The sequence below is a fragment of the Chinchilla lanigera genome, unplaced genomic scaffold (genome assembly GCF_000276665.1).
Source record: "Chinchilla lanigera isolate Chin_1 unplaced genomic scaffold, ChiLan1.0 scaffold00001, whole genome shotgun sequence".
NCBI classification, from domain to species: domain Eukaryota; kingdom Metazoa; phylum Chordata; class Mammalia; order Rodentia; family Chinchillidae; genus Chinchilla; species Chinchilla lanigera.
Genome location: NW_004955402.1, coordinates 49,581,186 through 49,653,274, shown reverse-complemented (window position 1 = coordinate 49,653,274; position 72,089 = coordinate 49,581,186).

The window sequence follows — 72,089 nt, the reverse complement described above, 5'->3', positions numbered from 1 at the left end:
TAACTTCACTATTTCCCTCTTATGAAAAATAAAGTCATGCAGTTTTATACACATCATAGGCATAATTCAAATATATTGAACTTGGCAAAGAAAGACTGTATAACTGAAAACAGCAGTTTTCAAAATTATTAGGCACAAATATTAGAATGCATGTGTTTCATCTCTGTCAGAAATCAGACAATATGGTAAGGAAATCACATCAGAGAATTTTCTGTTATGAAAATATCAAAAAGATATTCTAAAAGTAGGTAATATAATTAAAATCTCAGACCTTAAAAGATGGATCCAAAAGCTTTTTAAAATAGAAGAACAAATTTATGAACAGTAAGATCAGTGCCAAGCTGGGCTCATTTCTGCAGCACAGCTTTGCTTCACCATCAAAAACCAATTACTTTCAATTGTTGCACTGATAAAATGAAGGAAAAAATGTACATTTCAATGGGTTAAAAAAATATTCAAATGTCCATTCTTGGATTAGCACTTCAGAGAATTAACAATAGAAAAGAGCACCGTAATTCTGATTTTGAAAATATCTGAGAAATAAACTTACAATCGGATGAGGAAGTTTTGCTCTGCGGCCACCCTTGTTCTTCATCCGTGCCTGTTCTCTTTTTCTGCACACTTTAAGGGGAGTTTGAAAAGTACCTTGTCTCGCTCTCCTTCCGGTGGCTATTTGAAGACAGAAAACTGAAACACACATGCAGCCACACAAGCTTTATGTGGATTGTCATTTTGATCCTTGGTTTTCCAAAATTCATATATTTTTAAATTTGTTCTGAACAGACATGTGGAAAATATGTGAACTAAATTCAAAGAAAGAATATTTTATAAACTTGAGAAAAATTAAGTTTCTTGTGGATAGTGAGAATAGAAAAATGTAAGAACAATGATTTAGTTTGGGATAGAAGAGAAATGGTTGTTCTTTCCTTTTTTTTTTTTTTTTGGCTTTGTGGTACCAGGGACTGAATCCATGGCCTCACACTAAGCCCCATTCTCGGTCTCTTTTATATTTATTTCTCATTTTACTTTGAGACAGGATCTTACTAAGTCAACGAGTTTCTAAGGCTGAGCTCAAATTCTAGACCCTCTTGCCTCAGCCTCTCAAAGTGCTGGAATTACAGACGTGAGCTTCCATACCTGACTCTCACCTTTCCCTTTTCCCTCTGACTGCAGAAGGTGACAGGATCTCATTGATAACAGTCACTTTGGCCCCCTTGGCTCTAGTGGCCTCCTCCAGGGTGGCCCAGGATGACCAGTCCAGTGTCTCCCTGCTGCGGACCTTTAGGCCTTGGGAACAGAAGCTCTGCTGACCTTGTGACAACCCTGGCCCACTCCTGCTGGAGTTATGGTGGCATCTGTGAGGGGTGGCTGGGAAATTACAAGGAACAAGGCGAAGAATAGGAAGGGACTGGGACCCACTGATAATATACGCCAAATCCCTACGCCTTAAGGGTTCAGAATCAGCACCTTCACGCATTCCTAAAGATTCCTCAAAAGCAGCAGCAATCACCTTTTCAGCCCCACCATGTTCACACTTAGGAGCGGTCAATTAAGCAGCTGTTTCTCTCAGATTACTACAGAACCATTGTTGTGCTCCCTGCAGCAGTCCTTCACACTGTAGCCTCTCCGGGGCGTCATCTCCTCACCATTTTCATCTTCAGCAGTGTGAGCAGAGCAGGCTGCATTAAAAGAATTGGTAAAACACTGGGTCATTAACCCTGAAGAGTTCTAGGGACCACCAGCAGAGAACAGCCAAAGGTGGCAGAGATCAGCAACCAGCAGCAGTTACTGGAGACAGGGACCCAGAGAGACTGGAGGTGCCTGTTGGAGACCCATAGAGAATCCCAGAGGAGCCACAGAGCAGCTGGAAGAGCTCTGGAAAGCTCACCCTAGGGGCTTGGATACTGAGGAGCTCATGTATGATTACTTAAAGAATGCTTGCAAATTCATGAGCAAAATGCTAACAAATAAGAAATGTGACAAATAAAAGTATAAACAATCCACAGAAGGAAAGCAAATGTGAAGGCTAAATAAATTCCCTTTAATCCAAATAAGTAAAATGGAAACAGTGTAATATCATTTCTCACTAAATATACCCGGAGAAATTAAAAGGTCTGACATTACCAGTTATTGAGGAGGACGAGGGAATACACACAAAACATGGCTGTGGATTAATCTATTAATGGGTTCATACCTGAATGTATTTTTAGGAGTTAGGGCCCAACTCAGGAAGGGTAGTCACTGGGGCGAGACTTTGGGGGTGTATTGCTCACTTTGGGTCTTCCCCTGAACTCTGTTTATGAGCTGCACATACTGAGCAGGTTTCATCTGCCTCACTCTTTCATCAAGATGTCTTTCTCTTGAAGCCAGCTAAGTATGGTCAGAAGCCTTTGAAATCATGAGTCAAAATGAACCTCTCCACTTGAGGGGCAGGTGTCTGGTCTTTTATCCTAGCCATTGGAAAGCTGACCATACAAATATGATGCTATGACTTTGTTACTGTCATAAATATAAAATAGGGCAAAGATACCTATGCACATGGAGAAAATTACAAGCATACGATATTGTCTGCAAACTATGAATATGCTCTACTTAATCATTCAAAAAATACCAAGTACTATAAATAAGTTGTGATCATATTCTTTAAGTATTTGTGGATACACCTTGACAAAAGTTTAAAAGTTGATCAATATGTACCTCAAAAATGCACTGAGGCTTAAAAGGTATAAATTAATTCATGGTATAATTTGTTTCACTGGTAAAAGCCAGATAAATCCACATTCAGTGTCATACAAAACTAAACAAGTAGGAAAATTGATTTTATTCTGGCTATTGTAATAGGGAAGCACCTCCAATTCTAAGATCGATTTCTCAGCTGGGTTCTTACATCTTAGATGTTAATAGGAAAGAGTAGACAAGTCATAGACTGGATGATTGCCAGGGGGATTATTTGGCAAGTAGGGAAAGTCTCAGTCAGGTACATAGAGAATATTTTTGATATTTAATTGGATTCAAGAGTACAAATAATTCTATATTTACTTAATAATCTTTGCACACAGAATGATAATCTGACTAGGAGCTAAGCAGATCCAGGTAAAGAGGAAGGTTCTATACCTGCCTGTTATTGTCGATACAATGTGTCAGCTTCAGGAGTCTAGATGCTTAACTAAGTAACTTAGCAGTTCTCCCTCCTGGGGTGAAAAGGACATGCCCTTCCTGCTCTAGGATGTTGTTCATTGTGTCAACTTGAGAAGTTTAAAAGTTCAACTAAGTGATTCAGCAGGGGGCCAGGGTCCTCTCTTTGTAAACATACTCAGTTTGTGGAAGAGAAGAGCTCAGAGATCCTGTGGGTGTGGACAGATAGCCGATATACAATATGAGGGAGGAAAAGAGCCTTGCTTGACCCCACTTGTGCTCTTGCTGCTTTTACTGTCTTCTGCAGCCTTGGACTATTGCCCCTGTGCCATACCACCCTGCCTTGGAGCCAGGTGAGTATGGACTGAAAGCACCACAAACTGTGAGCTAAGTGAACATTTCCTTCCTCAATTTTGAGTGTCAGGTATTTTATCCCAGCAATGAGAGAAAAGTAACTTTTTTTTTTGTTTGTTTGTTTTTCTCCGGTACCTGGAACCGAACTCACGACCTTGCACTTACCAGGCAGGCTCTTTGCTGCTGAGCTAAATCCCCAGCCCAGAACTACTTAGATTTGTTTGTTTGTTTGTTTGTTTTGTTTTGTTTTCCAGTACCGGGAATTGAACTCACGACCTTGTGCTTGCCAGGCAGACACTGTGCCGCTGAGCTAAATCCCCAGCCTGGCTTAAAATTTTAAAATAGACAAATTATATCATTATAAATTATATACATACATGCAGATCTATTGGTTAAAGTTACAAATATAAAGCTATGGGGACTCGGGGATGTAGCTCAGCGGCACAGCACCTGCCTGGCAAGTGCAAGGTCGTGAGTTCGATTCCCAGTACAAAAACAAAAGTTGAAATGTAAAGCTATACATTTCACACACTATATTTTTGGCAGTGTTGCTGGGGTAATGGACAAAGAAAATTTTCTTGTATTAAATAGCAATGTAGAATTTAGCTTTGATTCTACTATTTATTAAAGTATTAAAATAAAAAATATCTGATAGTATCTTAACATTTTTCTTCTAATCAGTGAAAATATGAATGTCACTAAAGCATTATTTTCATTGTATTGTATAATTTTATGAAATTGAAAAAGAGGTAAAGCAAAATTAAGTGGACATAAAACAAAGGGAAATGAAAGAAAAGAAAAAGGAAAAAAGATGATATAAGGAAAAGGAGGAGCTCAGAACTATGAAAAGTGCTAAAGTGTTAGCATAAAAGACAATAATATTGCTGTTAGTGTCTAAAATAAACATCGAAAGTATTAGTGAGAGTAAAGTTGACGAGCGTCAGATTCTAGTGCATCAAAGGTTGAGGAGAAAGTAAGAAAGGGAGACATAGTAATGGTGAGGTAGGGAAAAGAATCTTTAAAAAAGTGAAAGAAAAAATTTTTAAATGTGCAGGAAATGCTCTCATTACTTGACTGCTTTGTTGCTTGTGTGAGTCCTAAGAAATCAACTGTAATTCTCATTGTTAGCTTTGTATAGATGAGGTCTCACGCCCACTCCGATTTCCTACAAGATTTTCTTGAGCTTGAATCTAATGTGCCAAAGTACAGATAGTTTGGTATTTATCCAGGCTCACTTTCTCTGAGCTTCCTGAAAATATGGTTTGATGTCTGACCTTAATTTTGGAATATTTTTAGCCGTTATTACCTCAAATACTGTATTCTGATGTATCCTCTTTCTTCTCCTTATGGTATTATAATTATGTGGGGTTTTTTTCTAATTGTTCCATAGTTCTTGGGTATTCTGTTCTTTTGTCTCTGTTCATTAATTTTTTTTTTCTCTTTGCCTTTCAGTGTTGAAAGTTTCCATTGACATTTCTTCAAGCTCATCGATTATTTCCTGGGCTATGTAGCATCTCTCCATCAGGCTGTCAGAGGAATTCTTCATTTCTGGTACAGAGTGATCATTTTCTAGAATTTCATTTTATTCATTCTCTGTGTTTCCATCTTTGTACTTATATTACTTATGCATTTACTCATGTTTTCTATTTTTCTAGTGGAGCCCTTATTTAGTGATTATTCATTTTAAATTGCATGTCTGTTTACAATTGCATGTTCTGAGTCTAGTTTATTTGGACAGTTTTCTTAATGCTTGCAGATGTCACAACCCTCCATTTTTTTTCCATGTTCCTTGTTTTTCTGTTGCATATTCTGTGACTCCTCAATGTAAACACTAAGGATGTGTGGGATTCCTCTTCAGATTTCCTACTATGGATCCCATGAGTGTCTTTGACTCATGCTAATCTACTCTGCCTCCAGTAATTCATCGAAACTACTAATGTTTTTCCAGCCACGTCTTGTGCTCCAGGTAAGATGACTTTGGTTGTAATTCTCTGGGTTTGCCTATCTCTCAAGGCTGAGTGGGTTACTGTAGTTTTCAAAAATATCTTAGAAGATTGATTGCTTTTCAATATTTTCTGTTTTTCTTAGTAAAAACAGAAGAGAAATCTTAGCTCTTACACATCAGGTCTTTTTATGGACCATAGTACAATGGCACAAAACCTGTGACCTAGTTCCATTACAAGTGAAAAGTCCCTCTTAGTGTGAGATTTGAGGAAAATGATCAAAGTGATATTTAACAAATCAGCATGGCAAATGAAACTTTAACTATCAAATATAGTGCTTTAGATAAAAAATTGACTCAAAGAAGTTAGTATTAAATGACAGCATCTGAATGATTAAGACATTGGTATATGAAATTATTATAAAATCCAGAAAGACATATGTTCAGATCCTGGATCTGGATACTTTTCTGAATCATAGTTTCTAAAGATGTGTAATAGTTATTTTTTAATGCCTGTTTTATGGGCTATAATCATTTACCTTTAGTGGACTTGATTATTGGTTGTATTTTGTGAACTTGGCACTGTTTCACCATTTGAAATGATGTGGTATAAAGGACAAGCAGAAATCCTTACCTCCGTGGACTTTGCAGTTACATAAAAAGTTAAGGGGAATTAGGAAAAATAAGGAAAATGCATAGTATGCTGGGAGTACCTTGCCACTTCTAACAGGAAAGGGAAGTAAAGAGTGTACAACAGCAAAAACAATTCTAGAGAGTATGACCAAGGAAATACTCTCTTTTTTTAAATGAAGGTAGCACTGGAGCCTGATGAAGCTGAGGATCCAAACCAGCAGATAACTGCAGAAAATTTTCCAAGCAAAAAAAGACAGTGTACAAAAGTGCTGAGGCAGGAGAGTTTCAATAATCTCTGGAGCAATCACCAGGAAGCCAGTGTTGCTGGCATTGATGTAAAAGGATAGAACATCAGAGACTGAGAGCAGGGAAGATGCAGGAAAGTGCGCCTACAGTGGGTGATACCAGGACTTGAAGATCCTGTTATTATTGCAAGCACAGTAATCTAAAGAAGAAGGAAATCTGCTGGAGGCATTTGAGAAAAGAAGCTACCTAATTTATCTTACATTTTGATAAAATCACTTAGCCAGTTGTGCCTGAATAATAGGAAGCAAAGAATTGAGAGTGTTAGAGAAACAGTTTATGCACTTCCAAAAAGCATGACATTATATACTAATTACAATATAAAAATAAAGCTTTTTACTTTTGCTAGTGTTTAAACCCAGGATCTCACAAATGGAGGGAAGTATCTATCACTGAGCTCTTCATCCAGCCAAAGAGCTTCCTTTTATACCAAAAGCTATCATTGCCATGGCACATGGTAAAAGAAATGAGCTGTAGAACAAACTATATTTCCTGCAAGAAGATGAAGGAAAGGGCTGGGATAGGCAAGAGACAGGAGCTGGCATTTGTAGCGGGGACTAGGAGATCCCAAAGCACCATAATAACCTAGGGCAAGGGATAGAGGTTGGCAGAGAAGAGGATGGACCACCAAGAAGAGAGGGAAAGTATCACAAGGGGAAGACATAAGACACATGGAGTTTTGCTAAAATTGACTCCAACAACTATTTTGTTTTGATTCTAGTGTAATCATTTAGGATATTCCTGGCGCTTTTATACAACATTAAATTTTTCTTACCTGCTCCTGAGACATAGTTGGCTTGGTCTTTATTCTAAAAGTTCTTTAACTTGTTTATTTGACTAATATATAATTTTTATTATTCCCTAGCCCATTTCCCCAACATCTTTATATAAATACTTCTTTTAGATACATTAAATGCGACCATTTCTGGATGGCTGTTTCTCATGTGTATCACTAGCACACACTGTTTAGTAAGAATGAGATATTTTATTCTTGTTGATGATAGCTTTAATTTTCTAGGGTGATCAATAAAAACAATATAAATTGCTTTAGGAAATGTGTCCTGGGAGAGGTTGGATACATAAGTGAAACAGGAACCTGACAAGAAATGAGAATCCAATAAACAGACACACATTAGCTTGAGAGCACTTTGCAGCTTGTTGCTGCATTTCTCCAAATTAGGATATGATATAGTGAGGCTTTTTGAGAGATTTTTCTTCTGCAAGAGCATCATTCAAGTTATTTGCAGTGCATCTGAAGTCTGAGATTATTGAGAATCATCATCTCTCTGTCAAAGTGAGTATTAACTAATTGGTTACGTGGGAATAGAAGGTGTGAAAAATACACAAGGTATTAGAGGTAATTTATTTTTTGAAAGCAGTTGTTGACAGTTTGACATTACATTCAGTTAACACTTTTAGGGACTTTTAAAATTACTCTCTCTGTTAGACAGGACACAGCACTTAGGCTTTTACAAGACTTATGAGCAGGAATTTCTCCTTCTGTGCATCTGAATAGAAAATGCAAACCACTGCTTGTTCTCTTTGCCAGATGCCAGATCAACTTCTTTAACAACTGTAATGTTCTCCAGGTACAAATTTAACATTTTCACTTTTCAAAATGACAATTATTTTTAATATTTCAAATTTCACTTTGGTTAGTAAAGAAGATCCCAGAGTAGAGCTGAAAACCTGTTCTAAATAAGTTCTGGAGGGGCTGGGGATTTAGCTCAGCGGCAAAAGCGCCTGCCTGGCAAGCGCAAGGTCGTGAGTTCGGTTCCTGATACCGGAGAAAAACCAAAAAAAAAAAAAAAAAAAGTTCTGGAAAGACAAGAAACTTCATCAGCTGACAGTGAGTACTGTCAATAGAGATTGAATTTTCTCCTATCGGTAGTAGTTGCTTTCACTAAACACCATGTTTTGTTATAATTTCAATATATTTCAACCGCAGGGGTGATGAATTTTTCTACAATAACTTTTTATAGCTGAATTTTTATTTTTTAGTATTAATTTAGCTTGAACTGTCTTCAAGAGATATTTTAGAAATCTTTAAAATGTGTTACTTTTACCTGTCTGTTTCGATAACCACTTGATCTTTAGTAAATGAAATAAATGATAGTGGCATTGTTTGTAATTAAACATGAAAGTGGACTAGTAAATTATTTGCAGGTCTAGTTTTATATTGAAATGCCTCTGATTATTTTGTTCATAATATAAAGAAAAACCCGGAGAGCTCAAAAAATAGCATTGTGGAAATGTAAACATAGAAACAGAAAGAAAAAGGAAAGTATAGTAAGAAAGACTGACATAAGATAGATTCTCAAAAAAGAATTTTGCTGTATTTTTCACAGTGTTGTAAAGTATTCACCTTACTGCATTGTGCCATATTTCATGGTATGTGTTGATTTAGATCAATCTGGCCCTTGGGCAGTTGTACATGTAAAAAAAGTATTTGTGTATAACTCATCCTTGAATTGAACAAAGGCGTACTTTAAAATGAAAAATCTACTTTAAAATCATAGTTATTCATATATAAAAACATAAAATATTGATTAAAATAATTTATGATATAGATATGATGTTACAGTTTGAATCAATAAATAATTGGAGGATATAAAGAAAGTAATAAAGTGTGCTTATCTCTTCAAATCTTAGACCTATCCTTTGATGGTTTTGAGATACTGATTTTTTTCCAAGAAACCACTCCATAAAGCTTTCGCATCAGGATTTAAAAATCAGGTAACCATCAAATACAATAATATTTAAAATAGAGAACTAATTATGTAACCTAGCCTCCTTGGAGATAAGCTTCTAAAAGACTATGCTGTGTTATTAGGGAGAAGCCAGAAGAAAAACTGCTGTCTCCAGAGTTGAGTTTGCCCTCTTGACATTTTATGGCTCTGAAAAAGTCCTCTAATCCTGAAGTTTAGCGAGTCCAGGTAATCAGATAAGAAGCTATAGGTGGATACATGACAAAAATGATCAAGAACTAGAAAAAAAATTTTCTTCCAGATTTAAAAAGAAACTTAAAAACTTCACTAGTAACCTGGAAACCCTGAAATTAACACAGCAGACTTAAATACAAATAAAATATAAAATCTTGAAATAAGAAATGAAGTTACATATTAATAAATCTGTAAATGAGTTCAGTACCAGGTTAAAAACAGCTTCAAAGAGAGTTAATACATTTGCAAATAAGTCAGAAGAAACTGTACCGTTTTAGGCAGAAACACAAGGTAGGGAGAGAAAAACTGGATAGAATTACTGACGTTTAATTGTGTGCACATGAAAGACAAAATAATGATGAGGGAGACTATGTGAGTCTTAACATTTTTCAGAAAAAGACATCAATCCTAGGATACAAAAAGACTGATATTTTTAAGGAACCATAATAAAAAACAAATTTACTATATATAACACTATGGAAAGCCAAATACAAGAGATAATCTTTAGAGCAATCCTCCCTAAACAGATTATTTTCAGAAAACTGAGAGTATGAAATTATAATCTCAAGATCAATAATAGGAGTCAAAACATAGCTACACTTGGTGACAAATTCACACTCTGACAGTACATAGCAGAATTTTATCTTGGCTGGCATCTCTTTTCAGTGAAGGTTGGGTCACTTGCATCTGCATGCATGGTACCAGTAACTTGTGCTCAGAGAGGAAAGCACAAAAGGATTTTGCATGAGGACTTTACTATGTCACAGAATATTTCACTTCACTTCCTCTGATGTACCAAGGACCAGAACCCAGATTTACCAGCTGTACCTCATTACAGGGAAATCTGAGAAATGTGGAAGAGGACATTATCTGTTGAAGCCCAGCAATCTCTTTCCTCAAAAAAAAAAAAAAAAAAAATCCTTTTGCTAACATTCAACAGAGCCAGTAGGATTAACACATGTCTCCTGTTAGAAGAGAAGAAGAAAATGTCACTCCCAGTCACTGCATTCCGCGCAAAGTCCAGAATGTATAAATACAGTATTGAGCTGTTCTCACCTAAGAAAATGAGAGAAATGAGTAAAACAGCAGCCACTTTTCAGCAAGCGTTGTTGCAATCTGAAAATAATGCACTGAAAATAATCTTGCCCTGGTCTCCTCAGTATTTGTTTATTTTTGTTTTGTTTTATTTTGTTTATGATAAAGCTTCTACTATTGCCCTTTGCAAATTTCTTCTCATCCTCATGATTTTGTGCCATGATGAAAGTGGACATTTGGAAATTTGTCCTTTTAAAAAATATTTTAAAATTTAACTGATGTATAATGTACATACGTACAGATGGGATATGTTGTTATATTTCAGTACATGTATACAATGTGTAAGGCTCAAGTCAGATCAACATGTATCCTTTGTGTTGGGATGTTTTGAAATTCTATGAAGCTCCTCTGACATATACAATTAAATATCATCAATGTACAGTAGCTATTGTATTGTAATATAGGTCATCAGACCATTAGGAACTATGTCCTTTTGTGGAAGCCATCAGACTTTCCTGGCTCATTTCTTACAAGTAAATGTGTGGGTATTATGGTTTGTGTTTGGGTGTCTCCCCAAAGCCTCATGCGGCCATGGGGCAGGCTTTTAGAGTTTGATTATGGGTTTGAGAGCTCCACCCGCCCTGGGGTGGATAGTTTGCATATGTAAGGGAGAGGAAAAGAGTGCTTGAGGCCATTCCTCCCCCATTCTGCCCTGGTGTGTGCTTGTTGCTTTTCTGTGTTCTGCACCAGGAGCTGTAGCCCTCTGCCATGTGCCAGTCTGCCTTGTAATCTGCCAAGTATGGACTGAAACCTCCACAAACTGTAAGCGAAATAAACCTTTCCTTCCTTTATTTTGAGCTTCAGGTATTTTTTCCCAGCAATGAGAAAAAAGTAACCAAGACAGTGGGTTTCTTAAAGAATGTGTAAGATTAAACTTCCAGAGGGTTTTTTAAATATAAGTTTGTGGTTTCTTGAGAAACAATGCTTTCAAAGTCTGCATTTGGTTTGATTTTACAAGCTGACCCATTTCCACGTGCTGATGATAATATCCAAGCATTCATTTCTTTACTTAATTTCTCCCTTTCTCTCTCTCTCCCTCCCTCCTTTCTTCCCTTCTCCCTCCCTCCTTCCCTCTCTTTCTCTCTCCCCTCATATACCTCTCCTCCTCCCTCCCTGACTTCTTCCCTCACTCTGTTTCTTTGTTTCTTTCTCTCGGTAACACAGGCTATCCAAAGTTGTGATTTTTGTAATAGTTGTGATTGTGCTAACTTAAGGAAGAAACGCACAACAAAATCCACTCAGCATAGTTCTGGGTGTGGAAGACCCACCTTAGGGAGGATTCTCACCAGAGCAGTATAAAAAGGAAGTGAAGAAGAAAGACTGCTTCTGTTTCTGTGGAGGAGCTCCAGCCTTCACCTTCACCTTGAATGTTGTCTTCAGCCTTTCAGTGTAGTCTGAAGGAAGCTCTTCAGCCTCTTCAGCTTCCTGTCCCTCAGGGATGCTACACGGAGCTCTAAGCCTTGAACTGGATCTTTCCTATCTCCAATATGCAGACAGCCCTTTTGTACTCTTCCACACCTGTCTCTGTGGGTGGCCACTGAAAGCCAATTTTGTAAATTTTCATATGTCTGTGCATCTTGTAGTAAGTCTGTTTCTCTAGTAACCACTGACTGAAACAATTCTGATTTTTAAGGTTTAATTTTTTTATTAACTGGGAAATTTGATAGGTTACATTTTAGTTATGTTGTATTTTTTCCTCAATTCAGTTTTTAACTGAATGTTTTGCTTAGCCTCTGTCTTCTAAAGCTTTTTAAAATAGTATCTCTTTAGTTTTGGGATTTCCAGCACTTTCATTTTAGAATTAGGTGGACTCTGTCTCCACTAATTTTTTGGTTTACAGTCCAGTGAAAATTTCCTAAACTCCAGTCTTGCTCTTAATAACTTCACAAAGGCTGCCTAGGGAAATCAACATGGGCTGGTGACATTCAGTTGCTTAGTGTCTTCCTGGGCTTTCAGGCAGAGTAGGCACATTTGTCTGCAATCCATGTTGCTGTGAGGGATGACTTTTTTAATGTTATTCTATTGCAAGTCCTGGATCTCAGAGAGCCTGACTGCCACATGGAATCTTCTCTTGCATAGACAGAAGAATGTAATACATCTCCTCCCTTTCAAACCAATGGTTACTGTCTTATGTCTTGTTTTACATCACAGAATAAAACTGAATCTCTAGCACAGTATAACTTACATAGCTCAAAAACTTCATGTGTAGGAGAAAGTACACCCAGATTTGCAGTGAGGTTCTCTGTGTACTTTAAATCTCAACAGTAAAACTTTCAATGTAAAGGACCAAAGACAGGGTAAATGTCACTTCATTCAAATATCAGTAGCTACATTACCAATTTGAGAACTTATCTATTCACTAAATTGGTCATATATTCTGATTCTTGATGAGAAAAGTGAAAGCCTTTTAAGTCATTCCACACCTTAAGCAAAGTTTCTTGATCAGGAATAATAATTAAGTTATATGGTATGAGAAGAACCTTCCCCATATTTTATACAAGCAAAAAAAGTTACTTCTATATTTATCATCAGAAAAATTGGGTCTCTGCCCTAGGCACACAGTGAGCAATCAATAAATTCTAACAGACTTTTTTAAAGAAAAGAAAGACTCATTGCTTATTTAAAGCCCATGTATAAAGTAAGCCATCTGTACAGCTTTATTGTTGCCTGCAGTTAGAGAACTATCAGCGATTACTAAAGAGATGGTTGTTTATATATAAACACTGAAGGGCACTGCATCTAAATATTTGAGTGTGTTTCAAGTAAACTGATTAATGCATGTTTAATTTATGCTCAGTAGTAAATTAGAACTATCACCAAGATACACCTCACTGATCAGAAAATCAAGAGAAAAACTCTAATATGCATTTCACAGAAGAACAGAATTAAAATTTTTAAAATATATGGCTACACAGTTAAAAGGTAAACATTTTTGTGCACACAAAATTTAGAATAAACTTCACTGAGAATCAGTTACATACTCAATTCACAACCTTTTCCAGTTACTATACCTTTTTAAACTAAAGATGTCAGAGACCAAAACACTGTTATCAATAAATAATAGTAAACAAACATCATATCACAGTAATATATGTGCACCCATGTTTATAGCAGCACAATTTGTAATAGCTAGATCATGGAAGCAACCCAAATACCCATCGACTGAGCAATGGATAAAAAAGTTGTGGTATTTTTACATAATGGAATATTCCTCAGCTGTAAAGATAATCTTGAGGCTTTTATAGGAAAATAGACACAACTAGAGACCGTACTCATAAGTGAAATAAATCAGAACCTGCATGTATAAACACCATATTGTCTCACTAGTGTAAGAACCTGAAAGAGTGAATAAAATCTAAGAGGTACAGTAGATATTGTGAAAAGAAGGGAAAGTGCTCAAAAGGAAAGAACAACTGGGATGAGGGAAAAAAGAAAAGAAAGAAAGGGACAAATATGTATATATGTACACTCAGGATAGCTAACATAGTTGTACTACGGACTTTTATTGCTCTGTTGAAAGGAACAGTTAATGTTTAAGTGTATGATCAATCTTACATGTCCATATTTTTTTTGTGTATCCAGTTTGAAGATATCAATATGTAATACAACAGCCATTGTTAATTTCCTATCACCTAGTCTGAAATTTTGTATTGCTTGTATTGCTTTTGTGTTATTTTCTAAATGTATGTGTGTTTGTTAAGAAGCTTTTATCTTTAAAATAAAAAGACATAAACAGATTTTCCTTTAATACCAAAAGATATATGTCTTTATAAATATAAAATGCTTTGAATTTATTTATGACTCCTCTAATGAGTATTAAGAATTTCACTTTCATGAATATCTCTGAAAGTTTTAAGTTTGATATTTTGTTATAGATGGGCAGGTGATTTGAAAACATAGATTTTATTGAATATATTTTCATACTATATTAGGGAATAATGAATGAAATTAATCAAATTGGAATAATGGGTGAAATTAAACACGCTGCCGTCATTATATTCACAAAAGAGTGTGAAGATTCTCATAGCCTTTGTGTTAAGACAGCAATGTGGATATTTGAATATATTATAGTATAAATTTTCTAAAATAGGACTAAATTTTTCCTATAGTTGTTTTAATGAACAAAGAAATTACAAACTTATATAGATAAATTACCACTGAATTAGCCTATGACATTGAACTTTGGTTATACCTACCATGGCACAGTCTTTTTTTAAATTTAATGAGTAGATCTGTAAACATCAAAGACAGAGTCAGAAAAATAAAATGAAAATAACTTAATCCAAATTCTCCCTTTTTAAAGAGAAAAGTAGAGTCTGTTATATGAATGACATTTTCAAAGTATCATAATTATTGGCAGAACAGAAACAAGCACACTTGAGTTACAAGCACTCCCACATCTATACGGTCAGAGGCTTATATCATTCATCTTTAAGTGTGCATCCAAATCTATCTGACCATGATGTACAAGCAGGTGTTATGAGAATATATAATAATTTCACAAGAAGACAAGCTAATAGTGATCACCATTAGTTGACCAATGAAAGGCAAAGACACGGGACTATTAGAGGTACTGGATTCCTAAAAGCAGGAATCAGTTGCCCATTCTGTCCACGTGAAAAAGTCCCATGTTGAGATTACTGAAGCATCAGTTTTCAAGCACCGGTTTTCCAACACAGTAAATGAGTCACTAGAAAGCCCATTTACATGATCCAATGATGAAACCTTTGAAACAAAAGTGTTAGCTCATAAAGCATGGCACATTTTAATGAGTCATTTAGACCTCCAGTCCTGCCAGAGATCGACTCCAGTAAGCTGCAAACTAAAGATAATTGGCGACAACTCTAGCATAAAATGTAAGGGTGAGCATTCAATCAGGATTCTGCCTTATGAGAACAAATTTATGAGTGGTTTTTTAAAGCATGTTACTTTGGCCATTGGTATTTATAAAAATTAGGGTAATCTAAAAGGAATTAGAAATAGAGTAATTTGAATTTTTCACAAACTGCAAACCAAAGCTTCATTTTAACAAACTGAGAGACCAATTCAGTTCAGTACATGAATATTTAGGATGAGAGACTAGTTATAAATGATGACATTTTCTCTGTTTAATTTAAACACTAGCATGTAAAAGATACAAAAAAAACCCCCAGAAACTTAATGTATAGAAATCAGGTCAATGGATGTATTTTTATGTGCAATCACAGCATACATTTTTCATCATAAAATAAGGTAGGCTTGCACTTAAAATTGACAGATCCAAAAAGCTTAACAGGAATGGATTAATGATTTTACTTAATTTCAGTTCTTCTAAAGGATCAATAAAATAATAAATAGTAACATTTATTCAGTACCCATGGTGTACCAAGTTTTATGCTGTTCCTTTAAGCATGTTGGCACATTTAATTACCATCTCAACCACTGGACCTTGATGAGAACTAAAATTGCCTACTTAGACTGTCACAAGAAGGTGCTCCCACAGAATGGATTAGCAGAATGTGATGAAGAAAATGTTTTGGTCACAGCATATCCCATTTGTGATCAAAGGCAGGATTCTGAATTGGAGGATGAGGCTAAACATTCAGTTGCTTCAATTCTTAAATCTATTGTCCTTTGCAAGTTGTTTAACTTCCATAACCCTTATTTTATCTCAATAACAAAATTAAAATACAAAATAGCTCCCACTTTATGAGCTTGCCTTAAAAGTTAGTATAGAGCAGTTTGGTTTTCACTGTTATTGTGACAGCCACAGCAATGGAAGAGACCCCCCAGGTATAGCACCTTACCATGGCATCAGCCCTTTATGAACCAATCCATTTTTATCACTGAAATGTGAATAGCTTTTGTAAATTCAAATGCATTTATCCTAGTTCAGTGAAGTATGACTGCTGTTATCCTAAAGGCTGAGACCCTTATCATGGCCTGCTTCGCCCTAGTGCTTTGCCCCCCAACCTGCTCCCCAGTTACAAGATCATGTCTTCCATCATGCTTACTACACTGCAAGTGAACTGACATCCTTTCAGTGCCTACTCTTTCCAGGAGCCGTGAGGTTGCTCTACACTCTGATCACTGAATCTTAAAAGCTATTGTTTTGTTCATATTGCCATTTTTCATCTCAAAAATTACTAATCATGGAGTATTTTCTTAACCCAAAAAGCTGGTTAAATTTGCAGTTAGGGTTGGGTATAGTTCAGCTGCACAGCGTGTGTCTGACAAGCACAAGATCCTGAGTTTGATTCCCTGTTCCAAAAATAAATAAACAAACAAACAAACAAATAAATTTGGCAGTTGTGCTGTGTTTTACTCTTTCCAATGCTGTAATAAAATATCTTACACCAGATCCTTTAAAACCCATAGAGGTTCATTTTATTTATGGATCATAAACACAAGGCACCGGCATCTAACTTAGGTGGGCTTTCTTTTTCCACCAGAACATGGCAGAAAATATCGTGCAGTAAGACAGAGGAAGCACTTTAGCTTGTATCTTTCTTCATTTTCTTATAAAGCCACTAATTCTGTCATAAATACCCAATCTATGTACCTTATTCAATCCTAATTAAGATCCCACCCACAAATACCAGTAACATGAATTTGGGGACTAAATTTCCAATATGTGAACTTTTCAAGGGTGCATCAAGCTATAACATACCCACACTGCACCATGCCTTTTCTTAACTCTTATCAGAGTTGGAACTTAACATTAATTTGAGTCATTAATATTTTTCTAAGTAATATTTTCCTCCACCTTTAGCTTACAGAAAATGACAGAAACTGAGTCTGTTTTGTTTGTGAGTATACCACCAAAATCATACTGTACTCCATTCTGAAAAGCTCCTGAAAGAGTCAGAGGAATCAGCAACATGCAGATGCTTCTCAGCGAGTACTGAAAACATCCCTATGACTTGCGCTCAAATAATGATTCAAGATGACTTATCTTTATCTTCTACATTTCTTTCTCTCTCTTTTGTTAATAATATAGGTTAATATATGCATTCTTTATTTTTTTCTCTCTCAGTTATGGCACAGTAAAAATAAGTTTTAGAGTTCCAATGGTAAATATTTTACTAACAGAAAAAAGCTAAAATTTAATTGAATAAGAAAATATGAGAAGAGTTTTAATATCAACATGTTATCATTTCCTCATACTGTGAGTGATGGACCTTAGAGTAACACTGGCTGTAAGTTAGTGAGCTTGATCCTGGGAAATGACCAATTTTACCATTTAAATTTTAAATGCTTAGAAAATCACCCACAATTATGCAAACAGACAATGAAAATCAGATGAAAATCAAAATAAAATCTGACGCTGTATCTTATACTATTACCCAAAGATTTATCTTGTTTATAGATAGTAAATTGTCAGAGTTAGAATGCTTATCTCTGTGATTGATGTCATGAATAATACTAAAGAAATTAAAATCTATAATGTAGAAAGGCTTCCCAATATTTGTAATTTTAGCACATAGTTAAATGTTAGGAATACCAGAGATAACTACATATTTATAAAATAAGCATTAACAGAGAAATTTTGAAAAGATAAGGTTAGAGAATCAGGGTATAATATTACACATATTATACAATAACTACGTGAATATGATGCCATGTTATCTTTTAAAACAAAAGTCAATCATCAGCCAGGACAGCAAAGCATGAGGCAATGCCTCCCAGATTTCCAGTTATATTACAAAGCTACAGTAATTAAAACATCATGGTACTGGTCCAAATCCAGATCTGAAGACTCATGGTTGCAGAAACAACCCCAAACTCATTCAGCCGTCTTACCATTGACAAAGAGGACAAAAACAAATGCTGGAGGAAGATAGCCTCTTTAACAAAAGGCCCTAGGAAGACTGGTCATATACATACAGAACATTGAATCTCAATTCTTATTACCACATTCTAAAATTTTTTTAAAAATAAACGAAATATTTAATAATTGAAAGAGAAACACAATATGATGGAAGATAAAACAGGGGAAACTCTTGAAGACATAGGTAGGGCAAGGACTTTCTGAACAGAACCCTAGTTACATGAAATAACATCAATAATCAACAAAAGGAGTGAACAGACAAGATAACCTAGAGAATGGGGCAAGGGTAAGTTTTCTTCAGCTATTCTTCAGAAAGAAGACTAGCATCTAGAATACATAAACAACTCAAAAAATTGGGCTCTGACAATATACAAACCCAATCAAAAACAGACAACTGAAATGAGTAGATACTTCTTAAAAGAAGTATAAATGGCTAATAAATTCATGAAAATACTCAGCATCTCTGGCTATTAGAGCAATGCAAGTTAAAACAACACTGAGATTCCATCTCACCCCAAAAAGAATGGCTGTCATTAAGAAATCAACCAATAACAAACACTGGTAAGATCATGGAGAGAAAGGAACCCTTCTTCACTGGTTGGTAGGACTGAAAACTGATACAACCACTATGGAAGTCAGTATGGAGAGTATAAAAAAAAAACTAGAAATTACATTTGGCCCAGCTATTCCCTTTCTAGGTATCTTTTCAGAAGAGTTTAAGACATCATATACAATGATACATGCATACCCATGTTTATAACAGTGCAATTCGTAATAGTTAAATCTGGGAAACAGCCTATATGTCCATCAACAGATGAATGAATAAAGAGTATGTTGTATTTATACACAATGGCAGGCTGGGGTTATATCTCAGTGGCATAGCACTTACGTGGCAAGCATGAGGTCATGAGTTCAATTCCGGGTACCCCCCCACAAAAAAGAATACCTTATACACAATGGAGTACGATTCTCTGATGAAGAAGCGTATGCTTAATTTATTTGTAGGAAAATAAGTGCAACCAAAACTATAATGTTAACTGAAACAAGGTAGACACAAAAGCTTAAATATTCCTTATTCAAATATTTCTTCGAAACTCAAAGTACAAATAATTTAATAAGCAAAGTAAGAGATAGCTAATATTCTGTAAAATAGATCTTTTGCAAATGGGAAGAGAACCAAGAGACAGAGAGTGAGGAAAGGTTTAGAAATGAAAAGGGATGTAAAAAGAATTAAACTGTGTTGCATGCATGTGTAACTCCCAACAATGTAATCATTATGGACTGCAAATATGTCCTAATAAAAATAATTTTTTTAAAAAAACTAAAATATCTATCTATAACTTGCAAAAAACTTTATTTTTATTCACTATTTGAAAATATATTTTTTTCCACCATTTTCAGGTAAATTTAAATATTTATGCATTTACATTTATTTTTCACTAAAAACAAATTTTTCAACACATTTCTATAGTCATGTGTGACTTATTTAATATATTTTTGGAGGCACACCAAAAGAATTTAGCAAATAATATGAACATATTAAACTTATTAAATGTTCTCTTAGTGAAAAATTTAGGAAAATGGTATTGGTATTGCCACATGTAAATCACTATGAACATATTCATTAAAAGCTCTTTGTAATTTAGCAATTCAGAACAACTTTATTAATTTTGCCTTGGGTGTCATTATTCTTGGCACATAATTACCAAGTACTAAAATATATATGACACTCAAACAACTGAATACCAAGAAAACAAAAAATCTGATTAAAAAATGGGCAAGGGACCTAAATAGAAATTTATCATAAGAAGAACACAAAAGGCCAAGAGATACATGAAAAATGTTCAACATTGCTAATCATTAGGGAAATGCAAATTAAAACCACAATAAGATATCATCTTACAAGTGTCAGAATGGCTTTTATCAAAAAGATAAAAGATGAGAAATGTTGGTGACTATGTGAATAAAAGAGATCCCTAGTACATTGCTGATGTGAATGTAAATTAGAATAGCTATTATGGACAAACCTATGGCAATTTCTCAAAAGCACAAAAATAGAATTATCAGATGATCCTGCAATTCCACTTCTGGATGTTTACCCAAAAGATCTGAAATCCATGCACTGATAAAATATCTCCACTCCTATGTTTATGGCAGCTCTTTCCAGTAGCAAAGCTATGGAGTCAACTTGGGTACATCAATAGGAACAGATAAATAAGATGTGGTAGACATGCACAGTAGAACATGACTGAGCCTGAGAAAGAACATCATGTCAATTGTATCAGAGTAAGTGAGAGCAGAAATTTGCATATAATGCCTGTCTTTTTAATATGTGGAATTTCAAACAATTGAACTCAGAGAAACACAGCACAGAACAGTGGGAGCAGAGATTTGGAGTGGAGGTGAGGTACAGATGGAGAGACAATGGTCCAAGAGCACAACAGCTTGGTTAAAAATTTAAATATCTTCTATTGCAGTGTGGTGAAAATATTTAATAACAGAATATTGAACATCTTAAAAGAGTAAATATAAGTGTACTCACCAAACAAACTACCAAAAACGTATTGTGAGTATGCTAACCAGATTGAACTCTTTCACACTACACTTGTGCATCAGAATGACACAATATATGCCACAAATTCTTACAATTTTAAGTTGTCAATTTACAATTAAAAGGAAATCTAAAATAATTGACCTTCAAAGAAGCATATGGGCATGTGTGTGCATGAATGTTTACAAGTGTGCATGTACATGCATATGCTCTTATTAGAAAATATTAGACAACTGCAAATTCAAATACCACCAAGATAACACTTGAAGCTTTCAGAAGAGCAGAAAGCCGGAGCACTGAAAACATTAAACGCTTTGCCAGGATGGGAAACAACAGGAATTCATATTCATCGATTTTGAGAATAATACAAGATGGTGCAGTCACACTGGAGAACAAGTCTGGCAGTTTCTTACAAAATGAAGCATTCTATTGCAACATAACCCAGCCGCTGCGTTTCTTGGTATGTATTAATCTGTGCTGAAAATTATGTTTACTCCAAAACCGGCATGTGAACATTTATAGCAATTTTAGTCGTAATTGTTCAAAGTTGGAAGCCAAAGTTGCAAGCAACAGAAGTATATTTCAGTAATGGAGAGTCAGTATAAACTGAAAATTTTGAACATTTTTCACCCTGATTATTATCAAGAATGGTTTTTTGTTGGTATTTCTGATAAGAACTGGAAATGAAAATGAAAAATTACTTATAAAACAAGGAATCGCACTTTCCTTTATAAAAGTATTTTAAATGAAAAATGTGCTTATTACAAAGCCTTTGTGTCATTCTTTTGGCAAAGTTTTTTTTTTTTTTGGTCTAAAACTACAGCTACCCTTGAGAAATTCAGCATGCTAGTGTATGACTGGTGGGGTCATGAAATCTGTCTCCAGAATTCTTGGTCTCAAATTTCAGATTCATTAATTGTGTGTCCTTGGTCAAGTTACTTAACTTTTTAAAATTAGTATATTTTAAATACACAGATAACATTGTATACTTATTGTATACAACATGAAGTTTCCAATTTTATAGTGATCTTGCATACCTCTGAGTGGCACAACCATGAAATAAGCCAAGCACATGCTAAACACATTAAAAAACTGTGTCTGTAACTGCACTTATATATTCTTCTTGTCATTATCCCCTAGAGAATACTGTATAACAACCACTCATGCAGTATTTACATTGTATTAGTTGTAATGAGCAACCTGGACTTAAAGTGTACAAGAGGATGTGGAAGTTATATGCAAATATTATGCCATTTTATATAAAGACTTGACCAACCATAAGCAGATTTACATATCAAAAGTCTATTCCAGAAACAATCTACTGACTGATGGTGTGCATACAAGACAACTATACAGACTGTAAAATAACAAAATCTAGCTTTTCCCCCAACTTGCCCCGATGAAAAAAAGTACAGTATTGCTAACTTCTGCCTTTAGTTACCTAAATACTATATTAGTACCGTGAAACACCTAATACACCTGATGAGATTAATTGGGATCAGAGAATGTTTTAGACACTATGAGTCTTTAATGTAGCGTTACATTGAAAGAAAATTGTGGAGAATAAGCTTTAATGATCCACTTTAACAAGAAATACTACAGCTCCAGTTTTAAATAAGAATAATCATTAACATCCATTACAAATGGTATCCTGGCAATATAAACGTTAAAAAATTCAAACTGGTCTTTGTGACTGGAACTTGGCTATTTTAAATATATTCTTCAAATAATTGAGGCTCCTGGCCTTTCAATTCAAATACCCAGATAAAACCTCTAATATATTTAAATGTAAAAAATGTATCTTATGGCTTTTACAGAACATCTTTTTATTTCATGAATGTAAATGGTCTCATTAGCCAAGATGGCCGTAGGCATAAAGCATCAACTAGGTCTAAAAGTGAATTTTAGATGCTTTAAAAATTCTTGGAAACCGTTTGAGAATTTTAATGTTTTTTTTTAAACTGTCATTCATGAAATTAACAAAGGAAAAAAGAAAAAAAATCCCAGCACAAACAAAAAGAAGCAAATTCAGAAATTCATACCTGAATGTAAATCTTGTTCCTCTGTCTCCTAACTACAGATGCTGTTTAAAATTATCTGGAAAATTTTTAGAGAGTGGTGAAGAAACCGGAGTTTTGATGTAGCGTCTCTGAGGAAACTATTGAATTGAAAAGAAGATACAAAAAAAAGCCTAAGGGAAATAAGGAAGTTAAAATGACAGAAATCTACTACCCATTCCCATCTGCCATAATATTTGTCATATCTCATAATAAGTAGCTTTTTCTAAAAGAAGTTCTAATGAACATTCAGAGACCCCCAGTGCATTCTAAGAATTTGAGGTGAAAAGACACTGAAACTCTTTAAACAAAATATAGTCTTTAATATGAAATAAAATTATTCACATACTTTATAGTGCTAAAATATTTTCAAGCATCTCACAGATACATGAGAACAAGATCATACTTGATCTTCTATTTATGTCAATTAATCCAGGCAATCGATATAGGTTTTACATGTTCATTGATGAGAATTAATTCCCATACCTCAGAAAAAGAATTCTTCAGGAAGATCATAACACTTTGCATTTGTTCACTCTGAGATTCTTAAGTACACAGTTTCCCATCAGCAGATGCTGCTGCCAGGAACATATCATCACGTTATTGTGACTACAGAAAATGAGGAGCATTGCTCATGCCCTTAAATAAGTTTCAAATTTCCAGTGGAGGTTACCTTTCATGTTACAAGGGTAGATAACACAATTATGGAATCCAAAAGACAGTTTTTGTACCAGGAATCGAACTCAGTACCTTGCACTTGCCAAGCAGGTGCTGTGCCACTGAGCTATATCCTCATCCCAAAATTGAAAAATACACAGACTCTACCGTTAGCCTGTAGTTAATTTGTAAACCAGATTACTACTCTCTCAATGATCAGTCTGCTTTCTAAATGTGTGAAAAAATGACATTTAAAAGTTGGGATGAGTGTGTCCGTTCTGTATGGTATTAAAGAATCTACAGATAACTCAGCCTCTCTCCCTACTTATTGGATCCATTTTAATTAATAATTCTCACATTTAACAAGAGAAGCCCACTGGCCTACTTTCACCATATCACATGCCATCTCCTGTGCATTGCCTATGGCTGAAACTCCATTGTCAACTTCAGGCTATAAAATAAATTCTTCTCTTTTAAACACAAACTATATGATCCTGAGAGCAACTACATTCTTTATATTACTAATAGGTCTCTTTCTAGATCACAGGAAATCATGACTTCCATGGCACCTGAGTCCCTGAAACAACTGGGAAGTTTTTGCTAAGAGGAGCGAGGCACCTGGGGCATGTTGGTTGACTCTGCTAAGGAAGGAGGAAGTGTTTGTGGCAATGTCCTCTCCTACAACACAGTGTGGAAAAGCCTGGATTCCTGGGCTGTCTTGGGCCTGTCATATAATGAAGTGGAAGAAACCAAGGAAGTTTATCTTGATTGAAAAATCTGCACTTTCTTTCTCTCTAGAGAACAGCAAAGGCCAGGGATTTGGCACTCACGGTAACATTACACATTTAGCACAGGGCTCTGTGTTGGTTTGCTGACTCTTCCTCAGAAAAGAAAATAATTTATTTCCCTTCTAACTTCTAAATAGCTGTAATATTTTTCTGCATTCAATATTAATGACACATTTGTGGATTTTTATAAATGAAATTCATTCAAAGTAAAATATTTATGAAGATAGCACATGTTGGAGGAATGGATAAAAAAGATGTGGTATCATTACATAATGGAGTACTACTCAGCTGTAAAGAAGGATAAACTTGAGGTTTTCACAGGTAAATAGATGCAACTTGAGACAATACTCATAAGTGAAGTAAATCAGACATGCATGTGTAAACATCATATTGCCTTCCTAGTGTAAGAAACTGAAAGAGCAAATACAATCCAAAAGGTACAATAGATATTGTACACAAAAGGTTCTGTAGCGGGCACATCAGGATTCTAATTCAGGTTCTAGCAGTTATTCACTAACAAAGAGAACTTCTGCAAGCTTATTAGTTACTGTATGCTTCAGTTACTGAGGAATACAATTATGGATCCTAATAAGATGGAACTCTACTATTCATTATAAACCTGTGGAAACTGAACATTAAAGAATCCCATATGATTCATTTATTTTCTTTTAGTAAATTAATTCTTACAGTTTAGGACAAATTCATGAATCACCTTTTCTGGAAGGCCTCTCCTGGTCCCCCTAACACCTCTACTTGAGTTGGATTTAGAAACCCACATATTACGGCACTGCCCTATTATTGCCGGTTTACTAGTCTGTGTGTTTTTCAGGAATCCTATGTTTTACTCCATGTAAGGAATATAATGTATTCCTTTTTTATAGTGTTTGACTATGATGACTTAATAATTGTTGCTGATTAAATTGATGAAAAGGTTAAACCAATAAATGGCACAGGAGCCTGCAGATTTGGTGTAGTAGACAGAATAATGCTCACACTCCTGAAGATGCCATGGCTTCATTATACACATGTTCCAAGAAGAAATTTGCAGAGGTGACTAAGATTAGAGACCTTGAGGTACAGACCTGAATACGTTACCAAGCTGAGTCTCACCTGGGAAGAACACTTACAGGTGACCAGAGGAGCAGCACAAAGCAGTACAAGAGGAGAGTCGGGGGAAGCTGTGAGAGAGGAAGGATGACCAGAGAGATACAGTGTTGCTGGGTTGGAGTTGGAGGACGAGGTCAGACAGAACCTACAAAATACATGGATGGTCTGATAAACACCTTAGTCCCTTCCTTTTCCACTTGACTATTGGAGTTCAGGTCAAAACAGTCTATTCCTCAACTTTGACACAGGCTCTCTGCCTCTTCTGTTATGCTTAATCTGAAATGATCTTTCCCTGATTTCTCACATTCTAACAATCCTGTGCATAATTTCTACTTCAATCTAAATATAACTTCTGGAGGAAAACGTCACTGGCATCCCTCTCCATTCCCTTCCGGGAGAGATCAGATCCCATCAATATACGCTGTCCCAGAATCCTGGTTCTTTCATAAGAACACTTATTTCATCTTGTAATTGACCACTTATCACAGTGATGATTTGATTGATGTCTACCTATGTTGCACTAGACTGTCAGAAATGCGAGGACTAGGATTGGATTTATTTGGCCTAATAATGTAAACCTAGCTCCTAACACAGTAACTGGGATAACTCAAATAAGTACTACATAAAATATTTTTATGCAATGAAATAATTCAATTTATTTATTGAAAAATAGGATATTGGGAGAGTTAGTAATATTGAATGGAGATAAGAGGTTTTATCAATCTGCCCTGAAAGCCAGATTGTTCATTATGTGTAATTTTCAAACTTTTATCTGGATAACATGTTCATCATTGTCTTTCTCATATGTATTCAATATTTCCTTAATTCTTAAACAGTTAAAGTTTAGCTATAATTATATTCAGTTTGAAGAAAACTGAAACAAGGGTATTAATTGACATAGCTATCCAAAATAGTTTCATATTCAGACTAGAACTTATATCTTCTTTTTACACAAATACAAAGTAAGACTTTCAACTAATGTGTATTTCAACAACAGTATGGCTCAGATGTTGACATGGGAATTTCTTTAGTATTTTGGGCAAGTACCTTCTTTCATTTCTCTTTTGGGACATAATCAAGTTCCTGTCATTTTAAGATCTCAGAGCTCAAAGAGCACATAAAAATTGAACCGTTTGTTAAGGTGACATATTCCAAGGCCACCGAATAGCTCAGAAGACATATTAACAAGAAATACAAAATCTGGAGTGTCAGTTCAAGGCCGAGAAACCAAGAAAATGAGATGAGTTCATCTAAGTGATGCCAAAAGCATAAATTCACCATTTGTGGAAAAGAAAAGTGTTAACAATAGGTCAGGTAAGATTAGCAACATATTCTATTGAAGACTTAAATTTGATATTTGTATATCATTTAAAAAGATGGTGTTCACACATAGACCTGAAAAATGTTGCACTTAGATCATTTTAAGTCATTTTTGATGTGCAGTTCACATAAAATAACATTCACAAATTTTAGGGGCATGCCTTGATTAAGCAAATTCAAGTAATATAATATCAAAGACATAAACTGTTCCCATCACACAAAAGGCTTATTTGTAGCCCTTCTCAGGGAACACTCGACCACTTACAAGGATCATCAAACTGCTCAAACTTTTGTCCCCATAACTTTGCCTTTTCAAGCATTTTGTATAATTGGAAGTATACAGTAGGTAGTTTCCCCTTGTCTGATTTCCTTAAGGACACACTTTTTTTTGACATGCATGTGTGTTTGACAAGTATCAGTGTGGCTTTCATTTCGGGCCCCTGTTACAGTCTACATTCTACCAAGATCCTGGCCTATTTAAACAATTATTCTTGGGACACATTCTGTTTTATTTATTTATTTTTTTTCTTCCAATACCAGGAATCAAACTCACGACCTTGCACTTGCCAGGAAGGCTCTTTGCCACTGAGCTAAATCCTGAGCCCCAAAACAATTATTCTTATATAAAAATGCCTTTAAATAAATGGCATCATTATCTTGAAATGAGTTGCTTTTCTTTAGCACCAAAGGAATGATTTATAATGCATAGCTCCCATATTACTCTTTACCTCATAGCTAAATTGCACTGGGCTTTTCCTTTCACAGTACAGTTGTATTCCAGTATCTACAAAGAAAAGCTTCAGTTTCATTCTTCACCAAAATGCATGCTGTCCTTGGGTGATGTTCTGTAATCTCAATATTTTAGTTGCCTACGTGCTATCAAAATTTTATCTTTACCCTGAGCATCAGATGTTTATGTACCTTCTTAGGTTCATATCTGCTTGCTCACATCTGCCACCAGAGTCACATCTACTAAACAAGTCCAATATTTAAAATTGTAAGATACTCGCAAGCTAACAAGTTAGCATCAATTTTTGGATGCTGATGCAAGACAAGATTCCTAGGCTAGAGACAAGAAATTTTTTTTGGCAGAGCCGACAGCATAAGCTTCATGTTTTATCAGTACTTTTTGCTTCCCCTCCCAAATATCTTCTGAGAGTACTAGTGACATATATAGATGTTGTACATACAGTGAATATGTGTCCCAGGTGAGGAACCACGATCTTAGGAATCCCCATTTAGTTAAGGATAAACAAACTTGCTCAACCAGTATCCCAGGTTGAATTAATGCTTTTATTATCCTAAGTAGCGAAAGTGAGGATTTTAATCAACAGTACAAGTGCACCTGCATTTATTAAGTAAGCACAAACCTGTTTTCATTACTTATGTACTAACTGCTTTTCTAATTAATATTTATAACAATTTTTATTACTAACACTAACTGTTATTAATATGATTGTTATTTCAGGAACAAAACATGTTACAAGTGTATGCTTTCCTGGTTTGCTTGTCTTTGCTCTAAGAGATAACTACCATGGCACATAGTAGGTTTTCAATAAATATGAACTAAATCCAGTTAATGTAGCATGAATTAAATCTAAGAGAAATTTTATGAAGCAAATAATATTTAAAAAAGAATTAAGATCTATATAAATGGAAGCTTATTCAGACAAATGGTAATTTAGATATTTAAGCCATCATGGATAAATGCAAAACTATTTCATATGATATCTGCCCCTTATTATGTGCAACCCTTGAGAATACACAGATCGATAAAACATACTTTTTATCTTTATGACATTCAAGGCCTAGCAGGGTGAGACACACTAGCAAACAAATGCATTACAATGATGTATTGCACATAGATAGGCGCAGTTAGAATTGGAAAAAAAAAAAGTTTGATAGGCGCATACCCTGAGCAGGAAAGAATTGGAAAAATGTTGTATCCAGACTCATAAAATAAGGTACTGAATATTGAGGATATAAAAAATATAAGCTGGCAGCAAAATGTATGACTTAGTCTCTTTAAAGCCTCTTTCTCAGTGCCAATAAAATTGGTGACAACAGCTTTCCACTGAATGAAGAAGAAATAACTCAATCAGGAAATATTTCTCACCCAACCGGGACTGAGAATTAGTAAGGTCTTGTCAAATGCTGTATTGGGAGGTCTGCCAAGAAGTCTTTCTGAGCAGCAACTCCAGGAAGTAGAACACACATACACATCAAAATCAGGGCAAGAGCATACTCCATCCTTCCAAAGGTGGAGCTCATTAGAAGAAATGAAGTTGTGTTCCACAAACTGGGTGTATTCTAATGCCCCACTAACCATCTCAGATGTGACTGCGTCTCCCAGACAATGTACTTATAAAATATGACTAGAAACAGAGAGCAACTCAAATTATCCAAAATACTAATGAAATCAACTACCTCAATACAGATTTTTAATTATTGCTGTAATTTAAAGAATCCATTCTTCCATGAAGATAAAAGGTAGGGCTTTCTAAAAGTTAAACATATTCTCAAAAACTTGAGTGATATCAGACTCAAGAACCGACAACTTCATCAAAACTTTTCATACAAATTACACACTGCTGCCACTTATTGTCAACCAGGTTAAGATGGGGAATCTTTTCCTTAACACTTGAATTTTTTTCAACTTTCAATTTTTCAAATTACAGGCTATCTTTGCATTAATTTACAGGGTGAGATGTTCACCACTTATTGTGTAGGCATTCAAGTGAATCTGTTTTATACAAGAAAGTGGTTCCCCAGAGTGAGCAATTTATTTAAAAAGCTGCACATCCTTCTAGAAAATGAGATAGGGACAATCTCCAGAGTGTCCTTATTATAAGAAAGTACCTGCCATTCTATGTCATTTTTGATAACCACAAATTTTATTACAAGTAAAAAATCTGAACTGTATTTCCAAGGTTTCTATGGAAATATAGAAACATATTTCAGTGACCCACGATAGTCTGGTGTCCAGTTACCTTTAAAGTCAATGAACAGTCTCCACTCACAGGTTACACTAGGTACGGGTTAGGACACACAGCCACTAAAGTGAGGTTTTCTCATTGCCTTGAATCCTCTGGCATATCTAAATATGCTCCTGCACAGTGCTATTGAGTGCTCCTGGCCATATATTATTCTGCCGCCTCCCTCTCCTGATATGTTACTATGATAAATCGTCACAGTGCACCGCTGCTCTGATGAGCTGTTGCTTCAGTACACCGTTGAAGCTGTCACAAGCGTGATGTATGAGAAAGGCATACTGATGATGTGTTGCACAAAACATGCAGCTGCCCGGGGAACAAAAGGTTTAGGAGAAGATTCAATATAATTACCTGATAAAAGTCAACCAGCATATAGTGTGCTCAGAAATGCATCCGCGGGTGTGGTAAATCACCTCTCCTTAGTGTGCGGCCCTTGCGTTGCTGTCATCAGCATCTTTCCCTTAGCTACAAGTGATCTATTCTAAAGATTATTATTTTCAGCAGAAGCCTTGAAGGGTGAAATTTAAATTTACCTAAAATTCAAATACATAAACTCTGAGAATCTGTAGCATTTTTCAATTTTAGAGTAATTTGTCAGTGCAATTAATTGGTCCTGAAAGTTTTAGTGTATCATTACAGAAGAAAATGATTTGCTCTTCTAATGTCTGTACCTAGTGAAGTTTGAAAAATATCAGTATTTTGGCTAAAATCAGGGATTAATTGAGGTTTAGCTTAATTCCTTCTTCCTAACACTTAAGTGTCTGAAGAACCACCCTTAATCTTCACCGATAGGACAAGGTGCCAAATTATTTATTTTATTTAAAAAGAGTTGCTTGTTTATCTTGCCTAAGGAAAAAGAGCACAAAAACTAAGGAAAAGTGTGAATTATTCTTTTCCTCAGAGAAAGGAAAATCTGACTCTTTCTGTACATAGATCCCTATATATACCTGACACCTAATAAATATGTTTTTGATTTGAGGTGAGAGGTGAGCTTTGTGAATATTTGACCCTTTATGGTGGAAGCTCAGCTATAGGACAAGGATGTATCAGTCCTCCCAACCAGGTGAATGAAGTGAGCAGAAAGTACTCTAATGAAGGAAAGATATTCTTCCTGCCAAGTGTTTGAAAACTTTTCCATATTGAAATCTTATAAAGACATGGAGAAATGCTTAAAACTGCCTTGGAGACAACAAACTATGGGCTAAAATTTCTGCATAACTGAGAGCTAAAATAAACCTTTCCTCCTTTAACTTGTGGGTGTTGAGTATTCTGTCCCAGCAACTAGAAAATAACAAAGCTTGATAGTTACTTACATCAGTACACACACTCTGCATAGTTACCCCTCACACATATAGCATCTCAGTACACACTAGTTCTTTCTATTTTGTACATAAAACAAAAATACTTGCAAGACGTGCACTCATTTGAAAAAATGTAAAGTGCCAAGAACAATCTTCATGCAAAGATGTAAAGATTCCTGTTCAAATATTGATTAGTATCATGTAATAAGAAAAGCGTGTGTGTTTTGGATTCAGAGGGAATAGGGCTTACTAACTATTCCAATAAGATTTTGACAGTGAAAATTTAATAAATTTGTTAATAACTTGGAGTCTCTATTTTTAATCTCTAAAACAGAAATAATATCTAATTGAAAATATTGCAACATTCTGTGAGTCAAGAAGGTATTTAGAAAAGCATTGTGCTTTTTAGAAGTAGGTACTAAAAGATGCTAGCTGCATCCCTAACTCATTTAAACCAACCTTATCAATATTCAATTATCACTTGCTTAGATTGATGTCAGTGTATTACACTATAAAACTTTAGGTGAACCATTGATATGTTCAGTCTTCTGTCAAAAGTATTTAATTACACTATTTTTTGTAACACAGTTGCCAGAATTATCTAGACCTCAAAGACAATTAGAAGTTGCACCAAATGCTGGAGCGACAGAGCCATGATTTGAGTCTACACAATTGAAAATGAGTAAAATATTTCTTAACATTTTGTTTCAGTCAGAAAAAAAAAATCTTTATTGTAGTAAAGGTATGTGTGTATGTGTATGTGTGTGTGTGTGTGTGTATGTGTGTGTGTAATTTTGCCTCACCCTACTTTGCAATGCTATTTCAGCATATCAAACTATAGGTGAGACTATAAGTAGTTTAGCCTGACCATTACATAACTAGGACTTAAGGTATGAAATTATTTGTTATTGCTCAAACATATTGCATGATTTACATTTAAAAAATCTCCTACTAAAAATTGTTAAAATATATTTTATTAAAATGTTAATATTATGGGAAATGTAAAAATTAATTTCTGTAATAAGAAAACCTATCCTATATAATTTGACAAAAATATGTTATGTTTGTAGGGAAATGTTCCAAATAATACTACATTTCAATTTATATCTATATGATTGAACAGTTAAGAAGAAAGAAATAACAAAAATAATGGCAGGGTTGCAGAATGTCTGGTGAGGAAATTTGCAGGCTGTAACTAAAGCACCCCAGAAAAAGAGGGTACATGCACTGCAAAGGGCAAGGTCACTGAAAGGGCATCACCTGAGCTTTTGGAACTCACAACTTATCAATATGTGTGTCAGATACTGACCCTGCAGATGTGGAAATTAATATTGATGCATCTGCTTTGGGCCTATGCTTTTCTATGCTGGTACTTTTGAAATGGAAATGTTCACCCTGTACTGTTGTTGCATATTAGAAATGAATCTCAGAAGAGATTCATTCATTGGATTTCTGAGAAGTACTTGAAGTACTGAGAATTTGGGAAAGCAATTATTGCATTTTTGCTACTTTACAAGATGGTTGTGTCATGTTATATGGAATTATTAAATTATTATTGTGTTTATTTGGAGATTCAGGCTTAAGGAGGTATATTTGGGTGTCAAGATGACAAGGGTTGGGATATGACAGTTAAGATTAATGGTCAACTACATTGGCTAGAAAGCCATTTAAGGGCTTAGTAAGTTATTCTTTGTGTGTCTAGGTGGATCATGGAGGCAGACCTTGAGGACCATATATGATCTACAGCCCATTTCTCTCCAGCTCTGTTCACCTTTTCTGCCTCCTAGCCACCATGAACTAAGCATTTGTGCTTTACCAAGCCCTTCTACCATGCTGTTTCTGCCTCGGAGCCTGATGAACTCAGTCTGAATCCTCAAAAAGCTGTTAACCAATAGAAACCACTCTTCCTTTAAATTCTGGGAATTGGATGCTGTGTCTTAGTGATGTGTAAATAATGCAGTAAATTAATGCTTTTTATCCTTTCATTTTTTTTTATGGATCTGGTTTCACTAGATCTATGAAAAGAAATGTAGAGTTTATACTTATTGTTTCTCCCAGTTCTATATTTCAATGATGCTTACATAGCCCCATAGGAAGACAATACAGGTAACCCACTATGGTTTGAATGTGCGTTTAGATGTAAGGGCTTGTCTGATAATATGTAGACTAGGACAGTCAAAAAGAAACCTGTGAGACAGCAACAAATACAGTGTAATCTTGATTACAGGACCATAACTACTCAAAGTAACAATGAAACGCAGCTATTTGTCACTGTTCAATTTGTTTCCTTTCAGAGTTATGTCTTTGAGCAAACCTCTGGTCCTCTGACACCATACCCTTAAATCCTTAAGGCTTCCCAAATTAATGTCTTCATACAAAAATTGGAAGATGCAGATACAATTTTCTTGGTGTTTCAAAAGATCTTCATTTTTAAACAGACATTTCCCCCCCTAGTAAATAATAAATTTTACCTATTTCATCCTCTACTCGTAAGTAGTGCTCAAAATTGAACCTGATAGAAATTTCTGTAAAAGGACCCAGGGTAGGTGTTCTGGGTGTAATACACACACAAGCACAAATGCAAAAACAAACACTTATCAATGTTTGGCAAACAAAGCTACTGACTCTGGGTTTAGAGCAAGAAACAGACTTCTGGGCTTGCCATAGCAGACGGCTGTGACTGAGGCATAGCAAAAGTGTGCAAGTTTCTCTGACCATGAAAGCTTGGAGACAAAATATTGAAATTTGAAGTGTTTCACAGACAGCATTTGTTTTCTCTTTTCAAGACATTCACTGAATTCTGAAATTAAGCGGGGCAAAGATTAAAACACTAATCAAAAATTCTACAAGAAGCCAAGTAAAAGGCAGTCTGCTCTCAAAGATGAGAAATCTGTTAGGACAAAGCTGTCTGTAAGAGCAGGATCTTGATTACTTTCCAGTCCTATGTTAGGGGTTTGTGAGGATGTCTGCACCAAAGAGACAGCTATCCTTACTGAAAGGTGCTGGGTCAGTCTGTGATTGCATTTAAACAGACCAGACAACAATAAGCCTTCCTTGTAAAAGAAGTCAAACAGAGGAATGAACTACTTACGGGAAGAAATTGGCATATGGAGATTTTGCAATAATCCACCCCATAGTCTGACACTCAAGTAATATTAGTATCCAAACTGATGAAGTTCATGAAACAGAGAATGTTTACTTGCTCAGTGATTACCAAAAATCACACAACAGAAAAAAAAAAAATAGGTAGCTGCTAGGTTGCAATATGATACAATCATCTATTTGAGAATGCTAAAATACTTCTGATTGGTATCTTTAATAAAATTGTATCAATAGATAAAGTCTTTAAGATTAATCTCAGAAAGTTGAATTCTGTAAAAAACATTGACTAAAAAATTAAAAACTTATAAATAAAATTAAGAAACCAAAAAATGTAATTGAAATAAAAATAAACACAATGGAAGATAGCTCACTAAAGTTATCCAAACTGAAGCAAAAAAATAAACTACAATACTGGAAAACCTCAAAGGTATACAAAATTCACTGAAAAGCTCTAACAAGTATGCAGTTAAAATCTCAGAAGAACACAAGAGTTTATGATAAAAGATTTTTGTGCTTATAAAGGACATTAACATACACATCCAAAAGGTCCTATCTACCCCCAGGTAAATAGTTACAAAGGAAAATACCTGGGGAACATCACATACAGCATGCTGAAAGACAAATATAAACAGAAAATTATAGAAGCATCTATATAAAAGACATATTATTTACAAAATAACAATAATGTGTAAAAATTTCATGTTCACATTGGAGATGAAAAGAAAATCAAATTCTGTATTTTTAAAATATGTTCAGATGTCAGAATAGTGATGATGTTTACCCTAGAAATGATAGCTACTACTCAAACAAGAGCAAGATCTTGCATAAAGATGTCAGTTGGGGCAGGAAACAATTTCCATTTGATAAACAAAGTGTGTTGGACTCTTCCCATCCAATCATTTTAGTCATTGTCTCTGTTAACCCAGAGTCCAATAAGGTGTTTTCATTTCATTTTGGTGGGAGTGGGGGAAAGACAAGGGACAGCATTTTTTCCTTGACTGCCAGAAGGGCTAAGTGTGATAAATCTGCTCACACACTCTCAGGAAATTTTATACGGCAAGCATGCTTCTAAATTGTGTCCAATGACAAAGTCCCCTGAGGAAGTAGTGCAAACATGTCCAGGAGAATTTGTCAAATGAATGCTAATTGGTCTTGGTTCTCAGGTGGCAATGTGATAGCAAAAAAGACATAATGCCAAAGAGAGCGTGCCATGTGGCATCATTCTGTGTAACAGATTTAGCTGTAATCAGGATGTCTGGGCGAGATGGAGCAATAAGACCAGTGATTGAATTGAGTTGTAATAATGTTCTGTAAGTCCCCACTTACCATATGCATTTTCACATACCATACTGAGCTGTTTATGTTCAATATTACATCTCTTACTAAATTTTAACTCCTTAATTAAGACAGGACTTTCCTTTGATCCTCACAGGAGGTTCTGTATTTGTTTTTAGACCTCATCTGAGGAGATAGAGAGGAGGATGGAGAAATAATTCATGTGTCTGATTATCACTTCCCCACATGTGTTTCTTTTCTAGTAGGGGTGCACTCTTTTCTTTATGAGTATTCACATGATATGTATGTAGAATACCAACAGTAATTATGAACTGAGTAGTGGAGGACACCACTGTAGTGTTTTAAATGAAAGGGTCTCACTCTCAAAAAGTCAATATATAAAGTAATATATTTCACAAATGAAGAACTGTATGTACATGAACTAAAATGCAGTTTATATTAAATCTCACCACACCCAGAAAAGGTAACTGTTAAGCAAGAGATATGTCTACTGTCATTATTGTGGTAATCATTTTGCACTGTGCATATACCAAATTTCACCTTGGACACTGTAAAAAATATATATGTATGAAATTACATGCTAACTTAAACTCCATAAAGCTGGTGGGGAGATCATGTTTAGAAAATCACACAACTTTTATCTCAGCTACTTGGGAGGTCAAAGTAGGAAAACTGAAAATTCAAGGCCAGCCTCAGTAAAAAAGCAAAAAATTGTCTCGAAATAAAAAAGGTTAGGGTTGTGCCTCAGAGCTGGAGTACTTGCCTAGCATGCAAAAGTTCCTGGTGCAATCTCCAGTACTGTAAAGAAGAAAACCTTAATATTTATTAAGTAAAATTTATCAGATGTCATATAGAATGTCAATAGAAAAAAGTCACAAGTATACCAGGAACAAAGAGTTACATTTGAAACATCATCAAAAATTATGCATAGCAAGCACTAAGTATAAAAAAAATACTATCAATGTATTTGAAGGCTGTTTTTAAATGCTGAAATAAATGATGTTCCTTTATTCATACATTCAAAGAATCAATATTTTAAACAAGTCTATTATCCCCAAATTTATGTAAGGATTCAATATTTCAATAAAGATTTAAACAGCATGAGTTCCTACTTGCTTGTTTGTAATTTTTATGAAAACACAAACGCTGAATCTGAAAGAAACATGGAAATAAAAGAAAAACCTAAAGTATTCAAACTCTCTTAAATAATGAAAATCTACATGACTGACAGTGTATTAATACTAAATTTAAGTGGTAGCAGTAAGAGTGTGCTTATGGGTCAAGGGAAAATAAATAATAAATTATAATAAAAACTCAAGAAACAAACTCACTCTTTTACAGTTAAAGAAATTATAACATTAGTGAAAAATAAACATTTACTCAACTTTACAAGCAGACATATGCACAATAAAGTCATAATAATTTTGATTTACATGTTAAAAGTGAACAATAATAAGTATTTTAGAAGAAAGCTTGAGGAAATAGCTTCATCTCCTTCAGATAGCAAAATTTTCTTAAATGGAACACAAACAATACTAACCATATTGGGAAAAATATAATTGGATTATGTGAAACTTAAGTACTTTATTCATCAGCAGTCACTACTACAGAGGAAAAATTTAAACTTAGTGTAGAAGAAGATATTTTAGAAACATATGCATAATGTCTCAACTAAAGAGTACATAAAACTTTAAAATAAGTCAGAAAAATCCAATAACACAATATAAAAGTAATTAATAAACTTTGCATAAGCACTTAGCAAAAGAAGATATCCAGTAGCTAATTAATGCATTTAATCATGCTCAAATTCATGGTTCTTTGTACAGTGCAAATCACTGACATCTGAACATATTTTAAAAATACAGAATTTGATTTTCCTTTGTCTCCAATGTGAACATGAAATTTTTACACATTATTGTTATTTTGCAAATAGTATGTCTTTTTATATAGATGCTTCTATAATTTTCTGTTTATATTTGTCTTTTATAATTCACTGCTATCACGCTTCCACAAAAAGGCTAAAAAGAAAAAGAATAAAATATATTAATTGTTTTCAGGCATGTGGAAAAAGTGAGTTCTGTCATACACTGCTCCTGCAAATTTAAACTGCCCTGACCACTTTCAAAAACTGGTGTCATCTGTAAAGGTAAAAATGTGCTTTCCTTATAGGTCAGCAGTTCCCTAATAATGAAAAAATACCCAAAGAAATGTGTAGATATGTTCAAAAGAGACAATCAAATTATATTCTTTGGAGCATTCTTTATAATAGCCAGCATTGGAATAAACTTAAATGCTCATAAACTAATAAACAATGTGACATACTCAAACAATTGGATATACTATTGAAAAACAAAATTTCAGAAATATCTGGTCTATTCTTCTGGGTGCTTTTTATGGTGAAGTATGAACTTAATAAAACATCACTGTGTTATACCACAACAATTTCCTTTTCTTTTAAAAATTTTAATTTTTTCATTGGATGATAAAATTCGTATATTTATCACTTGCAACATTATTTTTTGCAGTATATGTGAATTGTGGAATGCTTACATCTAACTATTAAATACATTAGCTCCCATAGTTATCATTGTAATGACAATACAAAACCCAACTCTTGTATTTTTCAAAAGTACAGTTTATCATCACGGACTAGTTATCATGTTATATGATAGACTTCTTGAACCTATTCTTCCTACCTCACTAAATATATCTTTTGAAGACAATCTCCCATCTCTCTCCTCCTTAGCTACTTAGACTTGGGGAGGCACCAATCTATTATCTACATCTATAAAATCTACATTTATAAATTCTAACTATAAGTGAGATGTGGTGGAATTTTTGTGTGTGTGTCTGATTTATTTCACTGACATCCTTAACATTCATTCACACTGTCACAGATCACAGGGTTTTGTCCCATTTATGGTTGAGTAGGATTGTATTGTGTACATAGGTTACATTTTCTTTGTCTATTGTTTTACTGATGGGCATTTGGCTGGTCCATCTTGTTTGCACATCTTGGCTGTCGTGAATAATGCTGCTATGTCTGTATGTCTTCCATGCGCTTATTTCATTTCCTTTCAGTACTTACCAAATGATAGCTTTGCTGGCTCATGTCATAGATCTACTTTTAATATTTCAAATAATCTCCAATAGAATGGCAAAGTTGAAAGAATCACACTATATGATGTCAAACTACACTACAAAGTTATACTAACATAGAAGGATAGTACTGGTATAAAAACATACATAGACTTGTAGAAAAGAATTGAGAACCCAGAATTAAGTCCATGCATTTTCCTGCAATTGATTTTTGAAAAAGAGACTAAGGACATACAAGGAGAAAAGTATGCTTTGTTCAGCAAATGGTATTGGGAAAGCTAGTTAGTCATCTGAAGAAAATAAAATTAGATACTCGTCTCTCTTACACAAAAATCAATTCTAAATAGATTAAAAGCATAAAAATTTTGAACGTGATAAAAAATACAGGCAATATAAGCAAAAATTAGCAAATGTTATTATATAAAATTAAAAAGCTTCTAAATAACAAAAGAAATAATCAACTGAGAAGGGACAACATACAAAATGACAGAAAATGTTTTTGGACTGTACTTCTGGGAAGGGGTTGAACTTTTAATTATATAAATAATATAACACAGTAGCAAGAAAACAATCAAATAGAAATGGGTAAAGACTTCAATAGATACATCTCAAAAGAAGACACAAAAATAGCCAAAAGATACAGGGAGAAAACTTAAAAGCTTTAATTCATCAAAGAAGTGCAAATAAAACACACAAGGACATACTACCTCGTTCCTACTAGAATGAATATGATCAAAAAAGTTAATGTGTTAGGGAGGATGTGGAGAAAATGCAGGCCTTGCCTGCTGTAGGTGGAAATGTAAATTGGAACAGCCACTTGGGAAAGCATTGTAGCAGCTTCTTCAGTTTTTTCACTTTTCCATCTGTATTTCTTTGGGAAAATTTTTACTTATGAAAGCCACTAATTCTAAAAGTGAATGCATATGGTCCAACACTTGGACTGGGTGTAGCAGGCTTGGATTTCTTTTTTCTTATTTTGGGAATTGAACTCAGGTTCTTGTGCTTGCCAGGTAGGCACTGTGCCACTGAGCCATAACCCTGGTCCCGGGCTAAGATTCTTGAGAAGATGCTTAAGAATGGAGGTGAATGGGGAGTTCACATCCTTAACTGCAAGGAAGAGAAGGAAAGATGGACTGCATGGAATGAGAAGCCAAGAAGCGATGAAATCACATCTAGGAACTCAGCTGATCAGTTGGGAAGTTTTAAGGCTTTTTGTATATGGTCATGAGGAGGTCTGGTCTTCATCCTCTTGTAGCTGCTAACTACTGGGTGTGATTCCAATCTGGAAAAAAATCAAAACTGTAAACTATGTCAGGAAGTTTTGTTCACCTAAGGCAACTCAAAGCACATAGCTGCCAAATTCTATCTTCTTAACAGCTCTCCCAGAACATGGAGGCAGTCCATGCAGGAACATCTTGGTAGAATGACATAACATCAATAACACAGAGAATCCCATTTCAGAGATTGAAGAAAAATAAAATGCACAACAAAAGGCAATGAACATTTAACAGCACTAAAATGAGAAGGTTCTCTCCCATTCAACCACCCTAAACTGTCAGGCCAATTCTTCCACATAACTAAAATGTCTCATGGGTTAGTTTCAAAGTTGTTTAAATCTGGCATCCAAAAGTAGAATACCTCCCGGACAAAAGAAAGGCTTACTTCTCTGTTTTCAAAAGTTAGCACTATAACCTACAACCCAACACAAAAGATTTTAAGCTGCTAAGCTAAATATTTCAGATTGCAAAGGGTTTTGCATTCTATCTCATAAAATCATTTTAAAAATTCAGTGGAGTAGTAACCTTCTCATTTGTCAGATTTCTCAGAATAAGATGTGAGACAGTTTAGAAAATAGGAAAATCTCTCTCTTAAACTACTTAGCAACACTTAGATTCGATATTATCCCCAAGCTCTTAAGTGAATACTTGAATATATTTGTTGCAGTTCATCATTTAGCAATAATCAGAGTCATGGACAAGACTGATTAAAAGACTATTATGGTTTATTTCCTCAAGCTTGATTGAGATAACCAGAATGCCATAAATATTTACTTTACACTTTTTGCATATTAATTACTCTGCCTCATTTCACCATAAATCATTCTTTCCACTAATGTGACATACTCTTCACATTAATAAGTGGAACTTACAAAAGCAAGCAAACTAATTTATAGCAGGACAGCACGTGCTAATTTCGTAAAGTGAGTGAACCTGAGCCCTATATGTCTCTTTAACAGCTCTTTGTGTTATTTTGCTCCCTTCCTGTGCTGCTGATGTCATATATTAGCTGCAGTCTTAGGCCACAGGGAGCTTCTGTTACTATTAGATACCATTAAACTACCACAGGAGAAAAGGAGATCTCTATCTGTAGAAGGACTGAATGTGGTATCGGTAAATTAAACCTGAAACACAGCCTTGGCAAATGAAAGCATCACTGCTCCCTACAACCTCATGTTCCCCAGACTTCAGGAGTGGCTTCCCTCAATTATGTTTCTTATATATGGTAGAACTGATTCTGTAATTCATTAAAAGCTTACTTTGTCAAACAGTAGTCTAATAATTTACATTTGCTACCCTGTTACAATACCCTAGAAAATGGGTTTGCCGGAGGCTTCATATTATTTGCATCACTCTCAGAATCAATCACATTTTACATCAGTGTCCCAGGAGGGAAGTATTTCTCTAGTTCTCCCAGGAATTAATCACTTTCTCCTCCCAGAGACGTAATACTTAACACCTACAACTTAAAGGAAAATAGGTTTATTTTGGCTCACATTTCAGTGTGGGTTCAGATGGTTTCAAGGCAGAAACTGTGGTGGAAGGACCTGCCAAGGAGAAATTCTGTTCCTGTCCTGGTGGCCAGGAAGCAGAGAAAGTAGGGAGGAGCTGGACAAATACACAGCTTTTCACAGTGCGCCCTCGGTAACCTGCCTCTTCCGGTCACATCCCACCTCTAGGGCCCACATGAGCCAATAGCCTCCCACATACACGAGGCTTTGGGGTCATTTTATGTCTATAAAGATAACATTCTTTTACCTTTATAACCTGCTAGATTCTCTCTGTTTCAGATTTTCCCCTTGGGCTCTGGCTGATACCCACTATATACATGCTCAGATATCCAGCCTAGAACTGGATAATTATTCATACAGTTAACTTCTTATTTTGTTTTATATATTTACTATGGCATAATATGAATACCATAACATTCACCATATTTAAATTTTTAGTGCACTGTAATTTAGTAAGCACAGCGATTTGGAATTTTCACTGCCATCTAACCTAGAATCTTTCCCTCGCTTCTATCAAATAACAGTAACAATAATAGTCGCATATCCAGTTGCAGTCATTTTCCATTCCTCCACACACCCCTAAGGTACATTTACTTTATTTCCTTTTGCAATTTATTTGCTTTTTTGGAAATTCCTTCTAAATGGATTCAGAAAATATGTGGTCTTTTGTGACAGGCTTCATTCACTATGCAGCATGTCTTCTTGGTTAATCCAAGACAATGTAGTACACGTCAGTACAACGTCCTTTTAATAGTAAAATAATATTCTATAGTGTATATATATATATAAGTGTATATATATATATATATACACACACACACATACCATATTTTATTTCTTCAATATTTGATTAAAGGACATTTTTTAACACTTTTTTTGCTGTTAGTGATTGTTCGGCTATGAATATTTCATCACCTTCTCTTTTAGCCATTTTTACCTGTGAAGTTGTTCCTATTATGGCTATAATTACATATCCCTAATAACTAATAATTTAGAGATTTTTTTCATATGCTTGCTGGTTATTTGAATAATTTCTTTGGTGAATGTCTATTCAAGTATTTTGGTCAATTTTTATTGACTGTTTTTCTTACTGAGTTATAAGGTTTTATCCAAAGGCTATTTGTCTTATTGAGTTATGAGAATACTTTAAGGTTTATAATTTACAAATATTTTGCTCCATTCTGTAACTTATTAACTCATTTTATTAATAGAACTATTGAAAGCCAAAAGTTTTAAAGTAGGCAATTTTCCTTCCATATGATCTTTGTGCTGTATCTAAAAGAAAATTTTACCGTACACATTTTTTCCTCTTACTTTTATGTTTAATTAACTTCTATTTGATATTTTTGCTTACTAACAGGATTCCAGACTCAGCATTTCAAAGTGAAGATAGTCTTCAAATTTTTAACTTGCAATTGTTTTCTCTCATGTCTCCTTCCCAAGCAAATGCTGTGAGTATTCATATTTTAAGAAACCATCAAACTCTAGGTTTATCCTAAGAACTGTTTTTCCTCACTTCTCCCCATCCCATTAACTTTCAGAATCTCAATTCTATCCAACTCTATATTTTCACTACCACTGCCCTAAATTCGGCCACCATCCACTTTCTTGATCTCACCGTTTCCTGGCAGCTGCAATCTATACTCTACATTGACTTATTGTCTTGGTTACATTTCTCTCATTGCTGGGACAAAATACCTGATGCCCCAAATTAAGGAAGGAAAGGTTTATTTCGCTTAACAGTTTGTGGAGGTTTTAATCCATACTTGACAGGTTACAAGGCAGAGTGGCACATGGCAGAGGGCTACAGCTCTCGGCGGCAGAACACCGCAAAAGCAACAAGCACTAAAAGGGAGGAAGGTCCTCAAGCAGCCTCTTCCTCTCCTTTACATATGCAAACTATCCACCCCAGGGCTGGTGCAGCTCTCACACCCATAATCAGTCAAACTCTAAAAGCCTGCCCCATGACCTCATGAGGCTTTGGGGGGCCACAGAGACACAAACCATAACACTTATAAAACTTTAAACTTGATTTTTGTTACTCCCTGTTTAGAACAGTGCAGTAGTTTTCATAGATTTTAACTGTTTGTAACATACTGAAGTTGTAGGGGATGGCGACTCTTAACATATGATTTTAGATATAATAATTCTAGTCTTAATGCAAGTCTCAAAATGTGTCTTGAGAAACATCCCGGAGGGGTTGTAAAAAGTTAACTTTGCAATCCTGACTTAGCCCTGGAATGTTTCTCCAGAGACAAAGAACACCCTGGCCTAGATAACCACCGATGACCCTGCCTGGGTTGTTTCATTCCTTCCCTGGCCCTAGGTAAATATTGTAGCCAAAAAGAAAATGTATGGTTATCTAAAGGGGGACATATAGAACAGAGTACAGAAAGTATATATCATTGTGGTTGGGCTTATGACCGGAGCCTGATCTGATTATATGGCACAAGGAAAACAACATGTGACCAGGGTTACAACATTCCAATCTGTTACCATGGAAACCCAAAATGTATATAAGGTGGAAACACAGGTAGACAAGGGAGTTCCTGAACTGCTAGTCAAGGATGTGCAGTGACCGGTCTAAAATTAATAAACTCTGTTTGCCCTAAATAGAGTTCTTTGGTTTTCTGTGGAATTCAGCCCGTTTGCCATTACAAGGTCTCCTGGGAAAGCCTCTGAGTAATAGTTTTGAGTGCATAAACTATTAATATCACAAAGGAAATTACTTAAGTATATTGATCTATTTTCTAAAAATCTAACTTGTGATATAATATTAGAGATTGTTTTTCATTTATTAAGCAATAACATTTAGTAGTGTGTTAAGTAATTATCATATATACAGTGCTGACTAGCAAATATATTGTGTTGAGAGATCTGTAACAGCTATGAAATGGTATCAAAATATCTGATTTATTTTCATGGCAAAATTACCTGTTCCTCAAATGTGACGCTGATTTGCAAAATTTTACATTTAGTTTGGTGGAAGATGTACCATGATGATATTTTTTTTTGTTTTTTTTGTTTTTTTTTGGTTTTTCTCCAGTACCGGGAACTGAACTCATGACCTTGCGCTTGCCAGGCAGGCGCTGTGCCGCTGAGCTAAATCCCCAGCCCCCCATGATGATATTGCAGTAATCAAGAATGCCTGAAATTCCATTCACATGCCCACAAGGAAAGACTCCAGGTAAGAATCTTTTCAAAGTGGTTTCCTATTATATTTAGAGGAAATCTCTTACTGTGACTTAAAAATCATTTTATCTGTACCTGCTTTTAGGTAAGCACTTGCGCTCTGTGCTCTTTAATCTCTAGTGTTACTCTTAGAATATGCTGGGAGAGGGCCTATTCTCTGGACCTCCTGCATCTATATGCTTGATGATGACTTCAATATCTTCTTTTCAAACAAATCTTCTTGTCCAATATGTAAAATCTTAATTTCTCATCTTCTGTAGTGTGCTCCACATTGCTTTAACACACTAAATCACACTTTTTCTTAATTTGCAAGCTTTTTTACTTGTTTTTATCTCTGACACTAAAATGTAAGTTTATAGGGTTAAAAAGCATACTTATAATATTCTCATTTCCATCCCAGTCTCAGACATAATGGAAATGCTGTTTCAGGTGCACATTAAGGAGATAGTATTAAATAAACAGATTATCATAGGACCCCTCAGTCTAACCCCAGATACCATCACTTCCAACTGGACTGCTGCAATAGCTGCAATGCCATTCTCATTTTCTTACATAAATTATTCCCAATGGCTCAGGCGGAGTTGTCCTTTTTGTTCTGATTTTAGAATTTGAACTCAGGGCCTTGGACGTACTAGGTAAAGGCCCTACCACAGAGCAGCGTCCCCAGCCCCACTGAGTTAGTTATCTTTATAACGTGACCATCTCACCATCTTGCATGCTGCCTCACATTGAGGTACTTGGATATAACCAATGGCTCTTACTTTGCCTAGAAGTGCATGCATGGTCTCAGTTTTTCTTTAACTTCTACCATTTTATTTTTTCAACTTTTATTAAGTGTCCGTAAGTTATTAAGTTTATTCTTGATTAACGTCCTTGCTACTCTCATTCTTCTCACAGGAAAAAAGGTGTCCTCTGTCTTTACTTTGATCCTTCAGTATTCAACTGAATGGAGTACGTTAACCAACATGTTTCTTCCCTGAGTTTCATAACTCTCCAGTGGGCCAGGCACTGTCCTTCACTATGGACCTATGATAGTAGTAAAAGCAATGATGAATTTATTGTGAAACTTATGCAGCTTAAACTTCACAGACAAATCATTTGGATCGACTCCACCTAAGACATGAAAAGTATAAGTGTGTTAATGAAATGATATGTATATTTTTGCCAAAATTTAACTTACAATGATTGCACCCACTTTTTCTACACATACCAAAGGGAAAAAGGGGAATTTATATATATATATATATATATATATATATATACACACACAAGATAGTTAATATGGTTTTACAGCTAGTTTCTCTTAGTTGGTGTAAAAGAAAGTTTTGTGCTAATATGGCGTGGACAAGATAGCATGCCTATATCTTCTACTCTAAATAACTATTATGAAGACAACAAAACCAGTAATATAGCTCAGTGGCACTGTGCCTGCCTGACAAGTGTGAGGTCCTGAGTTTGATTCCTGGTACCATAAAAAAGATAAAAATATGCAATGTATTAACTATTATAACTGTCCCGCTAACTTACTTTGAAACTCAGTTTATTATGTTTATCTTTTTTCACTTTTTAAAATTTTTTTATCTTTTTTCACTTTAAAATAAAAAAATGCATTTGACTAAAAAACATTTATTCTTTAGCACGCCATCACTACCTTCTCTTTGTGCCATTGTAACATTTGCAAACTTAATTTTCATCTTAAAGAGAACCCATAAAATTTATAGCTAACCCAGCTGAGCAAAAACAGCAGTGATCCATATTTTAAAGTATGGTTTAACAAGAAAAACAGATATTAAACAAAATGTAATCTATACTGGTGCAAAAAGTAACCAAGGAATGCCTGACAGCTCATAAAGCTCTATAAAAGATTAACTTAATAATTTTAGTAAATCTATCAAGTAAGTATGCAAATATCACCAACTATTTTACAGATAATGAACCGTAGAAAAAGCATAGCTCTAGAGAATTAAAAACAATGTTAACTCTAGAATTCTGTCAACAAAAAACTATAAAGACTATATTTTGAACCACATAAAAACTATATTTTGCTAGACGTGGTGGTACAAGCCTATAATCTTAGTTACTTGAGAGGCTGAGGCAAGATTACAACTTTGGACCCATCTGGAAAACTTAGCCAGATCCTATCTGAAACAAACAAACAAACAAATAAATCAATAAATAAAAGAGCTAAGGATGCAGTTTAGCATTCCCTGGGTTCGGTTCCCAGTACCACAAAAGCAAAACAAAATTGTTTATTGTATTACTGTTTATGATACATCTTTGGTGATAATGAACTGAATAATAAGGAAATGTTTAAATAAACTGAGCTTTATCTGTATGATAGTGATTACAAATTTTAATTTGAAACACTTATTAATGAAAAATGATAACATGCAAAATATTTTTAAGCAAAGGAAGTGATAGTCTATATACATAACACAATATTAGTTATGTATAAGTAAGGGAATACTATAAGCAAAAGGCTGGTAGGAAGTTTTCTCTGGATAAGATAATATATTTTTAAAATTTGTACATTTTCAATTTTCTATAATGAGCATGTATAATTTATAGAATATTATGACAACACATATTAAATCATGCAAATAATTAAAGCCCTTTTATTGAAGCCAACAGTGTAGGCTCTTTGCATATAAGTAGAGACTGCATCCGTTCATGAAGCTGTTTTGAAAAGAGGCAAAATTTCTCTTGAAGTATAAATCCTGTCACTATCAGAGGTCTCTTTCTTTGGTATTCTGGTGGTGCTGGGTCATTAGCATGATCCTGAAAGATGCTGACAAAAGTTGTTTAAGCAAAGTTTTTTGAATTATTAATGAAACTACAAGGGCAGAATCAAAGGATTCAATGGAACTGGTGATCTTAGAACAGACCAATAATGAATACTAAATTTTAATGAAGTCTACAGTAACACCGAAATGCACCATTTCATTTGCCGTTAACCTTTCTGATATGCTACTTGGAGGTCTTTAAATTCTTAGGACAGGGTACCATTTAATGACAATGACAGGCGACTTTCATTTAAATGAGCACACTTAACAGAAACATGGTAGGGCAAGGAAATCATTCAGGGATATCTGTACAAAGAAATGGAAGGTCTCAAGAACACCATGAAAGGTAGAAGAAGTAAGTGAAGTTTTTCACAGAATTTAGCAAACTGGTAATACTCATCCAAGGGTTTTAGATCTAACACATCTTCTCAGAAAAAGTAATAATATCTTCAAATGAATCATAGCTTTTTATAGACCTCTGACAGGGAACATTATGATCTAATGACAAAACTTATTCAACTATTTACTCAATCAAAATCAAATCACTTAAAATAAGAACAACTCAGGAGTGAGATCTGAGTGGGAATGCAAGTTGCCAGAAACTGGCAGCATTAAGAAAACAATTTTGAAGCATCTTTTTTAACACATTTTATGGCAACAGAAATTTGAGAATATCAGTTACACTTCAAAGCTCAGGGTCAGACTGATACAGCTGGCACAGTAGTATTTCCAAAGAATAAAAACACAAGGCAGTTTTCTTCACTGAATAAAAAGTTTTGAATTGATTTCATTTTTAGTTCTGTAGTTGTAGTATCACCAGGAATGCAGAGGCAATGCGCCCAGTGGAAGGAAGGAAATACGTAAATGCTCTAACATTTCTCTGCTTTCTTGTGCAGCTTCTAGCTGTTCTCCCAGCCACACTATGTAACCCATGCTATAGGCAAAGTGCTGGGCTAAGCCCCAGTGATTGTATAACAGTGCTGATCTGAAAGCAATGTTGTTTGTTTTCTTTAGCTATATCCACTTCCTACAAAGTTAAGTGTTATAAACAATGCACATTTACCACTTTGCAGCTTCTGCTGATTAGAATTCAGCCAGATCTAAGTGAATTTTTTGTTTAGAGTTTCACAAATCTGTAATCAAGTTGTTATTAGGAGCATATGTGTTATTAGAGACTCTGAAGAAGAATTTATTTGTCTGGTCTTTCAGGTGGTTGTTTGAGTTTAGGTCATTGGGATGTCATTATACAGTTTATGAATGTTGCTGGCTGTCAACCAGATGCCTGTCTTTGCTCCTGAAAATGGCTTCTTTTATGTTCTCCTGCTTTCCATGGGGCCCCCTTGAGCAGTGGGAGGTGAGATGAATCTTCTTTGCTTTCATATCTCTCTAACTCTCTTTCTTCCACATTGCTCTGAGTCCAGCCTGAGAAAGCTGTCTGCTTTTAAGAAGTTTGGTGAACCTCTACAGAATCAAAGAAAATCTCATTTAAGATCAGTAACCTTACATTCGTATGCAAAATGTTTTTTGTCATGGTGACATATTCAGCATTTTCAGGGATTAGGACATGACCATTTTTAGCTGTCGTTTCTACAGAAACATACTGAATGAGTGCTAGCTAACGTACTATTGAATTTTTTTGGCTTTGAATTTTTTAAATAATTAAATAAATTGATGAAATTCAATCATGTCTGTGATGTTTCACATCTTCTCTTTTTTTCTTTTTTATTTATGTATTTATTTTTTGGTATCGGGAATCAAACTCATGACCTCTGGCTTGTCAGGCAAGAGCTTATGCCACTGAGCTACATCCTCGACCATCTTTTGTGAATAGCTTTAATTACTTGATAATTTAGAATTTATCAGAACTTCAAATGATGATTGTGTTGATTTGATTATTACACACTGTACACATTTATTGAATTACCACAACATAGACATTATGGGTAGGTTAAAATATAACAAATATATTGTCTCAATTAAAATTTATCATTCAAAATTAAATAAAATATAATTTAATTAAAATACATTTAAATTCCCCAAAGAATCAAAGCCACAAGATTTCAGAAAAAGCCTTTGAGTGTTGTTGTTTATTTTGTGTTTTGAAAAAACCAACAAGCAAATCAGCGACAAAATTTATCCAATCTTTGGTAATAACTTTCTGTCATTAAATTCAAGAAACTCAATATGTATTGAACACCAATTTTTTATTAATTTCTCTCTACTACAAAAGACAATTTTTCTGTATTAGTTGGAATATATTAGAACACAAGTTAACATAGATATATCTATTTTGAAAAGTTAAGTTTGTCATACTTTTTCTAACTATGAAGACAATTCTTGTAAAGGTAGACCAGTAGCCTTAAACCTATGTCATTCAAATTAGGCCACCAATATCTGCCAGTGTAAGATGGTCTGCCCCTCATGCTGGATGAACACAGAAGAAGACAAATGTAACAAGTGTTAGCAACAACTAACTCTGCATACAATGTCACCCTGGTATTGTGGCTGCAACGATTTAATCTTTTTTTAAAAAAAAAAAACATTTATTTTTCCTCTTTGAAAAATCTATATCCTCAAGTTATGAAATTACTAGGATTCAACACATCTCCTCGTGATAGTATCTTACCCTTATTAATTTCATCATATTGCTGCACCAAATGACCACAAACTTGATGGCTAAAAGCAATAAAAGTGAGCTAATATATTTCTTGGTGGCCTGGGAGGTTTGAAGTACAAAATGGGTACTGATGGACAAAAATCAAGTTGCTACCAATCCTGTATTCTTTTCTCAAGGCTTGAAAGGGAAAAATTCATCTACTTGTTTTTTTGGGCTTTTAAAGATGGCTCATATTTGTTGGCTGAAGATCTCAGCCCTTCATCCTCAAGACCAGCAACAGTCAGAATGGGAGACTTGTACATATTAAATCTAGTTGGCATTATTTCTTTTGTCTCTCTTTTCCACACTGAAGGATCTTTGGGATAGTATTGGGCAAATAGAAGTAACTCAGAATTGTCTCCCTATTTTAAAGTCAGTTAATAATTCTAATTACATCTGCTACCTAAATTGTCTTCATCATGTAATCTAATATATTTACAGGTGCTAGGATTTGTACATAGACATCTTTGAGAGGATATTAATGCATGATCATTATGTTGCTTTGTGATAGGGATTTTATCTTAAATTTTCACTCTAAGTAATTATCTGTAATAAAAAACAATGCATTCAAGGAAAATCATATCACATACAGTTTGTATTAATCTGAGCAACTATTTTGAAGATAATAATATGCAATGTAATAACCACTGTTAATTTCCTGTCATCTTGTTTTAAAATTCTGTATTGTTTTTATTTTTTGTCTAAGATAAAAAATAAAAATTTGTATAAAAATCTACTACAATTCAGTACTTCATGTTTAATCATCATGAAACAATATTTTGCTTATGTTTTTTATTTCTAAGTTAGAATAGTAACTCTTTAAACTATGGTTTAAAATGGTCTAGTTTAACAGATTCCTCCCTTTCATTTCAGAAAAGAAGTATATATTTTATTCTATTTTTAATTAATTAATTTTTTTGAGAACAGGTCTTGCTTTGCAGTCCAGGCATCCTCACATGTGCAGGGATCCCTTAGCCTCCTGAGTGTGGGGATTGCAGGGCTGAGTCACTAGGCCTGGCTAGGTATGTATTTATTAATTAACTGTATGAATATAACTTTGTGTAAAAACTGAAAATTAGAGTTTTTTTCACATCATATAAAATGATTAAATTTGGGCCAGGCTCTTGAGACTTTTACCCTTCTAATTCCTGGAAAATTTATTTTTGTAAGGTTATTATCATTAAAGTCTGAGTCAATAGATGTTACAACAATCTTCAGATATATGTCTAAAACTATTCTAAATCTTATTCTATTGTAATCCCATTTCATGTTGGCCTAGATTATTTTAGAAAACAGACTGTCTGTTTTCACTGTTTACTACAGTAAAAAACTATTATTGCTATTTAACCTAATGTACCTGAGGTGAGAAAATCAAGTTTGCAATAACTTTAGAAATAAAATCATATAAGGTTCATACTGCAACTTCAGTTCACATATGCATTAAAATATAAATTTGGTCATCTTGCATAAATAAAAGTACAACCTTATCAAACAACTCTACTTGATGATTTCATAATGTATACATATAACAAATCATCAGATTGCAAACTTTAAAATATACAATTTTTACTTTAAATATACCTTAATTATCTTAAACATCTTTTAAAATAATTATATATACAATGAAAATGTAGGTACAATTCTGATAAAACACAATTGTATATTAGTTATTATGTATCAAATAATTGGCTATGGACATTAAATTAAACCTTTAATAGTTATATCAAATTAAATTATAATTTAAATAGTAAAAATAAGAATATTTAAATGAACATGGTAAGATATAGTGTACTGATAGCAAACCATGTAAATTTCATCCTTTAAATTCCTGAAGCCCTAATTAATGTACACACACACACACACACACACACACTGAGAGCTTCATAAATTTGCCAATTATTCTATGGAAAGGAGAATTCATACAATAAGAGTGGTGTAAATTCCTTGGTAAAATTATCTAGTAATCCCTTTAATGTGAACATTCAATTGTGTAAACCTAAAAACGTTGTTTGATTCAGTAAAAAACCTATTACTTTAGGTAAAAAGAAAATTTTATGGCTATTCCAAAGAATAAACACAAATAATTTATCTTTTCCCCAACTTCATGGCTTACTAGCAGGACATACATTATTAGGGGTATGTAGACTAACTGGCTCTCTTGGAAAGTAAAATGCTGATTTGCCATACTTGCCTACTTCCACAATATGAGTACTCACAGCAGCACCACTTTCAAACTCTCCATATTCCAATCATTGGACAGGTTGCTGGGCAACACACCGTACTTAGCTCTCTCTCCATGTTGGAGCCAGCTCTAGCACCGCAGATCCAGCCGTCATATTTGAGCAATATTGTTCTGCATCACTTTCAAGTCCTATGGACTTGGGCCAATGGTCCCATTCTCTTCTACGACATCAACTTCACATAGTCTTAACTCAGGTAAGTTCTGTGTGAAATGAAGACAACAGTACTATTCTTAAAATTTACTGTGAAGATTTATGTAATATATGATGCTATCTACACTCTGAATGTTTTAAGGATTTTATCCCTGTTAACAAATATGCTTTAGAAAAGCACAGACTTCACTTTCTCAGACACATTTGGTCAAAGACCAGCTCTGCAGAATGAGTCTCTTAGCAACATAGCATAATATATACAAATCTCCTATAGATTCAACACTAGCATGCACACTTACACACAGCACAGCTCCTCCAGAAAAACTACTGTGTAAATGCCTCGGATTAACAATAAATTTTAATACTCAGATATAGAAAAGAATGGTAGATGTAAGAATATGATTATTTATAAACGCCTTATATTAAACTAAATACTGTGAATTATTGCTCGATTTTCAAAATATGTGAATTATTTTTTAACAAAAGTTGTTGGGATTGAACCATTCATAAGCTGATTTCTAAAATCCACTGAAAGGAAACATGTGAAGTATTTCAAAAAGCATTTTTATGAACATCCTGAAAGATATATAGTGTAATGCTTCAGCTAGTGCTGAGATTGTGGTCTGTATTTCATGAAGTCATAAAACATTTCTGCTTGAGAGCAAGTGACACTTTCACCCATTAAAAAAAATGTAATATTTATGAACCGTTTAAATTTTCAAATTATTCTTATTTTTTACTTAATTTAAGTATTATACTGTGATCTTGACAGCATACCAAAATGAACTAAAGTATACATAAGGGATAGCAAGTAAAAACAAGCCTTTATTTGTATGCTGATATGACAGAAAAATATATTTTATTTTTCTTAAATATCATCTCTTGTTGGCCTAGATTTTTTTCTTCTTCAAAAAATTTTAATATGATTTGCAAAGTCCGTTTCACAAAAAACCTATGGATGTTTCTCATTGGTTGAATAAAACCAGCCATTACTGGGTTTCCCAATATTTTTAACTGTAGAAATACTTATCTTTGTACATTTTATCATCAGTATACATCTTTACTCCTCTTCAAAGATCCAATAATAAGTCGTTACTTGATTTAGATTTTCGATAATATTGTTCAAAATTTCATTCATAAATTTCAGATAGCAAGTAATATCAGTTTGAATCATTAAGCAATTAATCCAAAGAAATTGATTATACTCTGAATTTGCAAAATAACTCTTCAAGCTGAAGTCATAATAATAGACTTTATGGAGTAAGTGTTAAATGTAAACATTGTTATGTATTTTATATCATTGAATTTTCATTAAAATATTTTAATTTAGTTTATCATTACTAGTGCTACTTTAGTACTCTAGACATAAAAACTGAGGTGTAGAAACATAAATATATTCCTTGATAATGCAGGCAGCAAGTGGTTTGCAACTTCCTGCATGTCATACAAAATGCTCTTCTTGGTGGGGTGCAGTTTCATTCCTAAGTTTGACTCTTTCTATGGTCTCATCTTTAAGATTAACTGCATATATTAATATTCATGTGCTATAATTATCTTTTAAGTGCACAATATGCACCAATTATTCTATTAGGGACTTTAGGTCTATTGCATCCTGCAGAATCCCTGTTTTCTCCAGGCTTAGAATCAAGTATAAATAGGCCAAGTTCAAGTTAAGGATGATCCAAAACTCAGTATAACAAGAGATGAGTCAGTTTGAAGAAAGAACAGCTTCATCAGTTTGTACAGTGATGTTTCAGAAGTCATCCAAAAAGTACTAACATTTCCGGCAGTTTTTATAGATAACTATAAATTAAGCAAAGAAATAATGGGAAGAAAATTCTAGGTAAATACAAGATATTGTCTGCTGAATTCCATATGCTCACCAACCCCTACTGGAGGATCATTAGTGCTTTTGTTTGTATTCTCTCATCTTAGACTTATATCAATGCTATGCATAAGACACTTTCTTAATCTAAACATGATATAAGCCTGAGAAATGTGGTCTCTAGATCCTGAGCTACACACGAAGGCTTAGAAGTGTGGGGATGATGCTGAGTAAACAGAAATCCTGTGGTACAAAATTGAAGGGCACATGTGGGCAGTGTTGGAAACAGAGGAGAAGGAGTTGCATCCCCGTAGCTGTGTAGGGGATGGGTTTCGTTTTATCATGAGAATCGTAAAATTCTCTTGAAGAACTGTGTGCAAGAAAGTGTCATGATCTCATGTGTCTTTTTAACAAAATCAATATAGAACAGATTTGAAGAGAAACTGCTCTGGAAAGAGGGTAAGATTTGGAAAAGAGAACAGATGGGAGGCAGGAGCGTTAGAAAAGACATTGTTTTGGTAATTTAATAAATATGAGCTAAAATAAAATATCACTTATGGTAATACAGAAAAATTAAAATTATTTCAGGTTGTATGCAGGAAGAATGTGCTGCCACAGGGACTGGAGAGCAAAAGGAAGAGTCTACAACAGCCTCTGGTGGGTGCGGGTGCTGGCGGGGGCATCCTCTGTATTCTGTGCAGCTGTCATTAAGGTGCAGTTATTGTGTAGTCCATGCTTTTTATATGCCGATAAAGATATTATGCATATATATATATATATATATATATATATATATATATAAAATACACTGTACTTTCAAAGAGAAGATTTTAATTCTGGTATAGTCAAATATAGTCACCCATATAGATCCATGCATTTTCTGCACTATCAAATTCAGTCAATATATTGAAAATAATACTTTAAAAAATATACCTGTATCAAACACACAGACATTTTCCTTGCCACTATACTCAAAACAATAGTGTAAAAACTGGAGTCAGGCATGGTGGTGCATGCCTGTTATCCCAGCACTTTGGAGGCTGAGGCAGGATGAACACAGAGTTTGAGGCCAGCCTGGATTGCATAATGAGACACTGTTTTGAAACACCAAAAGCAAAGCCAACAATGGTTACAGAGTGTCATGCACTATGAGGTATAAGTAATCTACAGATTTCAAAGTAAAAGGGAGGTGTGACTAGATCATTTGCAAATACTGTGGCATTTTGTGAAAAATGTGGCTTCATATCCCTTTGATACCAGGGATGATTTTATAGTAATTACTTTCTTTATGACTTGGGTATTTGTTGGTTGTTTTTTGAAGGTTCAAGTCCTTTATTATATAAAACAGGATGTTATTCCTTTACAAGTGATATCACGGGCATAGTAATACTCTTCACAAGGAGATTTTTAATCTCTGGTATCAAAAGAAAGGTATTTGGTTCATTTTCTTTTCATAAATCACTTTTCTCCACACATTCAATAGTTCATTCTTTCCTCCTGTTATTGGGGCTACTTTGTCATAAACTAAGTTTTTCTACAGTTATAATTCCAAATAATACCTGCCACTTTTCTGTTTAGAACCTTGGAAGATTTTACATAGTTTAAATTGCGAATTTTTAACATGGAATTTATTCTTTTATTTATTCTTAAAATATCTATAGTCAAAACTATGTCAGATTTAAATACCATCTCTGCCTTCATACATCTTTTAGTTCAATTACTTTTCATTGCCACTGAACATATAAATGGCAAAAAGAGTCCAAAGAGCACCCTATCCTTGTGTCTTAAGGGCCGGGCGGAGCTCACTGTGGGAAGGACACTGACCTGGTAGGGTTGGTAGGATGCAGTCAAATGAGGGCCAGAAAGCACAAGAAATGGGTTTTCAGCAAGTGAAACGCTATTTTGAAGCCCTTGGTGTGTATGAAGATGCTGGCTTTTTTAACACTGGACTATTTCTCTAACATAGTTGAAACAAAGAAAATGAAAGGAAATCAATTTTAATGACACACTAGGGCAAAATGCAGAAGACTCTCGTAAACATTCAAAATCCTTCACCATCTACCCTCTGCCTAAAGTTGAGCTTTGTTTCTCTTATTTCCTTTTTATTCTTGATATGCTCAAAACATAGCATGTATTTCCACATGCTCTTTCTTCTTAATAATTGTTCTTTCTTTTTATATTTCCCTCACACTTCTCTGGTACAATCTCATCCTGTCCACTTTCAATTAATTGAAACTTTACCTTTGTCCTTAAACTTGGAATATGATCTGCCATGTAATGAATGTGATAGTTAGGAGGGCACATTATTTATCACAACCACTAATATGAATTTCCTAAAGTTAGGTTTATTTCTTACTTATACTCTTCCCAAATCCTATGCTATATATAAGTACATTTTCTTATTTTTTCAAGATGATTCCCTAAACCATGGACTGGTTGTAAGGATTAAACAAAGTGACTGAGGCAAAATACTTGGCCTACTGGGAACTCTCCCTAGAACATAACACCTCACTGAAGTTCATTGTCTTTCCATGATTGCAGGATCAGCATCATCTTCACCACCACCATCACCATCCTGTCATTTTTGTGAAGTTCCTTCCCAGGCCGTCACATCCTGGAATACACCTAGCATCTCCCAGAATGTTTATGTCCATATGTGCCTCCTTGTCTACTTTTTAAAATCTTTTTTTGGTTGCAGAAAACAAAGACAGTGATGAATCCCCATGTTAGTAAAAAGAATGGAAAATCATTTGTTCTGGCTGAAGGTATCAGATCATAATTAGATTTTCTCCAACATTTCTTACCTTTCTCTAATATTTTTATTGAAGAGGTGATACAAATATATGATGAATGTTTAAGTTTTTCAAAAAAAGATTGCAGTAAGAGACACATGGTCACTAATCCCCTACAAAATACTTCCTCTTTCTTTGAATACACTTATCCCAATATTTGCAACTTTCTGAAGCTATTTTGGAACCATTTTTTTTTTATAAATTTTTCCTTACACTGTGTAATTGACTAAATATCCTAAATCATCTAAAAACATTTACCTTTCTTTGTCATTTTGTTATTGGGGAGGATCCAGAAGGGTGATCTTGCTAGAACTGGTGAAAAGGGTAGCTGAGGAAATACTGGAATGTCTTTATAAACTTGACTTCTGTCGGATGGCAACCTTCAACAACATCACTGTGTTTTCCATCCCATTGCTAAGACACAATAGGACTTTTCAAACTACTTCAGAAAGCAACAAGAATGATGGGATAGATGTGTATGAAGTGAGAGGCTGTCTTCTGAGGGGAGTTAATGGCAATGTGTGTATTACTGTAATACATTTTGAAACTTTAAACTTCCATCATCTATTCTGATAGTACCGCACATACATCAAGACTCCTTCACACACACAACTAAAATTGCAGGGATAAAAAATTAACACTTGTGATTTATTCACATTCAGAAGATCTCCATGTAGACACATATATATCAAAAAATTAATATGGAACATACAGATGTCTCCTGTTCCTAGTGAATCCTGTCTTCACAGTTGAGATGCACTTAGTGTCATAGAGGATAGGATCCAGAAAAGCTCCTCCTGGTCAATATCAAATCAGTGATACCTAAATCTGTTCATATGAAATGAAAATACTTCATTCCATCCTTCCATATACTTTAAATCATCTCTAAATTAATTATAATGCCAAATGTAAACTCTGTGTAAATAATTGCTATACTATGTTATTAGGGAAGAATGACAAGAAAAATATCTGCCCATGTCTGCTGTACATGCAATTATTAGTGAAAAAATATTTACCACTGATTGATCTGGAGGATGAAGAGCCCAAGTATACAAAGGGAAAACAACATTTAATTGCATATTTCTTGCTTGCATAAATCTATACTTGTTTTGAAATTTGATTCAGAGGATAGCTAAGAATGTTAGTTTTAAGTGTTACATTGTAATACATGGAATTATAAAAAATAAATTTATGAAAAATAAATTCCAAAATTGAATCACTTTTAAAATAAGCTTGATTACTATTTAGCTCTTAATAAACCAATATAGTAATAATATATACATTAGCAACTAATAGTTCTGAGATCAAAAATACTTTGTATATGTTAAAAGACACTTTTATCCATGCTCTTAAAAGATCTTTGATAACCAGAAGTAAATTATTACTAGTTATAAGTCATTGTGCAGATCAATGCACAATGCATTTCTTGTTTTGTTTCTGAAAGGAAATCTAGATAAGCATATGCCATATGCACCACTTTAACATGCTCCACACCTTTTTTCATTCCAATTTCCTCTGCTGGCTGATAAATTGATTGATGCTCACTTCAGACACAGAAGCAAGAGCCAAGGGAATGTGTCTACAAAGTGATGTGAGAAGGGCAGCATGAATCGCAGCAACTAATTCAGACCTCTACACATGAAACAAGATAAAAGAAACAACCTGTCCATAATTTTCGTATACATCAGAGTGAATAACTAACAAATACAGACAAGTGTTTGATGTTATGCTGAGCATTTATTTTCCAAGCCATGAAGTTCATGCAAGCATAAGTTATCATTCTATGTTGCTACGGCAGTATTTAAAGAGCTGCACACAAAATGTGCCACCAGGGCATACAGGAGAGAATTAAAGTTTTATCTTTAGGAAACAAGGAGATAGGAAATGTGGCAGTTGGCCGTAAGCAAGTATATATGCAATTAGTTGTAAAAATAAAAATTTGTGATATAGGAGATTACAGTATTTAACAAAATTTTGGCAGCCCCAATTTGTAAAGCAAGAGACTGAAAGAGAATCCTTCTACTGACAGTATTTAGACTTGAAGTAATAGACATATTTTAGCAGTTAAAATACTATTTTAGCCAAAGTCAAATATCAAAGTCAAAGGCCGTAAACTGGCGAAAGAATGATTGCTCAGATGATGTGAATATTTTTCTTTGAGAATGGGAGCAGTCACCCTGCAAAATAAGTTACTAAGAGAAGCAATTAGCACAAAGGGTTTTCAAATATTGTTAAATGATCATATAATTTGAAAGAGTTATAAAGGTTCCATCATTATAAAGACTATATACATCACTTACACATTCTCAATGCACTTTATGATCATTAGCTAATAATTAGCAGAAAAAACGTTCTCACTCCAGGGAAATACATGAAAATACAGTTTTTGCCTTCTGTGCCATATAAAACCTCCTATATAACTTTACTTAGCTTGTAGTAGATTTCATTCCTTGTTTTTCTCAGCACATAGCAAAGGTCTAAACCTCTATGATTGCACCAGTGTGTTTACAGAATGATTGAAAGCCTCCTTACACAGTTAGTATTCAAACTTCATTAAATATTTAATACTGAAGGGAGGTTAAAGTTAGCTTCTGTACTGTTTGGATAATACTAGAGAACACAGGAAAAACTTATTAAAACTGCAGAATTGAAGAAGTAGCAAACAAAACAACCAGAAATTAAAATCACTGAGAAAAGCCATGACTAAAGAAAATGTACAGATCTTTGCTTTACCAGTAAACTGCTGTCATTGACAACTATATGAAATCACCACAGAGATACTGAGTGGTTAGGAAGGTAAGAAACAAACATAAACATTAAATATCACAATAGCCACTTAAAGTAAGTCATATTCTCTTAGTTTACAGATGAATAAACTGCAACTAAGAGGGAACATTTTAATAGTCCAAAGAATAGAGTGAATGTAACTTACTCCAAGAGTATCTGATTCAAAGACTTTTCATCTCTTTATCCAATTTTCACTGCTTCATCTGCACCACTGCGTATGGAACAGTGTCTAAAACTGGGACCTGTACTAAGGATTGTGTTCCCTGAAGATTATGGCTGACATCCAGTGTCTGGGATGTGGGCTTTAGCACTGTTATTTTCCAAAGTTAGTGGAGTAATGGGATAAGGAAGGAAAATGATTCATATTGTTTGGAAAATGCTACTTCGAGGTAAGGCACAGTGATTTTCACACTGTATCTTCTGTCATCTCTACAGATAAGTTACAGAGTCACCCTGAAATATAAAATTGGGACACATGATACTTCGAAAATGGTGAGGCAGCTGCCAAGAGTAATTCTATTCTATTAATTCTTGAAGTTCTAATGTAGTTTGATTCTTATTGTTTCATTGATTTCTGATCACTTCATGGATGAAGGGAGGTATTCCTATGTATTTTTCAGAGTTCCAATTTGTATAGCTTAGTTTTCAGTTACAGTAAATCAAATAGGAATTTTGAGAATCTGTTTTCCAGTGGAAAAAATAAGTATAACTATGTGTAACAGGTTAAAGAAAAAACACAGAAGATGAATAGTGTCAATAGTATCTAAAAATAAATTTTATTTGTTGTTGAAACATTAAATTTTGTAGAATAATTTAGTATGCCATTATCACTGTATAGTTTTCTTGTCTCAGTGCAATCATTTAAAGTAATATATATCACATGTATTATTCTACATGAAGCAACTTCCACTATTAGAGTTATTTATAAATCAAAGTTTACATACATTATTAAAGTTGATAGGCAAGAAAATAATTAATTTTGAGTTAAAATAGACATTTTTGCCTATTCTTCTTAAATGACATTCCCCAAATCTTGTTTCTGAAAAATATTTAAACTCATGATAAAAATCAAAATATTTTGTTGTATCATTATACACCTATTCTAAATTTAGTATCATACAATTCCACATTTATAAAAATCTCTTCCAAAATCAAAATATTTTGTTATATCATTGTATGCCTATTCTAAGTTTAATATCATACAATTGCACATTTTATTAAAATATCTTTCAATTATATACTTAAATTGGCTTGATACAATAAATTTTCTGTGTGGCATCAGTTGAACATATTCATAAAATTCAAATTTGAACAATAGTGGGCAAAATGATACACATTTACCTGAGTACTTCTTTTTATAACAGTCACAGACATTTTCAATAATGAGGTAATATTATCCTGACAGTTTTTCTCAGAGTTCGGCATGTTTAGAATTACTTGAAAGGCTTAGTTTAAGTTTCCTGGGTCCCACTCCCAGAGTTTCTGAGGCCATCAGTCTAGGTCAGGTGAAAGGTTCAGAGTAAAAGTTAAAAAAGAAAGATCTGCATCTCTTACAGGTTCTTGAGGAGTGTGGGGCTTCTGGTTAGCGATCATCCCTTGAGAATCACTATGATAGGCAAAGTTCCTGAAAATATTTAGGCACCAGAGAATGGATACTTTAAGAATATGGTATAAGAAATTTGGGGACTGAATTGATCAGATCTATGGTTCTAACTCATACTAGAAAATGTGGTTTAATTTTAAAGAATCATTAGTAATGTAATTACTTCATAGTCTACACAACTAGGAGAAGAACTTTTATGATATGAATACATCACTTAATATTTCTTTGGGCTGACAAATTGGATTTGTGTTCATCATGAAGATGTCTTTTCAGGTCATGAAACCTAGATATATATAATGACAATAAGTCATTAGAACACATGAAACCTAGAAACCAAAACTGTACTCTCCTGAACATCTATCTAGTAACTGTGGGGGAAAAAAAAGACAAAATGTGATAAAAATAAACCAAAAATGAGTTGTTTGTGTCAGCGTCCTCTGATAATTTCCTAGCTTATAACTTGACAAGTTTTAGTGTTCTATAAACTGTTGTATTTGTTACTCACATAAGTCAATTATTTTTAGGAGAAAAACTGATTAAATATAAAATATAGGTTAGACAAAGGTGATAAGTAGTCATTTCCTTTTATATCTTTGACACTGACCACCTTGGAGTAATATTAGGAAATAAGACTTTCTCGGTTTCTCTTTTTACTGCAACATAAGCTGGAGGTAGAATAGAATAAAAATATATAAAACATACCTGATTCTTTAAAGGAAAATGTTGTGTTTGTTATTTTAAGGTGAACTACCATAACTTGCTTTTGTTCATAAGCTTCAGGCTAGCAAATTAATGAAGGAAAACTGAAACTACAATTCAAGAAATTGAGAGGGAAAACTGAAAATCTCCTTTAATTAAATAAGAGGCAAATTGCAGGTTAATTACTGAGAAATCAGACCCAAACCAATGAAATATCTAGGGTCGCTAACATACTTCAAATGCAGCTGATCGAGATTATGGAGAATCTCCAAACTGATTTCCATAGCACTACTTTACCTTCCAACCAACAATGTAGTACAGTTCCTTTTTACTCCCGTCCTTGCCATTTCTTACTATTAGATATCTTGGTGTTAGCCAGCCATTGTTGGGTAAGTCAGCATCTCACTGTGGTTTTAATTTGCACTTCTCTGAAGGCCAGTGATAGCATTTCGTGTGTGTGTATTTTTTTTATACTTGTATTTCTTCTGGGCTCTATTCATTTTGATTGTCAATTGTTTGATTGGTTCTTTTATTTTGGGAGGTCTAACTTCAAATACTTACCCAGATTATATATTCTGTTGTTTTAAAAATATTTATATATATGGCAAGCTTCAGTGATCCTACTAGTTCATCAGAGTTCTTGAAGAGAAAATTTTGTGCACTATTTGTTTGTTTCATTTTTGTCAGAATCTTTTTGGTTTGTGTCTTGTACACTGACTAATTACTTAAAGATACCAATACACAGTATAATAAATACTGTTATTCTTTTCTGCTTGGTTATGAAATTTTATTTTTCCATGAAAAAGGTGTTATGGAGAATATAACCTAAAATCATGAGCCATTTAAGATTAGCAAATTTATGTTTGGTGTTCTTCCATCACTATTTTACTCTATTCTTATTACTTGTGATAGTCTATGTCATTCAGGTTTAAAGGTATAAATTAGTCTCAAGAGAATCATACAACAATGATTTTGTATAATCCCACATTCTGAAAAGTTTTGCAATGATATCTTGATAATCAAACACACCAAACAACCTTAATGCAGGTGTCTGGAACTCACAGGACATGTGTTGCCTCTCTACATTGGGGTGAATCATAAGGATGGGTGTTAATTATCAATTCTTTATTATTTGGCTAAATCATTTAGGAATATATTCCACTATGGAAAGCACCAAGCTGTTCCAGTGTAGCAGAGAAAATAATTGATGCATTCAAATAATGCTAATGATACTTCTGTGCACAGATCCAAAGCTGTCATCTTGGGAACAATACATAAATATAGGAGAAAATATATTATAACAAACATGGTGATATTTTAAAATAAATTTACTATCTCCAGTCACACAACTGTATATCTCACTAATCATTCAGAATAAGAATAGGAAAACCTGATGAACCTATTTAATGTTATCTGGATTATGGCTGAATATATCAGAATAAAAATAGAGTAGAACATGTTGAAAGTTATGGTCCATGGGACACCTTTGGGGAAAACAGAAATATAGAAGGGAGAAAGATAATACACTAAAATTCTTGCTTAGTTTAAGCAAGTGCAATGTAGGTAATACATACATGGATTCATTAGAAGAAGAACAGAAATTTACTTGTGTTGGCAGAAATTTCAACTTCTGGAAAAGATGTAGCGCAAGTGCTTGGATTTAATCTCACAGTGGATCCAGTTTCTAAGCACGGTAAAGTATCTGAAAATGTCCTGCAGCATTAGATATCAGGCAATGAAGTAAATTTCTTAATGTGAAATAATACATTAGGTAAACCCTAAAACTGATCCCAGACATTTTACCAAAGAAAATATATTAATAACAAAAAGCACCTTTTTAATTGTGCAAGATTATTTGTCCTTACAGAAATGCAAATCAAAGTCATTAGATACAACTACATAGGTAAATTTTGGAAGCTAAAAGGACTGAACATATGCAACGTTGGTGAGCACATGGAGCCCTTCCAAAGCTGTTACACTAGTCATGGTTGTATTAATATTCTTTGTGTCCATATGACAAATTATCACTGATTGGGTAAATTATGATGAAAAGAAATTTTGAAGTCATCATTCTAGGGACTGGAAAGTCAAAGACCAAGAAACTAGCAACTACAGTGGTACCTTGGTTCATGAATTTAATTTGTTCAATAATTATGGTTGAGAACAGAGTAGCACACATACTTAATCAAATTTTTTCATAAGGTTCAGTGTAAATAATGTTAATTTGTTCTAACTTGTATGTATTTTAACCAAAAACTATGAAACAAAGTACAGTGTGAAGAAAGAGAACATTAACCATGCTTGACATGACTCATGGCGTGGAGGATTCAAGTTGGGTGGGGAAGAGGTAACTGTTTGGAGGGAAAGTCCCCCTCCATGAGGACAGCAGGGAGATCTCCTTCAGGAGTTTCCTTCCTTCTGTGTCTCTTAGCTTCAGGGTCAGTTTGATGAAAAAAAATCTACCTAATGTCACCTGTTTTTTCCTGTGCTGCATAACCCTCCAGAAATGACAGAGTACATTGTCACTCAACACTGTATTATAATTATGTTAGGGAATTTCTTCTCAAAGAAATCCTGGTACTTATTCCAATTTCCCATGATGGACTTTTATCACAGCACTTCCAAAGCCTTCCTTGTCTTCCTCTTGCTCAGTGAAATGGCCCTTAAGTGTCTTCTGCTGCTCACTGAAGTTCAGGATGTTCCTTCACCATCAGCTCCTCCCTGTGGTCCTCAACAAGCTCCTCTATGTCCACACGATTGATGTGCAGACCCTTATTCTTGACATGGACACAATCTCCCCCACCAGCGTCATGTTCACTGACACATGTGGGCCACAGTTTCCTCCAGACTGAGTTTAAGATCCAGTGCATGACATTTCTCAGGTGTTGTCGATGAGGTTGATGCAGTGAAGAACACTGAAGTGTTTCTTCCAGAACTCAGAGTTAGGGACATCTTTCTGCTGACATTCAGACACTTGGAAAAAAGTACCTTTGTGTACAGCTTCTTGAAGATGGAAATCTCTTGCTGGTTCATGGGCTGCAGAAAAGGTGTCCTCTTGTGTTGGGGGGCTTGACCTTTATGAACTCTTACTCAGAGCTCATATATATGTTTGTTGCAGTAAGTCACTATGCAGTTTTCTGGCTTTTTTGCAGACCATAGCTTCACTGGCTCTATCACCAACCAACTGCTTCTCACTGAACCACACTACCAAGTTTTTCCACCTCTTCCAGCACTTGGGGCTTCTGCGTGTTTAACCCTGTTATTCCTTTTAACAGATCAGCTCTTTGGATGGCATCTTCATTCCTCAAAATGGTCAAGATTATTGACTCTGTTATCTTGTACTTTGAGGTCAAATCAATCCCACAAATACCCTGCTCACTCTTTTCTATGATTTCCTTCTTCAGTTCATTGGTTATGTTCTTCAAAACCTTAACATTCTTACTATGCACTTTCTTGTCACTTTCAATATTACTCACACGTTCTTGTTATCTTCATTGCTGCCCTGCATATTCTGGTTATCATCATTACCTCTACCTGTGTTCTTCTGTCCTTTATTTTCACATTGTACTTTCTTTTTACCACCATTCCTGCTGTGCACTTTCCTTGGAGCCATGCTAGATTGAATAATATTGTACAGTATTACATGTGCCAAAAAGCATGCAAAAAAACCTCACAGCTATTGTACAAAGGTCTATTTGCAACTGTGATCTTGACTATAGGAAGCCATGACCTCATATCAGAGTGGAAAAGTGAATGCATTTGTGCTTGTGCCAGCAAGATGAGTGTGCTTGTGTGAGCACCCATTGCAGAGTGTGTGAACAGGAGCAAGATTTTTCTGGATACTTCTGTTGCTGAACCAAACTGTTTGGGTACAGAATTGTTCATAAACCAAGGTATTACTATAATGAGAACTTTCTCCAAGGCTGAAGGGCAAAGAAATGGTGAAAAAAAAGAGCAAAAGGAACCAAACTTCTCCATTAATAAGAAAATTACTTCTGTGATAAAAGCACTGTAGAGTTCCCATGTCCTAATCCCCTCTGAAAGGTCCCACCTCTTAACATCACTGTTGCTTTAGCATATTAATCAGTTTCCCATCAACAGTGTATTCAAATTGAAGCAGGAAAGATTTGTTTTCGCTCACTTTTTTTGGAGATAAGTTGTCACTATGTAATTCAGGTTGACCTTAAACTTACTATGTACCCCACGCTGGCCTCAGACTCCAAGTGATGCTCCTGCCTCACCCTCCCGAGTGCTGAGATTACAGGCATGCACCTCCTCTCCTAGCTTCACTCAGTTGTTTAGAGATTTCAGCATATGATGGGTTGGCTTTATGGCAGAAACATCAGGCAAAAGGATATGGCTGAAGAAAGACGCCCATCTTGTGTAGCCAGGAGACAGAGAAAGAGCAAGTAGACCGAGAGAGGAAGGGGCTATGGACAAGAATATCTTTTCTGTGTTACGTCCACATGTTCCATGCTCCATGTTACCTCCTCCGGCAAGGCTCTTCCCCTAACAGCATGTTCAGCTATGAAATCATCGGTGGATTAATCCACTCTTGAGCATAACATCTCCTAATCTAATCATCTTTTTTGTTTGTTTTTACTACCAGTGAGCACATGAGACTTCAGAGGACATTTTTAAAATAAACATAATATCCTGCCTCTGGCCTCCAAAAGTTTCATGTCCACCATTTTATGCAAAATGCATGTAACCCCTCTGCAAGTGTTGCTAAACTCTCAATATTACCATTATTGTGCTGGGCCTGGTGGTGCATGCCTGTAATCCCAGTACTCAGGAGGCTGACGTGGGAGGATCGTTGAGAGTTCGAGACCAGGCTGGGCTACAAAGTGAGCACAAGACCAGCCTGCACTGCATAACAAGACCCTGTCCCAAAAAAAAAAAAAAAAAAAATATTGCTCAAAAGTCCCCATCCAAAGATTTTACACTCAAGGCAAACTAATGGCCCTGGGCTATGTTAAAATTTAAAAACAAATGACATACATCCAAGATACAGTTGCACAGGGTTAACAGTCTTATCTCTAAATGGAGGAATTGGGGAGTAGAAGAACTAGAACACATAGAAGGCCAAAGCCAAGCAGGACAGGGGATCCTCACAGGGACTTTGATCCTGTCACACATGGACTGGTCTCCTAAGTATTCCTTTGAAGTTTCAATGGGAGCCTCAATAACCTGTGACGCATAGGTTCTGTATACCTGCAAAATCAGCATCACATGTGTGATGCCAAGGCCTGCTACCAGCTCTGTAGTAGTTAGATCCCCCTTGTAATTTGACTGCAGTGGCCTTTGAGGGACCAGATGACTGAATCCCCTATTCTTCCCTTTCCAGGTAAAACTATAACACTGTGCAATGCAAAGTCACAATGGCTAGTTTTACATATTTCCCTAAGGGGTGAATGGAGGTTTGGCATTACAGGTATCACGCTTTTGAGAGTTTCTCATTAAGGATAGGCCGTTCTCTCCCACCTACTAAGACTAAGACTAAAACCACAAAAACTAAGACTGAGACTAAGAGTAAGACTACTAAGACTAAAGATGAGACTAAGACTAGATATTGTCAACACGATTAATGATGTTACCCATGTAATCTTGCTAATATTAAATCAATATTACCTAAATGACTACTACATTTGCAATCTTATTGGTTAATCATGATTTTGACACATATCATTCCTACCTCATGATTTTGCTCTATAAAACATCCTTTGAGAGGTGGGCATGTTGGCAACCCATTTGGCACACCTCCTGTCTCTTAAGAGATATTCCTATTCTCCATTACTTTTCTTCTATAAATTTTCCTACTTTTAACCTCTATTGTTCCATTAGAATTAATTTTTCGGAGACACACACTCAGTGTATTTGACATGTAGCATTTCCTTTATTCAATCACATTCCAAAAGCCCCACTTCTGAAATCATAAGACTTTGTATGATATTTTTATGTGAACCATAACCATTAATGATTAAGATTCCAACACATGATGATTAGGTGACACATTAAAACATAGCAGTGTTAATATAAAATTCTTTAGTTTGTGAAAATATTAAAAGATTCTTAAAATTTCAAAATGAATCCATTAAATCATGCAGTTATTCTTTAGAAAATATGAATTCATAGGTTCATACAAACATTTTTACACAAATAATTTTGTATTTCATGTTACTATGGGGGGTGGTAAGCAGTCTCTTGAAACATTGAGGATCTACTAGAAATTGTCCTCTCATCAGCTTAGATAACTAATCTAAGATAACTCACTTTAGATAACTTAGATAACATCTAAGCCTATAGATGAGAGGACAATTTCCAGAAGAAAATTATCTCTCTGCCTATTTTATATTTAGGGCCAAGTTTCAAAAAAGCACGATTTATTTGTTCACATAACAGAACTCGTATTTTCCTGTGTTCAACTTTATACTTTTTAAAATGCACTAAATTTAATGAATCTAAATTAACAGTTACAAAATTAATACAACAAATTGTCACCACAGCACACACATTTCTGAGCTATTCAGAGCTGATGGCACATGCTCTAGAATCATGACCCTGTGATTATACAAAACACATTGTCCAAAATGTGTTTCTGTTGCTCCTAAATTATTATGTGCAAATTTAAAAAGGAAGCTATTTTTCTTATCTAAGTTTCAAGTACAAAGTTTGACAAACATAACTTTTTGAAATTAAAATTCCAAAACAGTTTGACATTGAAGCAAGGTGCACAAATAATAAAAAATATTAATCAATCTTTTATAATATTTTATTTATATATTATTTACATAATATTGTGAACTCCTGTTGCCTTTTTTGAAAGTAATAAGTGTAATATGCAAAAGAGTATGCACTCTCTACAGATTAGAACTCTTAAACGGGAAGCCTTAAATACAACTTCAAAAAATGATTGAAAATTAAATACAGAGGAATTTCTTTTATATGAAGTATGTACACAGGAAAGAATGTATTTATGTTTTCTTGATATGATGTAAAAACGTATTTGCAGTAAAATAAAATTCCAAAATAAAATCAAATGAATTTCATGAGATACATTAGATTTAATATTTCCTGATAGTCAAAAAGCTAAGATTTTTAGAAGCCTTTTAACAAATATGTTCACAGCAGTACAACTCATAGTAACTAAATCTTGGATGCAGCCTGTATGCCCATCAATGTATGAATCGCTAAGAAAATGTAGTACTTCTATACAATGTAGTTCTGTCCGCTATAAGGAAGGACAGAACTGAATCATTTGTAGGAAAACGAAGATACCTTGAGACCATACTGTTTGATAGGTTTTTTGGTGCAGATAAGAATAGAATAAAAATTAAAATGCCTTTATTTTTGCACAGAGAAGATCACAGTAGAAAGGAGGGATGTGGATCTTCTGTAGACCTGGCCTAGGGACAGTGATTAAATATGGCCAGGCTGGAGGCAGAGTTAAAGGGGTGGACTGCCTGATGTGGCAGACTGGGATTGGGCAGGAGCGTGGGAAAGGGAAAAAGATATTACAAAAAAGGAAGTTAAAAGTTGAAACTTGACTCAGAGGAAGAAGGGTGGGGCTTAGCACGAGGTCTCCAGTGGCCACCACCACATTGGCTCTACGCCATGGTAACTCAGCAGGAATCTTAGTGAGGTAAGAAACACATCACTGTTAAATGAAATAAATCAGACATAAACCTTATCTGTTGCATGATTTCTGTTATACAAATCCAAAATATAAATAAACTATGGAGAAAAATAAAATATAATAAGAAAAAGGGAAATAGATCTTTTGTGAAGAGAACAGAGATGAGGGAGGAGACAAGGGGAAATAGATAAAGAAATGAAAGGGGTTATATACATATACCAGCTCCCCACTATGAATAAAATCATTATGTGCTGCAAACATGTCCTAACGCAATTTAAAAAATACTGTCTATTTAGCATTGTTTTCACTCATGGGATCAATCTTGGTTTAAAAAAAAGTTTATTTTGCCTGAACTATAAGTAAGTAAATTATCCTTGCAGACTGCAAAGCAGAAATGTTGCATTTTGCAAAATATTTCATTACTGTCTCTGTTATTTCCATAATACTCTGGGGAGAATACCTACAAGTATCAATAGTTATATCATCAGATAGAACTATAGGAAGAAGAAAGAAAATAGAAATGAATTTTTCAGCTAGAAATTAGAAATGAATTTTTCGAAGACAGTCTTTAAGTAGTCTGCAGTTTACAAGCACAACACAAGCTGCCAGACTGGCTCTGGGAATCTAACTTGAGTATAACGGCAAAATATATACACATATTCATTCAGAGGTATTATGGTTTGTGTCTGCATGTCCTCCCAAATCCTCATGCAGACATTGGGTGGGCTTTAGAATTTATGATTGATTCATTGTCCAGTGTTAGAATTATGGATGTGAGTGCTACACCTGTCCTAGGGTGGATAGTTTCCATACAGTGCTGCTTGCCACTGCTCCTCCCTTTTGCTCTTGTTGCTTTTGGCTATCTTCTGCCACCATGAACTGTTGGCCTCTGCCATGTGCCACTCTGCCTTGGAGCCAGCTGAGTATGGACTGCAAACTCGAGGAACTGTAAGCTAAATAAACTTTTCCTTCTTTAATTTTGGGCTTCAGGTATCTTGTCTCAGCAATGAGAAAAAAGTAACCAAGAGAAGATGTCCATACACAGCATGTGCATATATTTGTATACATGCATTTGTATATACATACATGTACTTAAGATAAACATTTAACATCTATTTTATTAGCAATTTTAGTGGTGTTAAATATATAAAGAAACTTTCTAAATTCTGGTGGCTTCCATTATTTTAATATGTAAAATAGTACACTGACTTGAATGTTTGCCACCTGCAGAAATAAAATGAATTCCCAATATTAAATATTTGAAATAACCATTTAAATTACCTTTTATGTCTTTGCTCAGGTGTTATTTTCTACTTTTTTAATGTTCAGTTTTTGTTTACTTTTAAATTGTTTTATTATTTTAGTTTATTAGTACATGTGTGTATTACATATATTTACAGTCCTTGTGGGAAGCTGGTACATGTACATAACAGAGTTTAATTCCTCCCTTAATCCCCTTTACTTTCCCTTCCTATGCCCTCAACCCAATTCTTTGATCCCTCTTTTGGTACATTTTTATAGTACATAATATTTACATTGCTTAGATGGAGTTAGTACACATATGTCTATTTTTAATATCATTGCTTTTAAGAAAAATAACTTCTACAGCTTAGAAAATACATTCTTTCTTACACGGAATATCCCCCAGCTCACATACTCTCAAATGGATTCCTGTGTTATTTTTCCTATATTTCAGTTTAGCTACCTAATTAATCTACATTTAGCCTGTAACACTAAAAGAAATGAATAATTAATGCTAAGTTTAAAATAATACTGTGTTCATCCATTTGCCATCTCTAGCCTTGCAACAAAATACATGTGAAAAAGACACACAGGCAGATATTGTTCAAGTTTTTATTTGTCCTTAAAAGAAAAAAAAATTAATTTTTATTTTATTCAAAAGTCCTTACACTGTCCTTGAATAGAAAGTGAAAAATGTAATATCACACAAGATAACATATTTCTCTGTGGCTGTAAAGCGAGGCAAAATTTTTTTGAGAAGCAAAAGAAAACCTTTGAACAGCATTTTTTAAAGTAAAGAATTTCATTGCTAACTTCCCATTGAACACATCTCCAAAGACAGTAGATGATCAGTGAAAGTAAATACTCTATTATGTTTTAAGAAAAAATTATTTCTGCTGAGTGAGCTCAACACTTTTTGTGAAGCATCTGTGTGGTTATTGTGCACCCGATCTTTGTGTCAGTGCTTTGCTTCTGAAAGAGGTGGACTCTGAAGACTTTTGATTATTACTGTCCCCAGAAAATTTCTTAATTAATGTGGTTGTCATGCACTGCTTTCTTTCAAGAATTTATAGATACTTAGAATGCCAGAGTCAATAAAATCCTTAAGAGAATGTAATTCTCTTAAAAGTCTCTTTGTTTAAATTTTTAAAGATTGGAAAGAATTTCATTCAATAGATAGGATCTTTCCAATTTTTCTTAGAATCTGT